This window comes from Miscanthus floridulus, chromosome 2 (assembly GCF_019320115.1).
Source record: "Miscanthus floridulus cultivar M001 chromosome 2, ASM1932011v1, whole genome shotgun sequence".
NCBI classification, from domain to species: domain Eukaryota; kingdom Viridiplantae; phylum Streptophyta; class Magnoliopsida; order Poales; family Poaceae; genus Miscanthus; species Miscanthus floridulus.
Window position 1 is genome coordinate 17217692 of NC_089581.1, and position 72089 is coordinate 17289780.

Here is a 72089-nt window from a genome sequence, read left to right on the forward strand (position 1 = left end):
AAGTCAAGCATAGAAGCAATAGTGGTACCATACAAGCATCAAATTGATTTAATTTTCATGAATGAGCCTATAAAACATGAGAAATGACTAGATGCACTAAACATGTCCTTCTCAAAGGATGTATGCATGCCAATCAACTTTTACCTTAGATTGTTCGAAGGAGAGGCATGTCATATAAGTGGGGGTGCATCAACACATATTTGGGAAATCTAATATGTTCAACTCATTACTTAGCTTGCAAAACATCATATGCTTTGCTAGTGGTTGAGTATCCAAGCAAGAATCCTTCGTCACACTTTTTGTTAAACTTGCTCAGTCTAGTGCCTTTCTTTAAGATATAACATTTGCAACCAAAGACCCAAAAATATGCAATGTTGGGCTTTCTACCATTCAAGAGCTCATATGGTGTCTTCTCTTTCAATGGGTGACAATATAAGCGGTTGCTACAATAGCAAGCCATGTTGATAGCTTCGGCCTAAAATGATTGACTCACATTATACTCACTCAACATTGAACTTGCCATGTTAATTAAGGTTCTATTCTTTCTCTTAACAAGGCCATTTGATTGTGGAGGGTACTTGGCAGAGAATTGATGTCTAATTCCAAATTCATCACACAACTCATAAATTCTAGGGTTCTTGAATTCACTATCATTGTCACTTTTAATTCTCTTGATGGTTGTTTCAAACTCATTGTGAATGCCCTTGACAAATGATTTGAATGTTGTAAACACATCACTCTTGTTCACTAGAAAGAATGCCCAAGTGTATCTAGTGTAGTCATCCACTATCACAAAACCATATTTATTTTCACCGATGCTAGTGTATTGTGTTGGCCCAAACAAATCCATATGCAATAACTCAAATGCCTTGCTAGTGCTCATGATGCTCTTTTTAGGATGGGTGTTTCCAACTTGTTTACTGACTTGACAAGAGCTACAAAGGTTATCCTTCTCAAACACAACATCTTTCAAGCCTCTAACCAAATCATGCTTAACCAATCTATTCAATTGTTTTATTCCAACATGACCAAGCCTTCTATGCCACAACCAACCCATACTAGACTTAGTGAACAAGCATGTTGATAATTGAGCTTCACTAGCATTGAAATCAACCAAGTATAGATTCTCATATCTAAAGCCCTCGAAGATCAAGTTAGAGCCATCTACACTTATGATCTCTACATCACCTACCCTAAATATGCATTTGAATCCAAGATCACACAATTGAGCCATGGATAGAAAATTAAAGTTCAAGCTCTCAACTAGCAACATATTGGATATGCTCAAGTCATTGGATATTGCAATCTTATCAAGCCATTTGACCTTGCCTTTGCCATTGTCACCAAATGTGATACTATCATAGCCATTACTATCATTGGTATTGATTGAGTTAAACATTCTTGCATCACCGATCATGTGTTGAGTGCACCCACTATTAAGAACCCAATGCCTTTCTCCAGCTTTGTAATTGACCTACAAAAGAAGATTGATTCTTTTTAGGTACCCCAACTTGTTTGGGTCCTTGAAGGTTAGTAACTAAGCTCTTTGATATGCAAATGGCTTTCTTCCTTGAGCCCATCCATGGTACACCAATGAACTTAGCCTTCACACCATTAGTACTCTTGGTAAGCACATAGAAAGAATCAAGCTTAATTGAGGATATATTAGCTTGAGATTTGTTGTTCATGCACTTTTGCTCTATATGACCAACTTACTTGCAACTAGTGCAAAACCGACCATTGTTCTTCATAAAACTAGTCTTGTGAGGAACAAAGGCCACCTTACCTTTCTTGGGGGTATAGTCTAATGTCTCTTTGTAGAGAGAAGCTCTTTGGCTACCTAAGCACATAAGCAAGCGGTCCTCACCACCATAGGCTTTGCCTAAGGTGCGAGTGAGCTCATTGACCTCCTTCTTCAAGGTCTCATTCTCAACCATAAGTGAGGCATCACAAGTGAAACCATCACTCATAGGTGAGGTGGAAGTGGATGATGAGCTACATGAAGGGTTAGCGGAAGCAACAACAATAGGCTTATAGAATAATTCATTAATTATGTCACATGTTACAACATGCTCCTTCTCATTTTGCTCATTAAGTAGAGAGGAATGAGTTTTCAAGCTTCTTGTGAGCCTTGCTAAGCTCCTCATGGTCTTCCTTTATACTTTCATGAGTAGCATTGAGCTCATCAAAGACTTGCTTAAGGGCTTTTAGTTCCTTACACAAGTCTTTGCATTCCTTTTTCTTAATGTCAAAATGTTCTTTAGCATCTTCCAACATATCAATTAGTTCATCTTTAGTGGGTTCATCATCATCATCACTTTCACTTTCATTATCATGTTCCTCATCACATCCATCATCATTAGTTTGTACCTTAGTGGCCTTAGCCATGAAGCAAGTCGATGGAGTGTCGAAGAGAGAAGGCTTCTCATTAATGGCAATACTTGCAAGAGCCTTCTTCTTGGTGGTCTTGTCATCATCACTATCATCATTATCACTTGAGGAAGCATCACTATCCTAAGTGACCACATATGAACCACCCTTCTTCTTCTTGAAGGTCATCTTGTCCTTCTTCTCTTTCTTTTCCTTCTTATCCTTCTTCTTGCTCTTCTTGTCATCATCATCATTGTTGCCATTGTATGGGCATTGAGCACCAAGATGATCCTTATTTCCACACTTAAAGCACCTTTTTGATTCTTTCTTGTTCTTGGATGAAGACTTCTTCCTTCTAGCATGATAGCCCTTCTTCACTATGAACTTGCCAAATCTCTTCACAAAAGAGTAATCTTCTCATCATCTATATCATCAAAGCTTGAATCATCATCTTCACTTGATGTGTCTTGCTTGGCCTTGCCCTTTGATGATGATGTGGCTTTAAATGCCATACTCTTCTTATTCTCATCCTTCTTTTCTTCTTTCTCATCAACATCTCTATAAGTGTCATTGGTCATCACATCTCCCAACACTTGGTTTGGTGTCATTATGTCCAAACCACTCCTCACTAGTAAGGTGACCAACATGCCAAATCTTAATGGTAAGCATCTTAAGAACTTGTGGGAGAAGTCCTTGTCCTTCACCTCTTCTCCAAGTGCTTTGAGATCATTAACAAGCGCTTGAAGCCTATGGAACATCTCCGGCACACTCTCATCTTCCTTTATCTTGAAGCTAGCAAACTTCTCCTTAAGGATGTATGCCTTAGCACCCTTTATGGCTCGTGTGTCCTCAAATGATTCCTCCAACTTCTTCCATGCCTCATGAGCCCTCTCAATGTTTTTGATTTGCTAAAACACAAGCTGTCTAGGTGGCAGCAACCACCAAGAGTAACAAACAAAATCTATAGCAAAACACAATCACTAAGTGCCTCTAGAAGCAATCACTCAAATAATGCACTTGGATTCACTCCCAATCTCACAAAGATGATGAATCTATGATGGAGATGAGTGGAAGGGCTTTGGCTAAGCTCACAAGGTTGCTATGTCAATGCAAATGGCCAAGAAAGTAAGCTTGAGCCGGCCATGGGGCTTAAATAGGAGCCCCCACGAAATAGAGCCATTAGGCTCACACTATAGCCCACCGTGCGGTGACCGGACATGCTGGTCGGGGTGACCAGATGCACCTAGGCCAGCGTCCGGTCAACGGATGCGCGCCATGCGTCCCCACCTTCAAACAAGCACTGCTGGATCTCAACAGCTAGATTCTCTCGTGCTCACATTAAGTCATGACCGGACGCATGCAATAAAAGACCTGATGCACCAACTCTGCGTCCGATCGGATGCACCGGTCCCTTCTCTAGACACCAAGCCAAGCCACGTCAGATCATGACCTGGCGCACCCCAGTGTCGGCTCCTCACCTTCTCGCAAAACTAATTGCGTCAGTATACGTTAGCCCAGACTAGACGTAGGCCCTGCGCGTCCGGTCACTTTCACTATACTGCGTCTGGTCATAGATCGACACAACACACTTCACTGTAGAGCTGACCGGACGTGCAGGTCTGGGGTCAGGTCCTACGTCTGGTCACTCCCAGTGACCTCCTCAACTTCACAAACTTTGCCACCCTTGATCAAATGTGCCAACCACCAAGTGTATCACCTTGTACACGTGTGTTAGCATATTTTCGCAAATATTTTCAAGGGTGTTAGCTCTCCACTAGATCTAAATGCATATGCAATGAGTTAGAACATCTAGTGATACTTTGACAACCACATTTCGATATGAGTTTCACCCCTCTTAATAGTATGGCTATCTATCCTAGATGTGATCACACTCGCTAAGTGTCTCGATCACCAAACCAAAAAGCTCATATCAAGTTTCACCTTTGCCTTGAGCTTTTTGTTTTCCTCTTTCTTCTTTTCTAAGTCCGAGCTCTTGATCATCACCATGCCATCACCATCATTATGATCTTCATATGCTCCACCACTTGGAATGTGCTTCCCTATTCTCATGATCACTAGAGCAAGTAGGAGAGCACATAGGGTTTTATCAATTCACCAAAACCAAACGAGAGCTTTTAGCAGGGCCGACGCACCCAGCTGTGAGCGGGCGCGGGAGCTGGGCGGGCGCATGCAGCGGCCACACGGTGAGGGTGAGGATGGGGGTGCGGTCGATGCGAAGCCAGGCAGACGAATCACGGGAGTTCCTTCCTTTTGAATTTTGTCGCAACGGATGGGGATAGGAGCGAGGGTTGCGGGATCGCAGCAGGCAGAACTACGGACCCACGTTGGAATGCCATACCAAAACGGTGTCCACTCTTTAGTCTTTTTAGCTATGAGAGATTAACTCCCTTTGCCCTCCCTATGCATAATTCTTGCCTCCGCTAGTTATTAACATGTTTTAGGGTTTTTGTTGACGTGTTTAGGTCAGGTGATGTGCCCTTGTTACCCAGTTCTCAATGAAGTCAGTGGTGATATAGTTTTTCTCTTTTCTCCCCTTTTTGCAGCACATGATCATTGAGTTGTAGCAACAACACTTTGCTTCATTTTCATGCACGTGCATACTTGTTTTCTCTACAGCTAAAACAACGATGATGCCCTATTCGGCTGGCTGATTTTTCGGCTGATGCTGATACTGATGCTGATTTGTTGTGAGAGAAAAATAATGTTTTATGGCTGAAAAGTAGTGCTGATAAGTTCAAGCGAACACGGCCAATAATGATCATAAGTGCAGTGCCGTTGGTACCCCCACCTCTTAGCTCTTATCGTCGTTTCTAGCTAGCTTCTACTCCCTCCGTCCCAGAAAGGATGTAAATCTCGATTTTCGAGGTAAGATTAGTGTAGGTGTGGAATTACACATTTGCTTATCCTCTATCATTCTAGAATGATTGTCTTCTAGAATGTTCTTGTCATGGATGGTAGTTTTTAGTCATGTAGGGATATTTTTAATTGGTGGGTCCTATTGAAAAAAGTGACCTCTAACTTCACAATTACATGTTTTTGAGACAAGATTTGAACGTTAGAATTATATATTTTTTAGACGGAGGGAGTAGCTAGCACTAATTTGCCAACAGAGCTTCCTGTACGCAGCAGCAGCAGCCAACCAGAACATTTTTTAATCGGTTGTATGTTTTGAGTAATGTTATTCTAAACGCTAAACAGTAAACAGCCGGTCACTGATTTCTTCGTTCCGAACAAAGGTGCATTCACATGCTCGGCTGCCCCCTCTCAAGAACATTCTATAGCCCTTATAAAAAAAAGGAACATTCCATAGCCAGTCTGATTTTTCCTTTTTTAAGAAAAGGAGATGCCAAGCCTTCGTGTAAAAGGAGTAAAATATGCATGCCATCCTCTGTCTCAAAATAAATACATATATTATTTCTCGAGAAGTCAAACTTTTTTAAATGTAACAAGAAATATAGAAAATCGTACCAACATTTGTATGTCCCAATAAATATGTTATGAAAGTATATTCTATCCTTAATCTAATTATAGTATTTAAGATTCATAATAAATGTTAGTATATTTTTATATATATTCAGCCAAAATTTTAACAGTTCGACTCATCGGGAAGCGAAATGCGTATTTTTTATTGAACGCAGGGAATAGGAGTAAGGCTCCAGTGATATTTGTGCAATACTACTCACCTCATCTTAAATTATAGATTATTTTAGTTTTTGTAGATATATAATTTTTGCTATCCATCTAGATATATAGTATGTTTAGATTTATGACGAAAAATATGTATATAGAAAAGTTAAAATAACTTATAATTTAATACTGAGAGAGTACATACTGACCTATTTGACGGAGCTTTGGCTGGCTCGAACTGGCCCCTTCGTGCACTATAGTAAAAAGCTATTTTTATTTAAATAGATGAGGCTTAGTGGAAACTATTTCAGGATAGAGATAAACACGCACGATTTTTCTATGCGGTTATGGGTCTTTGGGGGTCAGGGTGATGTGGCTGACAAAACTAAAAAATCTCGTAGATCTATATCGATACCTAATAATAAAGAGCTAAATTTTGGGTCATTTTTTTCGTCCATCTCCTTCTAACTAACTCTGTGTTGTCTATAGCTCTCCTGATTTATATGATAGGTTCTACGATATCAAATAAGCTAAATAGGAATCCTGATATCTATCTAATATATATATCTTTGCATACCTAATATTAAACCTCCAATCCTGACTAACCTGAATAGGAATCCTACTCAACTATATCTTCCAATATATATTATTATAATGTATTTTTTTCATTTCTATCGTGTTCTCTCTCTTTTTCAATTCCGTTTTCACACAGCCCAAAAACGTCTTCAAATTCCCATCGGTTCCAAGAGCCAAGGAAAAACACACCTGATATTAGACTAGGAGTCGCGACCAAATAAGGAGAGGGAGAAGAGTCCGATCTAGAAGAATAACGAGTTTCTTCTTCATCCGTTTATATTTTCTTTTCTAATCCATCGCTTTATTTGTTTGGTTCTTTTTTTGCTTTTGTTACGGTTTCGTCTCCTTTTCTTTTTTCATTTTTTACGGTTTCGTCTCTTTTTGTTTCGTTGTTTTTTTTCTCTTTCTCCCTGTAAGTAGAGGAGGGAATTAAATTCTAATGTAAAATAGAGAATTAAATTCATAACTTTAGTTTTCAACAAACTAGAAGAATATCCCGTGCGTTGCTACGGGACTTTGAAATAAAACATTTGTATAATATTAAATTAAATTATAGGAGAATGTGATAGGAAAACAAATAGTACAATGTGGATATCTCACATGTTGATAGACTAAAAATAGTAATTGCATTTAGTGGAAAATGCAGTAGCAATTAAAAACGGGATGATGTGGCACTTAGTGGAGTATGCCATGTGGTGTCCTGCATGTGAAGACTGAAAGATAGTGATGTTTGTTTTTATAAGAGATATAGATAGATATACAGAAATTTCATCACCAAACTACTGTTGTGTTAGTTTTTGTGCACAAGTTATCCCCTTTAATTGTTATAGTAGGTGCTCAACCTGCCTACAATATAATAACCAAATAACCAAATCGTTATAATTTTTTTTCAAAAGTTTAGCAATAAATCAATATTTTTTGCCTATAGTAAATCGTTAAGTTTTATACAAGATACGTTTTGCCTACAGTAAATCAATAATTTTTTGCCTATAGCAATAAATCGAATCTCCACCAAAAAATTGCATTGTAGAGTCCTATACAAGATAAGTAGAAAAGACACACTGAACCGTTAAGTTTTGTTTGTCTGATCTCTACTTTTGAGTATGGGAAGAAAATGTTTTGGATGAATTTCCAAATATGAACTATATTTTCTAAAAAAATGTAGTACATACTAATATCAAGGTATGGAGTTTTAATCATTTGCTCTCTCCCATGCTTTTACGAGTTAGAGCAGTGTGTCAAGAAACGATGGGAAGTTCAATCCAAATATAAATGGAAACGCATAACCCAAACAATGGATAAATCTTCAAGCGCCCTTTGCCTATATGAATATGAGTAGAGCGTGTCAGGACATGTTATAGAGTTTGGTTCCAAGACGAATAAAAACACATGATGCAATAGTTGAATAAATCTTCTGAGTTTCACGTCGTTTAGGTGACTACAAATTATACGTCCATTAACAACACACCGACATTTCTGCTAGTATATATATAAAAAAACTAAAGCAGAGTATAGCAAATTAAAATTTAAAAAAAACCATCTCGACCAAGTTCCCAACCTTCGTCCCCCTCCCCCTTCCTTCTTTCGTTCACCGCCGACACCACCTCTCTCGAGTGGCAGAACCGTCCGAAATAGCACATCTTCGGAGGCGCTCGTCTAGTCGTCTTCCACCAGACACTAAGCACCCCGAAAGCAAGCTACATCCGGCGGATTCCATCGAGCACACCCTAAGGGAGAACTCGAATAATCCACGTTTTTCCTCTAGGATCCAATAATGAGAACGAGTTTACAATACTTAGTCCATTTCATACAACCAGAGTTCTTAGAAATACATTATTACAGTACCAAGTTTAGAGTGCGGAATTTAAACAGCGGAATTAAAATAAATGTCTATCGATAATATACAAGGACCCAGCTGTGCCCACCAGAAGAATCCTTCACACAACAGCTACTCCTCAAGCAGCACCTACAACAGGGGTAAATAAACCCTGAGTACACAATGTACTCACAAGACTTATCCGACTAGTGGGAATGCTTTCCCGACTCTAAGGATATGATAATCTTTATGGGTTGCTGGGTTTCCTTTTTGCAAAAAGCAATACTAGTAGTAAATCCTTATGTATGTGTTTCATTAGCGGTCATGATTAGTTCATTAGCTAACTGTCGGGGACCCATATTAGGATACCCAAAGAGGAGGAGCTAATGACCATCAACATTGATTCATCCGCGCGATCAAGAGCGCGACTACACCGCTTGTCGGGTAACTTCTCGTCCGACCACCAAGACCATGGGCCCTGCCTCGTCTGACCCTTGAGGGTTGGCTCCGCCTCGGTGGGCGCTATAGCCACGGGCCCCATCTCCCTCAACCCCCAAGGGTTGACTCCACCTCAGGCTAACTCCTAAGGGCTACGCGTGACTCCTTCATAACGACACGCGTAGATAAGGTAGCGTACTTAAGTCAACTACAATACCAAGGACCGTACCCTGCATGCCTACAGGAAAGTACCGTCAGGATATGACAAGAAGGGCGCTTTGCGACCTTCTAGGCATGTTAGAGCCCAAAACAGTGTTGTAGGCACCGACATTTGCCTTATAGTATTGTGGGCGCCATCATTTGCCCTCGAGCATGGATCCGGACGGAACCTCACGACAACCACTACGGTCCTGGAGGGAACTCGCATCACCTACAGTAATGGATGTGCAGTCACTGCGCCATTTGCTCCCTATATGGCCACAAATCAGCACCTTGGTCCACCATGCCGCCCACCGGGGCAGGATGGGATGTGACAACTCGCTGACAATGCCAGGACATGGCATCATCAGCGGACAGACACCTAGCGTGGCCCTATCAGGATCAGTGGACATGCGCCCAGCGTGGAGCTATCCCTATCCCCACCTGCCATGTTAGTGGGGCCCGCATAGATGAAAAGGAAGACCTGACATCGTTGAATGATTTCCTTTGCCTCTAGATTTCCTCTTTTCTCCCATTTATAATCCCTGCTCTTAATTGGCCTATAAAATGGAAGGCAGGGAACCCCACTAAGGGGATCAAGACAACACATCACACATCACATCACACATAGCTAAGCCACAACCAAGCTCTCAGCACCTATTTGACCTTTCCATCAGAGACTTGGGACCTATTCCTCTCTCACCTGCTTGTAACCCCTACTACAAACTTTTTAGTGCTAATAACACGAGCAGCAGCCACGAACTGGATGTAGGGACATTATGCCCGAACCAGTATAAATCTTGTGTCTTTTTAGCACACCATCTGGGCCAGACATATAATAACACAAATTTACTCATTGGTGTTTACTCAAAACACTGATAGTTGGCGCGCTAGGTAGGGGCCTTTGTGCGTCCCGACATTAACATCAGGCCACGGATGGCTAGCCACGGTATCAGCTGGGTCCTAGGCACACACGTGCATTTTGGAGACCTAGACTTCATCATCACGGTGGAGGGGGAGCTGGCGTAGGTGCTCGTTGTTGTCCAAACCCTCCACTCCACCGGCCTCGATGCGATCACCAAGATGCTTGAAGAGCTACTGGTTATCGGGGGAGAGCCGTTCTCCCTAGAACACCTCATCCTGAGCACCTCGATAATGCTCCCGTTCGGTCTCCACAATGCCACGAAGACTGTTAGCCACCTTGTGGCGCAACGCATGATTCCACCTCCCATGAACGACGAATTCATGGGGTGATCGAACATGTCACAGAATCTTTCCAAGACCTCCTTGTAGAGGAGCCAGAGTTGCCCTCTGGCTCTGACTCTAGCAGGGGGAGTCATCACCCCTCTCACGAATGCTTCATGATAGGTACCCCTAAGGGACACGATGAAAGCGTCCATGAGGAGGAGGCTACCCCAACAAATGACCTCGACAACGAGGCTGAGAGGGAGACAGCAGCCCCACCATGCATGCGGGTGGAGCAGCTAAAAGCTTGACACCAAGAGCTTGAGGAAGCGTGACTCTAGCTCGAGCAGGAGCGTGCGGAGCTCGATCGAGAGATCAAGCGCCATGGAGACGGCGGGCGCGCACGTGCCATGGCCCGTGACATGAACCGAAGGATCATTACGGATGATGAAACCATCCCTCACTTCATCCAAGCAAGGTAGAACATCACTGCCATGATGGCCTTGCTCCATGCTCTTCTAGTGGCCACGACACCCGAGGATCATTAGGCCCACCGCAAGATTCACACGCTGCTCGAGCGTGTGGCGGCGCAGCAGGCTGAGAGCTCATTGTCTCGGCGATGCAAGCTCGATGCCAGCCAATGCACGCTCTCCGAGCGCCCTAGTAGAGACATGTCGGCCCACCAGGCGCCACGAAGCGGCAGGCAGCGCACCGCGGTCTGGGTGCATTAGCGTCTCGGTCATGACCATGATGAACGTGACACCCTCGACGCTCGTAGGCATACCCATGATGACCCAAGAGAGGGAGCTAGTCGTGGCTATCACCTTCACCGTGGTGGACGCTACGACAGTGGCAAGGGCTGAAGCCCAAGCCCTGGCCTATAGGGGCCTTAGGCCTTTGGTCGACACATCCTCAATGTTGCCTTCCCACCAAGGTATCGACCACCAACCAACATCCTAAAGTACTCTAGGGAAATGAACCTTAGACTATGGCTCGAGGATTATCGGCTTGCCTACCAAGCCGGTGGTGCAGAGAATGATGATTTTATTATCCGCAACCTTCCATTGTTCGTGGCCAATTTGGCACGAACATGGTTGGAACACCTACCATCTAACAGAATCCAGAGTTGGGCGGACCTGAAGGAAATCTTAGTGGGGAACTTCCAGGGCACATACAAACACCCTAGGAACCCTTGGGACCTCAAGAACTGCCGATAGAAGGCTGGTGAAACCCTTTGTGGGTACATCCAGCATTTCTCCTAGTAGTGCAACGAGCTACCTAACGTCATCAATGCCAACGTTATAGGATCCTTCCTGTATGGGACCACCTATGATTCCCTGGTTCACAAACTGGGATGCAAGGGCCCACAAAACCACTAAGGAACTTCTCGACATCGCCACCAGCCATGCCTCATGCGAAGAAGCGGTCAGAGCGATCTTCGACCGTCTCAAAGGCAAGGCAGGCATGATGAGGACACCGGTGAAGGCGCCTCCAATCGTCCTACCAATAAAAATAAAAAAACAACGATGCGAGGGCTTGCTCTTGGCTGCCGTAGACCACAGGGGTGGTCAGAAGCCTATGAAGGGTACTCTGAACCACTTCAAGAAACTACTCCAGGGACCATGCCTGAACCATGCCTTTCCCGTTAAGCATCTATACAAGGACTGCGGCCTCATGAAGCGGTTCTTGTCCGGAGGCTCAAACAAAGGGGAGCACGAGAAGGACCCTAACCCGACCATGGATGCCGCTGAGGGGAAAGACGGTGGCTTTACAATGCTAGATGGCTGCCTCATGATCTTTGAAGGATTAGAGACCTATGACTCCAAGCGCCGCCAGAAGATCGTGCACCGCGAGATCTATACGAATGAACTGACCATGCCTACCTTCTCCGGTGGTTAGAGTCCGCTATAACCTTTGATTGGACCAACCACCCAGAGAGCGTCCCACAACCAGGGAGATACCTACTCATGGTTGACCTGATCCTCGGCATGAAGCGGCTCACTAAAGTACTGATGGATGGAGGCAGCGGCCACAACATCATGTACGTCGAGACGTTTGACGCTATGGGCATCGACCGAGCGCGCATCTAGCCAACCGGAGCGCCCTTTCATGGCATCATGCCTAGAAAGCAGGCCATGCCACTTGGGCAGATCGACCTGCCCATCACCTTTGGGGGTCTATCCAACTATAGGACAGAGACCCTAGCTTTCAAAGTGATGGGGTTCCATGGAACTTACCACGCCATCCTAGGACGACCATGCTATGCGAAGTTCATGGCCATCCCCAACTACACCTACCTTAAGCTAAAGATGCCAGGCTCAGGCGAGGTCATCATCATCGGCACCTCCTTTCAGTGCACCTACGAGTGCAAAGTCGAGTGCTGCGATCATGCCGCAGCGATCGTAGCCTCTAGAGAACTCGTGGCCCTCAGGCAAGAGGTCACCGAAGAGTCACCCAACCCCAAGCGGTCAACCAGGACCTTTGAGCTAGCAAAAGGCTCTAAGGAGGTCCTCATAGACCCCAGGAGCACCAAGGGCAAAATGGTGCGCATTGGTTCCACACTTTTCTCAAAATAGGAAAGCGCGCTTGTCGGCTTCCTCCGCACCAACAAAGACATCTTCGTGTGGAAACCCTTGGACATGCTAGGCATTCCGAGGGAAGTGGTTGAGCACACCTTGAAGATCCACCTAGGCTCCAAGCCGGTGAAACAACACCTGCGTCGCTTCGACGAGGGGAAACGCAAGACCATCGACGAGGAGATCGCAAAGCTTTTGGCGGCCGGATTCATCAAGGAAGTGTACATCCAGAGTGGTTAGCCAATCCTATTCTTGTATGAAAGAAGAGTGGGAAATAGAGGATGTGTGTTGACTACACAGGTCTTAACAAAACATGCTTAAGGATCCATTTCCTTTGCCGTGCATAGACCAAATAGTTGACTCTACCTCGGGGTGCGAAACCCTCTGATTCCTCGATGCGTACTCCGGGTACTATCAAATCATGATGAAAGAGTCCGACCAGCTCACGACATCTTTTATCACCCTATTCGGATTGTTCTGCTATGTCACAATGTCGTTTGGTCTAAAAAACACTAGGCTACATACCAATGTTGTATGCTCAAGTGTTTTGGGGACCTCATCGGGCGGACCGTTGAGGCCTACGTTGACAACATCGTGGTCAAGTCCAAATGGGCTGACCACCTCGTAGTCGATCTTGAGCAGACCTTTGCAAAACTCTGAGCAAACGACATCAAACTTGTAACACCCTAAAATTTGAAATTCTAGAAATGGACCAAAAAAGATTTAATTTGGAATTTTTGTGCACATGAAATATAGGGAAATAAAAAATTTTCATTAGATTAAAATTCATCATAAGGTAGCAACATGTTTGAGCATACATGCCATTGCATTTGATTTATTTGGTTGAGTGGGTTTGATTGAAAATTCAAAATGGTTAAAATTGCTTTTGTAAATGAAATTAAAAATGGCTTTGAAATAAAATAAAAGAAAATTAGAAAATGAAAGAATTTAAAAAGTTATTCTCAGAAAACTTACCCAAAATTTGTTCAATTATGTTTGAATTAAAAAGTGTATTTTAATCATAAGTATACTCGATTCGGTTCATATTTAAATTTGTTTTGAATTAAGAAAAGAAAAAGGATTTGGAAAAAAAAGAAAAACCTCTTCTCTCTTATTTTGGCCCAAAGGCCCACGTTCCTGGCCTGGCCTGCTCCGCGCCTTCTTAGCCTGGCCTGCTCAGTGGCCTAGCCGCGCATCCCCTTTCTTCCTTCTCCTCCGCATAGCCTGCTCCGCACGTGGCCTGTTCTGTGCCGGCCCGCTCCGCGCCTTCCTTCGCTCGCGGCCTGCTTCGGCGCACCGCACGGCTCAGCTCGGCACCATGGCCCACAACGTCCGCGCCTGCATGCGCCCGCTCGCTCCATTCTCTCTCGCTATGCCGCTGGCCCCGCACATCAGCGCTCATGCCCTTCCCTTTCCTTTGTTCCCCCGGCACTCCTTTCCTTCCTTCGCCCCGACGATGGCGCAAGCAATGCATGACAAGCCACTGGTCCACCGCGCCCGCATGGAAGGTGACCAATCGCTCGAGCGCCCTGCTTCCCTTCCATCTACCACAGCACCGCTGACCTATAAAGCCCCAAACCAAGCGCCTCTCTCTCCATTTCTCTGTTCGCCGCTCAAAGCTCACCACCACCGCCCCGTAGCCCACTGCTCCGGTGCCTAATCAACGACGCCGATGCACCCATGAGCTTCGCTATGACCCCCCGGTGCCGTAGGTATCCTCGATTCTTCAATTTGGTAACCCGTCGCTAGGATTCATCCTCGCCCACACCCTTCTCTCTCTCTAGTTTGCCGCCACCATCGAACCACCCCTTCGGAGGCCTCCCGGACGCTGCGACCTCCTCCATCCGAATCACGGTGAGCTCCTAAACCTCCTCGTCCCCTTCTTGTCGCGTTTGATGCCCTAAACCGCCATATCGGCAAGCTCCTGAGCTGCCAACCATGGCGCCACCGTCGTGTGCTTCTTCCCTGGTGGCCCGCTGCTCCCATCCGGTCGGCATCGTCGGATGCGCGGTGGATGGCCAAGATCGCTTACCCCTTTAGGGTTACGTAATCGGTCCACCGTGGACCCATGGACCCAGCCCACTGCGTCGCATCAATGCGCGCCCATGCCACGTGGCACACCGCGCCAACTAGCGGCTACCGCATGGCGCGTGGTTAGCCACGACGGGTCAACCGTAGTCAGTTGCGCGCCCTTTTTGCGCTTAGGTCCCTATAGTTTTTAGAACTCAACCCGCGCTCCATGCTAGTTCAAAATAATTTCTTTTTGGTCATGTTTTCTTCTGTTTTAGCCCCTGGAGTTTTGAGTATTAGTGCCTGCAGTCCAGTTAGCATTTAAAATTCAGAATTAATTAGTTTAAATTCAAATTTGAGTTCAATCAATTACATAAATGCCATCAAACTTGTTTAGGCCATAACTTTATCATTTTAACTCTGATTTGACCCGTTCGAATTGCGTTAGGACCGTATTTATGTTGTCTACATGTTTATACTATTGTTAGGCATGTTTTCAATACTTAAAATTCATGGGTAGATTTAATCTATTATTTAACTAAAGGAAATCTTGTTTAAATAATAACTTATTCATTTTTAGTCCGTTCAAGTTGCGTTGGTTTCATAACGACGTGACCTACGCTTTAGTATCAATGTCAAAATCTCTAGAATTTCATGGTTTAAATCCCAACTTGAATAATAATTATGTCACTAGATAAAATGTAATAAATTCCACTTCGATTGTTAAAACCAAATATAAGTTTGACTTAATTCAACTTGAGTATTTTCTCTGAAATATCATATACATGCTTTTATATAATAAAATAAATAAAGCTTATGGTTTTCTGTTTTATAAACAAAATCTTCTGGTAGATGTATCTTTTCAACCGTAGCTCCGATTAGCGTGCTCCCCGCGTCTGTGTGTTCGTAGCAATACATAGATCTGTTTCAAATCCTTTTTACACTAGTTGGTGTATTGTTCTAATATGGCTATGTATGTATGTTATGCATGTCTATTTGGATGCTTGTGTGGTGTTCTATGATCAAGTCTAGTCGGTGAGCTATACGTGGTGAGTCTAGAAGCAGTTCTTGGAAGATTTGGACCAGAAGAAGATCTGATCTGAGTTTAAGGCAAGTATAGCATGGAACCATCCTTGTTACCTATTCACCTTTAATCACTTAATTCATACTGCATGTGTATACCTTGTTGCCAATAAGGATATCCTAGATATTTGATATCTTATACCTTGACACGTTTGGGTTATTGCACTAGGTAGTATTGCTAGTGCACAACCAAAACCATGATCTTGTAACTTGACTGATGGTATATGCAATAAATATTAAAACATGACTTTTTAGCAACATGGAAACATGGGGCTGGAGTGTTTATCTACTTTCTAAATGCTCTAGATTCCTCTCCCTAAGGACTTATCTATAAGTGATCATCCGGGACTTATAGTACAACTGTGAGAGCTATATGGCTCTAGCTTTAGCTCAGTATGAGGACCTTTTCTAGCTTATTAGTGGTTACCTTCATGGTGCAAGAGGGGCTCCGATAGGTATGATCTTGGCCTACCAAGAGGGTGCACTTTGTTAGTCACTCCTTGGAGGGGGGTTTATGCTTATTGATGGGGAAACCTTAGCGGTCCTAACTTGTTAGACGAACCTTTGAAAGGCTTCATAGTGAACCCTGCCGACCTTCCTTGGTAGTGGGTCAAGAGGCTGATCACCTCGGGCGAAAGGGTAAATCATGACTCACAGGGAAAGTGTACAACCTTTGTAGAGTGTAAAACTGTTATAACAGCCATGCTCACGGACACGAGCAGCCTTAGAACCCTTATGGAATAGAAATGATCACTAATGGTTAATTGTTTATGCTATTCATTATTCATGTTTACCTGATCATGTGTTTATGGGCTTATGATAAATTCGTTGCTACTCAATTGCTTAAACAGATGACCTAATAAAAGCTAATCACAATAAACTAGTGTCAACCTTTTGAGCCTCATGAACCCCATGTTATATTGCTAAGTACGATATGTACTTACGCTTGCTTTATATTTCACATATTTGGAAAAAAATCCTACATAGGTACCAGATTGCTAGTTAGGATTGTGGTCAACCAGTCAGTTGTCCCTGTGGATTCAGAGTCTTCGCCTGAAGATCGGAGTTGTCTTTCCGATGTCTATACTCTGAGGTTATATTCTTTATACTAATATGTTATATATTTAAGCATTGTCTATTGATATTACCCTTATTTGTAGCTATATGTGAGATCTGACTTCTTGGGCTCACATATAGTGTGTATCTGGTTTTGTCTTTAAAACTGGGTGCTACCGAGAAGTGCATTTTTGGGGTCCCGAGGGGCATGCTGCTTGGTTTCATTGTCTCCGAGCATGGCATCGAAGCCAACCTACAGAAGATCTCAGCCATCACTAGGATGGGCCCTATTTAGAACATAAAGGGAGTACAGCGAGTTGCAGGGTGCCTCGCCGTGCTCAACCTCTTCATCTCGTGCCTCAACGAACGAGGTCTCCCCCTTTATCGACATCTAAAGAAGGCCGACCACTTCATATGGACATCCGAGGCCCAGGAGGCACTTGACATGGTCAAGCTGCTCTTGATGAAGGCCTTGATCCTAGTTCCTCCTATCAATGGAGAACCCCTTCTGCTCTATATTGTGGCCACCACGCAAGAGGTCAGCGCCGCCCTGGTGGTGGAGCGGGAAGAAGAGGGGCACACCCTCAAAGTATAGTGCCCTGTGTACTTTATCAGCGAGGTCCTATCCGACTCAAAGACCCGCTACCCCCAAATCAAGAAGTTTCAGTACATCATCCTCATCACCAAGAGGAAGCTACGTCACTACTTTGAGTCACATCCAGTGACGTCGTTCCCCCTTGGCAAGGTCATCCAAAACTAGGATGCCATGGGAAGAACCGCAAAATGGGTGCTCGAGCTAATGGGTCAGGGCATTGCGTATGCCTCCTGAATGGCCATCAAATCCTAGGTATTGGCTGATTTCATGGCAGAGTGGACCAAGGTCCAAATACCACCAGCGGTCATCGACCAAGAGTACTAGACGATGTACTTCGATGGATCACTGATGAAGAAGGGCACTGGTGTAGGGGTAGTCTTTGTGTCACCCCTCAGGGTACGCATGAGGTACATGGTCCACCTCCATTTTTCCTCCTCCAACAATGTGGCCGAATATGAAGCGCTCATCAATGGCCTACACATCGCCATCGAGTTGGGCATCTGATATCTTAACGTTCGGGGAGACTCCTAGCTGGTCGTCGACCAAGTCATGAAGGAATCAAGCTACCACAATGCCAAGATGGCTACATACTACCAAGAAGTCCACTAGCTAGAGGACAAGTTCAATGGCCTCGAGCTCAACCACATCTCGAGGTGCCTCAAAGAGGCGGCTGACGCGCTGGTAAAGGCAACATCCGACTAGGAGCCGGTGCCAACGGGTGTCTTCACCAATGACCAAAGCAAGCCCTTAGTTCACTACGAGGGGTCAGTATAGGCCGGCGATGGTCCACCCATTCTAGGCTTGGGGGCTGACCAACCATTGGCTCCATCTGGCCCTGAAGTCATGGAGCTTAAAGAGGACCTAGCGATAGAGTCCGACCCTCTGATCGACTAGAGGATGCCCTACCTCAACTACCTCCTCTGTGATACACTATCGATAGATAAGACAGAGGCTCAACGGCTCATGCGTCGCTCTAGGTCCTTTGCTCTTGTGGAGAGCGAACTCTACAAGCAAAGTCACATTAGGATCCTGCAGCGCTGCATCCCTATCGAATGGGGGAAGCATTTGCTGAGCGATATCCATGGTAGGGTCTATGGTCCCCAAGGCGTGCCCAGAATGTTGGTTGGAAACATGTTCTGACAGGGCTTCTACTGGCCTGCTGTGGTAGCCAACGTCGAGCAGATCGTATGCACCTATGAAGGGTGCCAATACTACGCCAGGCAGACTCACCTACTGGCCCAAGCGCTCCAGACGATCCCCATCACCTGGCTGTTCGTAGTCTGGGGGCTCGATCTGGTTGGACCTCTCAAAAAAGTGCCTGGGGGCTACACCCACTTGCTTATCACTATAGACAAGTTTACAAAGTGGATAGAAGCTCGGCCAATCTCAGTGATCAAATCCGAGCAGGCCGTGCTATTCTTCCTCAACATTGTCCATCGCTTCGGAGTCTCGAACTCCATCTTCATGGACAATGGCACGCAGTTCACTAGGAAGAAGTTCCTCCGATTTTGCGATGAACATCACATCCGTGTTGACTAGGCCTCCGTAGCACACCACCAAATGAATAGGCAAGTAGAATGCGCAAACGACATGGTCCTATAGGGCCTGAAGCCTAGGATCTTCAACCGATTGAACAAGTTTGGCACGAGATGGGTCGCTGAGCTTCCCTCGATGCTCTGGAGTCTAAGGATGACCCCCAGCCAGGCCACCGCCTACACACCATTCTTCATGGTCTATGGTTCCAAAGTCGTTCTCCCAACCGACCTTGACTATGGAGCACCAAGGGTTAGGGCATATGATGAACAAGGAGCCGAGTCATCCCTCGAGGACGCCATGGACTAGCTGGACAAAGCGCGTGATGTTGCCCTCCTCTGCTAGGCCAAGTACCAGCAGGTGTTATGATAATACCACAGCCGTCGAGTGTGGGGTCGGGCCTTCAACGTTGGAGACCTAGTTCTCTGCCTCGTCTAGAGCAACAAGGACTGCCATAAGCTCTCCCCGCCATGGGAGGGACCATACGTCATCATGGAGGTGCTCCGGCTAGGCGCCTACAAGCTAAATACCATCGAGGGCAAGGTATTCACCAATGCCTGGAACATCGAGCAGCTACATCACTTTTACCCTTAATAAATGCATATTTTCTCTTATTGGTTCTGTTATCAAACTCCCTAGTCTTTTGGGACATCCGACTCCAGCAATGGTAAGGGGTCAGGCCTCACTCGAAGGCTGATATGAGCACATTTATCTAGCAAACATTCTCTATGCATGCCCCCCTTTTTTACATTAAGACCATGGAGCTAGGTTTATGGGAATAAACTCTGAGAATAACTGGTCGGACTGAGGGAGACCTACGCCCTAGCGGCTATGGTGTCTTTGCTAACTAGTGTGATTAGGATTGGTTCACCCGCACTCTGAGCTTTTACAACCTTAACGGCAGAAAGGGTCGAAATGCGCTAACCTCTTTATACAAAAAGGCGAGAAGAGCTAAAAAGTTGTTTGCTATAGTGAAATTTGAAAGCTTGACCATTTGTTACAAATTTCTCTGCCTGGCTCATCTGCCTAATTAAAAATTCTTACACAAGAGGATCTCATCCTTTATCTCCACAGGAATGTCTTGTCTTAGCAGGTAACACAAGTCGACTCGATGGCTTAGCCATTGTCGAGAAATGGGAAGAGAGTAGACAAGACCTCGCTCATGTCCAATGGAGGCTTCCTGAACCCATCACTCTTACCACCAAGGTAAAATCGACGCCCAGGTCGATCAAATGGCTCAAGGCCGTTGCCGAGAGACAAGTACCTTTACTTTATGCATTAATTTCGCTTCCCAGCCTCTGACCCTAGCAACGGCAAGGGGTCGGACATCACTAGGGGGCTAGTGGGAGTGTCTACCCAGTAGACATTCTCTGTGACCGACCCCTCCTTACATTAAAAATTGGAGGCAGGGTGTCCAGACACAAGCTCTGAGTGAACCTAGTCGAACCGCTAGGACCCTATGCCCCAGTGGCTATGGTGTTTTCCGCTCACCAGCATGATCAGAGCCTTTGTCTCCGCACATCAAACTCTAGCCTCCACCTTCTCGGGAAGGGTTTGGAGGGTCCACCTATGGAATCTCCATCAAGGAGAGGCCATCGGGTCACCCAAGTCGATAGAATGGCTCAGGCTGCTGTCGAGAGATAGATAGGGAGTAGTAGGATAAACCATGTAGGTTACACCGGCTCAGTCATGAACGTCTGATCCAGACCCCGCACGGACATATCCGGTAAGAACTCCCTGAATCCGTCTCTGGATCCATCGAGGTAACTTTACCGACCCCTGCTTTTTCTTTTCAATTATATGATAATCCATTCTCATTCATTCATTTACCCATTCATCCATTTTCATTCATTCATACATTCACCCCATACACCCAAGCATTGCATATGTAGTTGCTGCATCACAATGCTTCACGTAGCGTCATGAAGCGGTAGTCATCTCATTCGATATGAGCGGTGACCGACCAAGGTTCGAAGGCCGGCCCACGAAGGGCTCGAGGCCACCTCATGTCAAACAGAGCTAGGGGAGAAAAACCGAGATGAGCCCCAGTGGCCTCGCCCAACCCCACTCAGAAGCGGATAGGGACATCTCAACCTTTCTCGTTCGATTCTAATCTTGAGCCAAGCCCATAGAATCTCCATCGAGGAGAGGCCAACGGGCCACCCAAACCTATCGAATGGCTCAAGCATCTACCGGGAGGCGGGTTAAGAAGTAGTGGAATGCTACATGAGGGCTCTACCAACCCCGTCAGTGGATGACGGACCTAGATTCACTCAAACATGCTCGATAGTGAGCTCACCAAACATGACACTCGAGCTGTCGAGGTAAGTGTCGTTAACTCAGCCCCTCAATTTGCAAAAACCGATGATAGGGTGATGCATGAAATAGACTGAGCCCTACCAAATCCCACGGGGCTTGGGGCTCGGGGCTCGAGCCATCCGATCCTAGATCGAGAGACCAAGGTTTGAAGGCTGGCTCACGCTGGGTCTAAGGCTGCCTCACGTCGAACAAAAGCTAGGGGGAAATGCAGATGAGCCCAGCGGCCTTTGCCCGTCCTGTCTAGAAGCAGACAAGGTCATCTCAACCTTCTTATTTGATTCAAACCTCTAGCCAAGCCCATAGAATCTGCATTGAGGGGGAATCTGTTGGAAGCCGGGTTAAGGAGCAACGGAATCCCACATGAGGGCTTTGCCGACCCCATCACAAGTGACAGAACTGGATTTCGTTCAAACATGCCCATTAGCGAGCTCACTGAGCACATCACTCAAGCCATCAAGGCAAGTGACATTAACTAAACCCCTCTGGTTGTAGAAACTATAGACGGGGTGACAGTCACAAAAACAAGTCAACCCTCGACCGAATCCCCGCTACGCGCGAGGGCTCAAGGAAAGTTGGACTTGCGAGGAGACTGAACGCATGGTCATAGAACGATAGCTAAGATCCTAGGGAGGGGGTACATGTGAATACAAGAGATGCTTTCTCCTACTAAGTTTTGCTATCCTCTCCTCAATTTTCAATGACATCGAACCCCAGCAACGGCAAAGGGTCGCATCTCACACGGGGGCTGATAAAGGTATGAGTACACCTTTTCTGAAATAGTCGCCGTGTTAGACCTCTTCCTCATGCTAAGCATAGCGGCAAGGTTTCTGGAAATGAACAACTGAGCACCCCTGGTCAGACTGCAAAAAGCCTATGCCTCGGCAGCTATGGTGTCTTTGCTCACCAGCGTGATCGAAATTCTCCTCTTACACCTTGGGCCCTATGGTCTTAACGAACAGAAGGGTCGAAATACATGAGCCACTTTTTCGCATACAAAAAGGGAAGAAAACAAGTTCAATTAAACAAAACAAAGTTACGAATTTGTTTTTACGATATATAAGGGTCAGCACTTGTCCACAGATTATAATAATGTTCATCTAACCTATATGACTAACTACACCCTCTAGGGGAGAACTATGTCTTTAACTCTATTTGCTAGGTCTCATGCAAGAGGAGCCACCGCCATCTCTATCTCGTCCAGCTCAGAGGCTTCATAGCCAGGTGCAAAATCGAGGCTCATCATCTCCAAGTCGATGCAATTCGCGTAATGCGAACGAGCAATCACAAAGGCTTGGGTGATCCCGGCGTGAAGAGCGTCCCTCTCGAGCTGGTGCACCCATGCCATGATATTGACGGCATGGGCCGCAAGCGAGCTAGTCCCCTCTGACCGCACCACCTCTAGGTCATCATAGACCACTCCAAGGGCAGTGCTCAGGAGACCGAGCTCATAGCTTTCCGCCTGAACGTTCCTTCTCGCCTTGGTAAGCTCCATAGCTAGCCCGGCAAAGACGCCCTTGGCGTCCAGCCTTTGGGTTGTCACGGTTTTGAGCTTAGCCTTGAGGGAGCCAATCCTTTGCTATGCTTCATCGCGCTCTCGGACGGCCTAGTCGCACTCCTCATGGGCCATGCCATGCTTCGAGCGGAGCCTCCCCATGGTCTAGAGTAGCTTGTCTCACTCCTTATGCAATCGGGCGACTGCCTCGGCATCCTGACTCTCCCTCCACTCTAGGGCTATGAACTTCTCCTCGGCAACTAGCTTCAGGTCCTGCTCCTTCTTAGCCTTGGCCAGGAGGTCGAGGATCCGCTGGTAGGTCTCAGCGTCCCTCTGGAGCAACTGGTCCCGCTCCCTCCTAACTTTGGCGGCCTCCTCCTCATCTTGCCGCACCCTCACAATAGGGCCCCGAACGCCCTCTCGGTCTCCACCTCATATCGACGGGCCTCGGTCTCTCACAGTCAGAGACTCTCCACCTCCTCGACAAGGGGAGTTAGCTCAACCACCCTCTATTGGGCGGCAGCAAGCTGGATAGTCACCTCCCCGCGTAGCTAGGCCTCTTCGATGAGGCGGTCCTAGTTCTCCTTCTGCTCGTGAAGGAACTAAAATTTCTCCCAGCTAAGAGCGTTAAGGGACTGAAAAAAGATAAATACTAGAACACAAAAATACATGAAGAAAGAAGAAGATGAGAGGCAAGGTCAAGTGAATACCTAGCCAGTGGGGATGATGACTTCGCACAGGATGCCCCTAGCATCATCCAAGGCTGATAGCACGGACATAATCCCCTCGTTAAGACTCTCTCACTCCATGCTCTTAGTGGCATCATCGAGGGAAAAGAGTGTCGATGTTGGGTCCTAGGGATTCATCCACCAGAGCAGGGGCTTGCCCTGTGTGGGCGAATGGCTGCCCCCCGAGGTCAGGGCTAGGGATGATTCCCCGCTGGTCCTCTCCACCACCGCCACAACGTCCGGGGACCCCTTGGCCATGTCCCCCTCCATCTGGCCCATGTCGGGAGCCATCACTTGGGCCACCGATGGCACAGATCGCACCGCTTCCTCGGCCACCACCATGGCTACATTCGGCTACACCTGGCTTGTCACAGTCGCTGCCAGCTCTGCCTGCATTGGTGGGGCCTCAACCGGCGGTGTTGCGCCCACCGCAGTTGGTGCCACAAGCGCGAGTGGCAGCTCCATCTGCTCCAACATCGGCAGTAGAATCACCTCCATCACTGGTTCCTCAGCAACCTTCGAGGGTGCTCCCTCAGCCCCCATGCTCGCTTGTCCCATCGAGGCCATAGGTGCCACCATGAGCGGTGCTTCACCGGCCAGCGACACAGTTGCACCGGCACCACTCCTGCCTGAAATGGGTGCGACGTCAGCCGACGGCAGCCGCCTCGCCTGAAGGGCGACGCTCTTCTTGTGTGCCAGCGCCAAAAAGTTGACCTATCTCAAGACACTGCAAGAAACAAAAAGCATAAGTCATGCTGAAAGCAGAGAAAAAACAGAGAAAATAGAGGAGTTGGTGACTTACATTGGTGTTGTTGGGCGGTTGATACGTTTTGTGGATGAACCCCTAGGTCCCTGCTCCACCTCGTTGGGGCGGCGCCATTTTGAGCCCACCCCCTGCTCCTGGGTAGAGGGGCTCGCCTCCCTTGCAATCTTGGGGGTGATCGCGGAGGCACCCCCCTTAGCTGGTGCCTCAAACACGGCGGTAGGCCCGCTCACCCTTGTTGGCTCTTGGGGCATGGGGCGCAGCCACCTCCCTCCGTCGGCACCTCAGGTGTGGCAACAGATCCACCCGCCCCTACTAGCTCTTGAGGCGCAGTGGTAGGGCCACCCCCCTCTACTGGTACCTCGGGCGTAGCAACAGATCTACCCACCCCTACTAGTTCTGAGGGTAGGCCGATAGTCTAGCCCGTCTTCACTGGCCTTGCGGACATGCTCTCCCCTCCATGAAATGAGAAAGGTCCCAACCCCTACAAGGATGAGTGGGTGCCTATTAGCATGTCCTCGCTCTCTAGGCCATCACGCTCGGTGTCATTAACTACCTCATCATCTTCTTCCTCATTGTCGTTGTCATCAGTATCAGTTTCCTCCCCTTGCTAACGTGCATACAATTTCTACTGCCTCTTCTTCCTCTTGTCCTCCTTTGCTTTCCTCTATCACTTGACCTTAGCGCGGTTTGCCTCCCTCATGGATGGATCCCTCAGCAATGGAGCCAGGAGATCCATGAGGATGAAGTCCCTTGACTGGTCCTCTAATCTCAATGTCAGTATCAAGGGGTTGGAAGTTCAATTGAAGAAGAAGGCACGAGGAAGAGAAAACTTACAAGGATAATGTACCCTGGTTCCGGCCGCATCAGGGGATGCCCTAGCACCAGGTACACAAAATCAAGAGGGGCGCCCACGCTATCCCAAGAAGGCTCCATCACCTCCTTGATGCGCTACGCAACTTCGGAGGGGGAGAGCGCCTCCTCAGCAATTATTATCCCATCGAATGATGCCCTCGGGCGCCATCTTGTACAGGGGAAGCGCGTGCCTCATCAGTGGCGTCACCCTCCTCGCATGGTAGGCACCGATGATTCCCAACCCCTTTAGCCCCTTCTCCTTTAGGAAGCGAATGGTGGTGAGATGGGCCTGGATCCTCTTCTTGTCCTTCTCTAGGACACCCCACTTCCTCCATGAATCTAGGGCCTCTTCGATTAAGTGCTCGGTAAACTCCGGCAAGGGGGCGGCGGCATCATTCTTGAGATAAAACCAATGTGAATGACACCCCTTGTTGGAGGTCGATAGCCGCATTGCCGGGTAGTCGCCAACCTGGTTATTCCGAAGCTGGATGCTGGCGCATCCCATCGGTATATTCAGCTCCTACCTCTTCTTTCTCTTCTTCTAGAGGGTGACGGCAAAGAAGTGGGGGCTGATCCCTAGGAATCCCTCACATAGGGCGACGAGCACCGCCATGTGTTGGATCCCATTGGGGTTGAGGTGCTATAGCTCTATCTTGTAATAGTACAGCAGTCCTCGAAGGAATATATGGGTGGGGGTGGCGAACCCACGCTCATGGAAGCACGCGAACGAGACGACGTAGCCGTCAGGCGGCAACATCACATCCTCCTCGCTGGGCAGCCGTCACTCCTAGGCAGTGGTTCACGTGTAGAGAGCAGAGTGGCGGACAAGGCCCTCCAAGCGCTGGAGGGTGATTTCAGAGCGGCACCACGGCTCCATTGGAAGATGGGGGTGGGTGGATACGAACTTGACGACAGCTAAGATGTGGATGCGGGGAGCTTAGGCGATTAGCGATGAAGGTGGAATATGCGAAGGCAAAGAGGCAAAGTATGAAACCCTAGGGGGAACCTTTTGGTTTTATAGGGGCGACGGATGCGAGGAAACCACCCATCCACCTAGATCTCCATGCCTCCCATGATCTGCCACAACGTCACGCCATGGGATACGCGCACGCAATCCCTATCCTTTCCTTTGGGAAACTCGTCGGACGTTTCGTCTCCTCGGACGAACAAGAACTCATTATGACTAAGAGGAATATGGATCAAAAGTGCATCTACAGCCCATCTAGGCCTAAGAGTCCAACGGTTGGCCCATCAATGGGTCCAACAGCCACTCCAAGCACCCCTACGACAAACAGTGGAAAGAGCTAGGCCCCGCAAGCAGCCAGCGCCCAGGCACACGAGCGCCATGGGCATCTTGGCCCATGATTAAGTCTTAGTCAGGCATACCCTAACCGGATCCCCATGAATGGGATACTGGGACCCCAATCAAACAATCCAGCTGAACAACCACCAAATCTCACGACCATACCTGTGAAGGGTTCGACCTCGGTGAAGAAGAAATCACCATCTTCAGGCCATGCCATGGGTAACAATAGAGGGCCAGGGCTCTTAGAATCCTCTCTTTTGGAAAACCCTCTGAATGAGTATCCTTCTCCTCCACAGGCTCGGGGGATACACCCACCGGGTGCGCTCAAGCGTACCCACTGGCAAGTCAAAAAATCCCCTAGGCAATTCTACTCGAATCGCCAGGGGGCTTGGGGGCTACTGTCGGGGACCCATATTAGGGTACCCGAAGAGGAGCTAATGACCGTCAACATTGATTCATCTACACAATCAAGAGCGTGACTACACTACTTGCTGGGTAACTTCTCGTTCGGCCACCGAGACGATGGGCCCTACCTTGTCTGACCCTTGAGGGTTGGCTCCACCTTAATGGGCGCTGCGGCCATGGGCCCCGTCTCGCCTGACCCCGAGGGTTGACTTTGCCTCAGGCTGACTCCCGAGGGCTGGCTCCGCCTCGCCCAATGTCTAAGGGTTGGCTCCACCTCACCCGACATCCAAGGGTCGGCTCCGCCTTGCCTAATGTCTGGGGGCTGGCTCCGCCTCGCCCGGCATCTACGTGTGACTCCTTCATAACGATGCGCGCAGATAAGGCAGGGCACTCAAGTCAACCACAATACCGAGGACCGTACCCTACACATCTACAGGAAAGTACCATCAGGATATGACAAGAAGGGTGCTTTGCGACCTTCTAGGCATGACAGAGCCCAAAACAGTGTTGTAGGCGCCGACATTTGCCTTACAATGTTGTGGGCGTCGCCATTTGCCCTCGGGCATGGATCCTGATGGAAGCTCATGACAACCACTATGGTCCAAGAGGGAACTCGCATCACCTATAGTAATGGATGTGTGGTCACTGCGCCATCTGCTCCCTGTATGGCCATGGATCAGCACCTTGGTCCGCCGTGCCACCCACTGGGGCGGGATGGGATGTGACAACTCACTGACAATGCCAGAACATGGCATCATCAGTGGACAGATGCCCAGCGTAGCCCTGTCAGGGTCAGCAGACATATGCCTAGCATGGAGCTATCCCTGTCCCTGCCTGCCATGTTAGTGGGGCTCAAACAAAGGAAAAGGAAGACTCGGCGTCATTGAAGGATTTCCTTTTCCTCTAGTTTTCCTCTTTTCTCCCATCTGTAATCGCTGTTCTCCCTTGGCCTATAAAAGGGAAGGCAGGGAACCCCACTAAAGGGATCGATACAACACATCACGCATCACATCACACATAGCTGAGCCGTAACCAAACTCTCAGCACCTATTTGACCTTTCCATCAGAGACTTGGGACCTATCCCTCTCTCGCCCGTTTATAACCCCTACTACGAACTTTTCAATGCTAATAACATGAGCAATAGCCACGAACTAGACGTAGGGACATTCTGCCTGAACCAGTATAAACCTTACGTCTTTTTAGCACACCATCCAGGCCAGACCCGCAATAACACAAATTTACTCGTTGGTGTTTACTCGAAACACCGACACTAACCATTCTATGTAAGCACATGTTCTACTTTCTAGCAAGAGTTGAGCAAACAGTTCCATTTCACCACCTTTTATCTTCCAGTTCTTACTATAGTGCTAGACTGTAGACAAGTCATACCGGATTACCCGACGATTTATGAATAAATGTGCCTAGCTGGGTACCCTAAAACACACGCCCCGCTTATACCCTAGGCACAAGCAAGACCAACCCACTACCTTCCTATTATGGAGTCTAGGTCCCCATCTATCGGGGACCTAATACTGGGGTACCCGATGAGGGAGAATTGATAAACATCGTTGCACTTCCAATCGGATAGGAGCGCAACGACGCCTCTCGCCTAAGACCAGGGAGATCGATTCGGCCTCACCCGACCCTCAAAGGCCAGGCTCTGCCTCGCCTGAGGGTTAAGGGCTAGTCTCCACCTCACCCGATGCCTTTAGGCCATCTCCGCCTTGCCCGAGGGCTGAGGGATAGACTCCGCCTCGCCCAACCCCCAAGGGACGGGCTCGGTCTCGCCCAAGGGATAAGGACTGGTCTCCGCCTCGCCCGACGTCCGAGGACGAACCTCGCCTCACTCAATGTCCAAGGACTGGTTTCATCTTGCCTGACAACCTCTCCCCGTTCCCTCATGATGATAAGTACAGGGCAGGACGAGACATGCGGGTCAACCGCGGCTTCAAGGACCATACCTTATGCCCCGACAGGAAAAGTACTATCAGGGAACGACGGGATGGGTGCTTTAGACCCTTCTGGGCATAGCAGGGCCTAAAAAGTGTTGCGGGTGCATGCTCTTCGCCCTGTAGAGTTGTAGGCGCCGCCTTCAGCTTTGGGACATGGAACCCGACGAAGATATGTGACAACCACTACGGTCCAGGAAAGGACTCGCATCCTCCACAAATGATGGATGTGCGGTCGCCATGTTATGATCACAGGGGAGTGGCATCCGCTTCTCAGCCCCTTGGGTCCACCAGATCGAAAGAGCTTGCTTCAGCCTCTGGACACCCTCTCCAATTGGAAGACCTTGCCCACAGCGCTACTCTGGACCCCGACCTAGCGTCCCTCCGACAGAGACTCATAGGAACCAGAAGGCGTGTGGAGCAAGGCTAGGCAAGGCTCATAAGTCAAAACCACTGTACCAGAGTCCATACCCTACGTGGGACAGTACTCTGTAGCCATCCTGACATTCTACAGTGGCATCGATAGTATTGTAGACGCTTATCATCCTTTCGCACCCACCAGAATGGACAATAAGGCTTGGTAGACGTGAACAACAAGGCTAGGTAGCGTACACACCCAAGACCTCTCACTTGTAAAGCCGTCCCCTTCATCTATAAAAGGGGATGTGCTTCCTCCAACAAAGGGACCGACTTTTGACGGCACAACACACAACACACATAGTCAAGCTGCTACCAAGCTCTTGGCCTCCTTTCGACCCTTCCATCAGAGACTTGGGACCAGTCCCTCTCTCGATCGTTTGTACCCCCCTACTATAAACCGTTTTTTGGTGCTAATAACACAAGCAGCAACAGACTAGACGTAGGGACATTTGGTCTGAACCAGTATAAATCTTGTGTCCTTTAGCGCACCATCCGGGCCTAACGCACATCACTATAAATTTACTTGTCGGTGCTTGTACGAAACACCGACACCGTCCAAACTTGAACTCCAAGCCCCTGCTCTAGAGTCCCGGACTTAGTGCGGTGCTTAGACCTCCACAATCCCTGCCTCCAATCAGTCGGTCCGAAAAGAGCCAGAACCCATGACAAGAGAGCAATGTGCCTTCCTACGCCCATACACAAGTATGTGTTCAGGATAATAAGTCTGTGACTTGCCTAGAACCCAATGCAATGGCCGGTCCTTAACCGACATGGATAGGGAAAATAGTGTAACCAAGCTAAGCCCCGTTGGCCATGGGACACAACCCCTTACACCCACCAATACCCATACCATATCCTTGCCCGGTCTCCATTTTTTCTTTCACCATTTAATCATAAGAGTGATAATAATAATCACCTATTATGAGTAACGACAGGTTACTCACGCTACCAAAAAACCTAAGCATAGCAGCTACTCAACCTAAGCTAGTAGGACTCATAGGTAGGTATATCTATGCATGTAGTTTCAACAATAAGCCTATAACATAAATGCACATCACATATATATATCTAGTGATTATTCAAAACAAGGGTTATGCACCGAGGCTTACCTTAGGCAGACGGGGTGTCAGCAAAGTCAGCAACTAATGGCTTTGAGGCTCCCTCCTGGACGAGGATCTCCTCCTCATACTCCTTGATTATCTACTCATACTCCTACTCGCCCAAAGTCATGAACTCTACCAACTCGTTATCTACATGCATGAAATGATGATGCAACACTTAGTAATACAGCAACATCAACTCTAAAAATAAGAATACATCTACCATGCTACTAAGCTAGCTCTAATGACTAAGACGCTAAGTTACCTATTATTCCCACTAAACAGGTATGAAACATTTCACGTATTATCTTAACAACTAAAGGCACCCTTATTCTTATCACCGATTTAATATATATACTACAACATGGAGTACTTAGCCACTATATTTCTCAACCTATTCTAGGGCTACGAAAATTATAGTGAGCAAATAATAATCTAATGAACCTACTGTAAAAATTTTATGGCCAAAGCTATTACCAATTTGCCACAAAAATTCCTACAATTATTAATCTAAATATCATTAACACTTTCAAATGATTTAATAGACCTTAGCATTAACATAGACATGTATAAACTAACCATACTATCAGATAGACAACATTTTTAGAAACTTAACAGAATTTATTTCACAATTTTTGGATACTTATACGAATTGATATTAATTTCCAAAGTTCAACTTAGAATGTAAAATATAAAACTATTCCTATTTTCTAGAAAAACAAAAACCAAATTCAACCCGCGCGGCCCACTAACGAGCGGCGGGCCCACACGCGTGACCCGCAGGCTCAGCCCACGCGGGACGTGTCCCATCCGCGTGGAAACGGCCCACGACGGGAAGGCCCATGCGCGCCGGCATCTTCGCAAAAACACCCTTGAGCTACCGATGATTCACCCCGAGGTCTGCAACACTATTCCTACATACTGCTCCTTTACAAATAAGCCCCTCCCCATTCGCTTCGTTACCACAAGCCGGTCCTCCGACCACCCCCGCCCCACCAGACCATCCGGGCCCCTCCCCAACCCTCTAAGGAGTCGATGATCACCTAGAAGCAGATGCGAATCGATGGGTGGTGAAGAGATGAGCGGGGACACGGTCAGGAGCTCCCTCCACAGCGGCGGACACCCTATGGCGGCGACAGCTGTGTTCCAGTGAGCCTAGGTACAACCGAGGTGATAGAACTAATGGGTGGGCATCAGAAACTCACCCCACAGCTACCTGTGGTGGTGGCTTGACCGGGGATGGGCCAGGCGCGTCCGGCCACGTGCACATGGCAAGCCCGACGATGGACCGTGGTGGAGGGAGCTCCTGACCGTACAAGTGGGGTGCGTAGGGGATAGAGGGAATCAAGGCAAAGACAACGGTGCCACGGAATTGGATACTAAAGCTCGGTAAAGGGGGTGCTCTGGAGTGGCTTGAAATCAGCCATAAGATGACCCACGATGGGGAAAACTCCAAATTGGAGCTCGGCATCGCACGGCTGTGGCAGCGGGCGGGCTTGGTGCGTAGCTAGGTTCCCAATTGAGCCTTAGGCAAGCGCAACTACCCCAGAGGTGACCAAGCATTGTGGTTTGCTTTGGCGTGGCTCGGTCGGGCCGACGCAACACCATTCAAGGCGGCGGTGGTTGGGAAGCACGGCATGGCATTTTCCACTTAATAGAAGAGGACAAGGCATGACTGAGGATGGCTACACGCGTGGGCAGAGCAAGGGCAGCAACGATAGTGGCACGGTGAGTAGAGGGGCGCTGTGCCACCTTGGTGGGACATGGATGCCAGGCGGAGTAGGTGCACGTGGGGGTGTCGTGGCCCTGTGCGCGTAGTGCACTCGACGTGACGACACGGTGTAGAGGGAACGTGCGCGTGTTGGCGGCAGAGGCTACGGTCATGTGATGCCACTACACCCCAAGCAAAAACGATGATGGCATCTGGCGAAGCAGAGCCGAGCGACAGAGCGACGTGGGCAGCCCTAGAGGCACCAACAGTGGCGCCAGCGGCAGCGCACATCGTGGCAGTAAGGAGGAACAACTGCGAGCGAGGGCTGCCGGCCACCGTGGCCAGCCGAGCTCGGCCAGACACGTGCGCGTGCGCGGCCGGCGCGCCGACGATGGCTCAAGAGCACGGTGACCACGCCCACGCAAGGAACCCGACCAAGAACGTGCCATGCACGTTTTTTAAAGCGTTTGAAAAATCTAAAACGTTGATCCAATCGCCAAACCACCTTTGCTATACATAAAAAGGGTATATTAGGCTACTAAAACAAGCCATAATACAACACCACTCCTTAACCCAATTTCTCTACAAAAAATACCAAACATAGCTTTGTCAATTAGTTTTCAGACTTGAGAAATCGACTAAGTCTTGAGTTGGATTTGCTTCAAATTCGATTTCCAAGCTATTAGAAATATTAGCTAGTGATATCATTTTTCGACCGCGGGTATTTCATCGTCCTCTACAAAGTTTGTATTTCAAACTTTATTCAAGTATCACATATATGTTCCATAGCATTTTTGCTTAATAAAAATTGGTTTTAACCCTAAGTGATATAACATGACTATGAAAATAACTTTCGTTATGCATTTCTGTTGATCGTTTTAAGTTACGGAAATTGATCTACACTATATATTATATGCAATAACACATAAACACGATGCTTATGACATGTTTTAGCAAATGATTTATAGTGTAACACCACCTCGCTTCCCTCCCTCCGTTCCTTCTTCCGTTCGCCGTCGACACCACATGCGCTCGCTCTTTCCCTCCCTCCCTTTGTCTGCAACGACTGGGTGGGCTACTGCCGCCGCCGCCCTACCCCAGGTGGTGAGGCTAGGGCCCACCAGGTATTCCCACCCCTTTTCTCTTTCCTGTCTGTTGTGCGAAACCGAGTTCTCATTTTTTTTTAAAAAAAATTGAGTTCACAAACTCTAACCTCAAGCTATTTTGCTATTTGATGCCTACTAACTTCTAACTTTTTGCAAAAATTATTGGGTGTACATGTGTACACCCATGTCCCTTTACTAGATTGCCTGGGTCCTCCATTGTTCGACTGGACATGAGTACATACTGCATACATGTCTCTTTGTTGGGTCCACCCCTGGTGTTTATTTTGTCTAGTTCATTCACGATATCCTTTGCTGGGTCCACCCCTAGTGTTTATGTTGTCAGTTCAGTTACGATATCCTCACCGTGTGCAATGTGCAGTTTTAGTTTTTATCAGGGTGAGATGAATATTTAGATCATCAGATACAGCTGAAATTTCATTAAATATGGGGCGCCAAACCTTGAAGCCACTAAAACAAGGACAATCGCATAACATAGCCACTAGAACAAAGCGAGTAATCTGATATCACAGTTTTTACAACCTACAATTACAAGGCCATGACCATTGGCGGAATTGAAGAATAGTACTTGTTGTGTCTGTTAAGGTGTGATTTTGAATGAAGTTGTTGTTTTTTATATTTTTTACTTCAGCTTATTGTTTGATACTTTGATGTCTACAATGCTATGTTCGGTCTCTTATTGTTGTTTGATGTTTTATCACAATAATTAGATCCTGTTTACATTTTGAAGCACCAAACAAGTCCACTGTTGCCCTTACTTTTGCAGAGTTCTATATTAATTATACTGCTAGATATGTTTGGGCATTAGTGCCATGGCTCCTCACTACGAAGCTGCGACCTTGATTGCCTCTCCATCTAACCCTGATAATTAGTACAACTTTGGATATCTCTCTTGTTCTTATAGATTGGTACCAATATGTTTATTCTCCACTTCTCAGGCATCTTATTCGATCGAAAGATATTGTTGAACATCTAGTTCCTGATCACCGCACCTCTACCGATCAATCAACCTTCGTACGATACCCCTTGGAGGACTGTCGAGCATCTTTTGTCGATAGTTGGCGCATCAGATATGAGCTGCGTGCTGATCCATGCGGAACCCGGTGGGAAGATCGTAAAAGCGGTACATGATACCAACGTCGTCTGCAATAACTCGACATCCAGTGGCGACTTGCTTTCGGTCATGGGCTCCATGATTCGAGGCAACCTGCGACGGCAATCGACGTTCACGAAAGTAAAGCGGTGGACTCGAATCGACAGCATCGATCTACACCCTATGAGCTCGTTCCATCTACTAGCCGGCACCAGATATCCAGCTTGGCCCGGCAGCTCGGCCTCCACGGCAGCCCGAAACGCCCAAAACGCGGCATCCGCATGGGAGTATTCCAGCATATCCAATCAAGACCACGCGTGCAGAGAAAGCCATCACCACGTCTGCCTTGGACCGGAGCTTCACGACAAGCCAAGATCGTCATATACTTATTAATCTACAGAGTCATGCCACAAATGCAAGCCAATTACTAGAGCCATGCAAAGCTAATTGCATGTGCTTACGTATATACATGTAAGCCAGCTACAGATTGCTACGGCACTTGCATGTGCACACGCACATAATATGGCATCAAGCATATATGGAGATAATTTCCTTGCGGCCGTGACATCAACGTGTGAAAACATGGAAGCAAATCGCGGACAGCCCACTCCGCCGGCATAAAACGTGACGCACGCTCACCAAGTGAGCCGTCCGAGCCATCATACACACCGATTACTCCGCCCGAGTCGCCGATCAGCGTCGTAAGAACGACGTCGTCTGGACTAATCGCTCCAACAGCCTGCCACGTCGCAATATTGATAGCCGCGAAGAACGGCGCTACGACGACCGCGACCACCGCCACGACGACAGGCCGGAAAGCTCGAGGGCCGGGATATTTCATCGACGCCGCCCAGACGTTTTGGCTAAAACCAAGTACATCTCCTATATCCGCATTTAATACAGCTTTCTCCAATTATTTTCTCCGAGTTTCGCCATGCTTCTCCAATTATTATTTCTCCGGTTATTCTCCATAATTAAATGTCTCCACGTTTAATATCTTCGTGTTTAAGATGCTCCATAATGCAATGTCTTCTCCGTAAACTCGCCGACCAGTCACGTTCTCACTTGCGTTACCAGAAACAGCCATGTTCTCGATCTCACTCCTACACGTGTACGAACGTCAACCCTCTGCGTTATGGGTGGTCGACAATGGCTCCTCGGCGACGCCTGTGCTCTTACGCGTACACGGGTGCCAGCCACTCCGCGCTATAGAGTTTGGGCTGGTGATGCGATACAGAACCAACTGGCAGGAAGTTACACATATTTAAAATATGAACACTTCATACAAACATAATGTTTATCTACTCCGCTCTGTTGTCTTCATTGCCGAGTTCATATATTTATTTTTACACTATGTACTGTCCATTCTATATATTGCAGGATCATCGTCCCGGTGGTCGCACCACCTGGCCTTCGGACTTCTCCGCCAATTAACTGGTCGGACCGCTAGGTTTAAGGACTTCGCCGCCGACCAATTGGTTGGGCTGCTCGGTGCACGTTTATTCGCCAACCAACTGGTCGGATTGTCCGTCGCTTTATCGTCAGCTAAGCTGGGGCTCGCCAGCTAAGCTGGGGCTCGCCAGCTAAGCTAGGGACTCCTCGGCGTTCCGTCACTGCGTCGCCGATCAGTTGGTTGGGCTGCTCGGTGCACGATTCTTCGTCAATCAACTGGTCGGATTGTTCGTCGCTTCATCGTCAGCCACGCTGGGGCTCGCTAGCTAAGCTGGGGACTCCTCGGCGTCCCGATTTTTCGTGCAAGCGTCGTCAGCTAAACTGGGGACTCCCTTGGTGGTCGGATCTTGCTACGTCTCATCGACGTGCTATCAAGCTGCTCCATGCTGTTCAGGATGCTGATCTTAGGCAGCACGTCTGGGTCTTGATACGCACATGTCAGATGACATCGGCAAGCTTTTAGGCTTCTTTTCTTTGACCCTGTTATAAGATTCATTCTTTATCTTCCAGTAGGCTCGGAGACTAAGTGGCTACACTTCTCCTAGCGGTGAATGTAGTGCTTATTTCTTGATTTACCCTCCTTATTGACAGAGTCTGAGTGGATACACTTCTCAGGGGAAGAATTTTTAAATTTTATCTTGAGCCCCTTGCATCCTTCTGGCAAGCCTTACTTGGCTAAGTCCGAGGTCTCATAACCAGTTAAACTAGTCGGCTCCTACTTTCACCGCTCAAGTCACCGGTTACACTGGTCGGCTCCTACTTTCACCGCTCAGTTCACCAGTTAAACTGGTCGGCTTCGACTTCCACTGCTCGGATCGTCAGAAAAACTGATCGGCTTCTTGTTAAACTGCTCGAACTCGATCAAGACGGCGTCGCCAAGCGGATACAAGGCGCTCGGGGACTAGCTGTGGGGGATATGACCCCCGATATCCATAAGATAAGACATGGGCCGCACCATCAAAGGTGGCCTAGCCCATAAGATCATGGCCCACGGTGCTCGGCTCTAGTCGGCGTGCACCGCAAGGTAATAAGAAGAATCTTGAAGATAGAGAAGGATCTATTCGGATATTATAGATATCGTATTCCTTGTAAATACTTACCATATACCCGAATAAATCTAAATCTAACCGACTTGTAACCCTGTCCCCCAGACTATACAAGGCGGGTAGGGACCCCCTCGAAATCATCTGATATTCAATACAATACAACAAAGACACAAGACGTAGGGTATTACGTCGATCAGACGGCCTGAACCTATCTAAATCACTGTCTCTGTGTCTTGTGTCACCATCTAGTTTCTGATCACGCGCACCTCTGTCGATCAATCTATCTTCGTAAGATATCCCTCGGAGGACTGCCGAGCATCTTGTCGACAGTGACTCACATGTGTGCCCACACGCGTTTCATGTCATCGTGCAGTCAGTGTGTCACGTAGGCAGATTAACTCAAGATATGGTGACTGACCTCACATGACATGCTTAGTAAGTTTAGAGATTTTGTGTGCATTTTCAAAGTTTGGAGGCATATATAACACCCTCAGCCAAGTTCGGGGACTGATGGTGCATTTTACTCTTTGTTTAACTACTGAAACTTTATGAGCCTCTTTTACTATTGCACTATCTGATGGTCTGGTTTCATTTTGATAAATATAACCTGTAACAACTTGAGTACCAAGGTGCAGCATGGTTAGTAGAACATCCAGTTGAGAGGCTGCCCATGCGATCTTTACCCAGGTGCTCGCGTGTCCTGGTTGCTTGATGTATTCTCCGTGGCAGTTTGTTTTTCTTGTTTTTCATAACCTCTGATGAATTTAAAAGCTGAAATCTTTCTTGATTGTTGATTAATTTACTAGCTCAACTTAATGTACTATACAATTCACTCTGTTCTTCCTCCTGAGAAGTTGTATCACTCAGATTTTGAAAGTTGCGCCTTTCAGCCTGATGCTTTTCATTTTTTCTTCTTTTAGGATAATTCTGCACATTGTTGGATCTCTCATGAAAACCACCTTGAAGAAATTTTTGTGCATTCAAATTTTCCAGAGCTAAGGGAGTCAGCAGATGTAAAACTAGTAGATACTTAAATGTTTGTTATCCTTGATGTCCAATTTTTTTCCCATATAATTGGGTTCTCAATATGCATGCAGCTATCAGAAGTCTCTGATCGATGCTATGGTCTTACACTAGCACCTGGAGAACAGATGATTGCTGTGGTATGCCTTAGGCTTTTGTATCCGACATCTTTTTGTTCAACTGAATTGTTACTGTCGGTGAAGAGATATGCATAAGCTGCAATTGATGGCTGTCGTTTTTCAGGTACGCAGTTTGGATCTGAACCTTTTGAACCAGATGTATCAAGTCAGGTAATTTTACTTATGCGTTGTGAAAAGTACTGGGTTCTTGTGCTACAAATCTTCCTTGCTTTAATATAACATTTAGAATTAATTTTGGTAATCAAAACAACAGGACACAAAAGCGCAGTGGTTGAGTTCATCTGGATCGGTGGCCAATTTGTTGGTATTCCACTAGACAGGAGCATTGATATTTGCAGTCCACAGTCTGCAGACTTATCCTCAAGTAACCTTATGTGGTGGGGATCCAACATTTTGTGGTCGCTGAAGAAATATGAAAATGTTGAAAAGAGGCTTGTGTTATGGGATGTTGTAACTGCGCTGCAAGAGTTGAAGAAATCAGCACCTGCCTTTCTGGAGACTTTAGTGCATAGTTGGGTCTCAGCTTTATTTTCGGAAGACCCACAGCGTGTTTCTATCAATACCCCGTCATGTTCAATGCATGACATGATGCCCTATGTCAGCTTGCGGAAGCTACACTTACTGAACATACAACAACAACAACATAGACTTTCAGTCCCAAGCAAATTGGAGTAGGCTAGAGTTGAAACCCGCCAAGAACTCAAGTCACGGTTGAGACACTACAATAGCTGCTTTCTAAGTACTCCTATTCAAACATAGACCTCTAGGTATATCCCAAGCCTTACTGGACATAATTTGCAGAAAAGTAATGCTCAGCAATGTGCATGGTCCTGGTGCTCAAAACGGTAATGAGGAAACAACTGATTTCTGGAACGCTCTTTTGGTAAGGAGTGAAACAGAACTGCAAGAGAGGCTGGTGGGTTTCACCTTTGCCGCAGTCCTGAAACGGACAGCATGTTTGTTCAATGGTACCTCTAATGAAAATCGTTGGTTTCCTGTCGGGGTTGCTCAGATGGATTCTTGGGTATCCATGAATTACGAAAAAGTGCATAGCCAGCTGCAGTCTATCAGATCGAAGATCAAAGATCTTGGAAGCAGGTGCATTTTCCCATCTCAATTGACAAATCATCTGTCATCCAATTGATATAGAAAGTTGCCCCTACTGCTCTTCGCCAGTCCATTTCGAGTCGTCTGATGTAGCCGTCTACGGAGAAAGGCACACCCTATCGCTGTGCAGGGCGTCGATGATCCTGTGCTCCGTTTTGCAGCCAGTGTGGCACTGCGTGTGCTGCGGAGGCACGGTCGATAAGCTGTTGCCGGAGTCGTTCTTCACCATGCAGGCGTCCACCATCCATGATGAGGATCGCTCGATCTGTCAGCAGCCTCCGTCACACTCTGCCCCTTCTGCGGCATCCTGCTGCAGAGGTCCATGCCAGCGTTCCTGCTCTCCACCTCGCCGGCTTAGAGTCTTTGGATGCTAGTAGTCAGCCTCCAGGTGTAGCATGCAGCGGTAATGTAATAGTAATATTGTACTGTAATTCATTAGAGATTAGTACCAACTACTAAGTTTGTTCTAGTTGATGCTGCTTGCGCTTACCAAGTATTGCTGGCAGTGGCACTGTGACAGTGCCCTTAGTGTGGCTCGAAATGTTTGTGATAGGTTCGGCGATGCTTAGCTCGCCGCCGGTTTCTGGTTAGTCTTTATGGCTTTATTCTCAGGGACATTTTGAATATGAAACTGATGGACTCTTTGGTTCGATTTCTTTTGGACGCTGACGGTGCCTGATTACCAGGCCCAATTCAGCTATCTCGAAGCGGACTGTCTCTCGATTCATGTTGCGGGCATGGAGTTCCGCCAGTTCCAAGTGCATATATTTTGCTTCAGAGACTTCACATAGCACTAGAGCAGAAGCACGGATCGATAGATCTGGCAGCCGGAGAACGTGGACGAGGCAAAGCCGCAAAGCAACAGCGACAAACCAAGCTCCTCTATCTTGAAATCAACGACTGCAAAAATCTCCGATCACTCTCTTGTTCTACTACTTTCGCTAGCTGCCGCCTAATTTGTTGCAAGAGAAAAATATTATTCGTTGGTTGAAAAAATACGATTTATAAACCCAGCAAACAAGATGTTTAGCAGTACTTCTCAGCGAACGAACAGTATTTTCCTCTCAACATTTCAGCATAAACATCAACGATACAGCCTGTTCGTTGGTTAATTTCTAAGCTGATAAGCCCGAGTAATACTGATTTGTTGTGAGAGAAAAAACATTATTGAATAACTAATAAGTTTGAATTCCAACGAATGAACAGACTGATAAGCTAACTTTCAACGAAACGAACTGGGTAGGCCAGGGTTCACGACTTCAGGCTGCGTCGACGGACGTGTTCTCGAAAAAAAAAACTTCGTTGCTCATCTTCTCGTGGTCCATAGCCCGAGATCGGCGTCTGCCCGTGCTTCATCCATGGCCGCTTCTGCTTCGTCCATGGCCGCTTCTCGTAGAGTCTAGAAACAGATGAGGGAGAAGGAGAAGCTGACGTGTGGGCCCTCACGTTAATCAGTGGAGGGAGAGAGAAACAACAGGATGTTTTGGTGCATAGGGAAGATGCGTGCACCTCTACGGCACAGTGGGCCTGGGTATTCGGAAGACGTAGACAATAGCAAGGATCGTGTAAAAGAAAAATTATAATGCAAGTTTGGGAACAAGCGAATTGTAACGATAAATCTTCAAAGTTGAAGAATTGCAATTGTAGGATAAAAAATAACCATAATTAAAGGGGTGCTCCTCGGGGAACAGAGGAGGCAAAGAGGAAGGAAGCGCAGCGGGAGCGCCAGACAGACGAGCCGAGCACCACCGCCACTAGAAAAGGCAGCCCAAAACCCTAGCTCCCGCGCGCCACCGCGCAGATCCGGGCCACCCGCGCTATGGCGGAGGCGGAAGCGGCGGGGTCGTTGTCGAGGCGGCGGATGGAGGGCGAGGAGGGGGCGGCGGCGATGGAGGCGGATGCGGGGCACAGGGGGAGGGGCGAGGCGGAGGATGAGGAGGTCGAGAGCAGCGACTACACGTCGGAGGACGAGGGCACCGAGGACTACCGCCGTGGCGGATACCACGCCGTCCTCGTCGGAGACTCCTTCAAGCAGGGCACCTACGTTGTGCAGTCCAAGCTCGGATGGGGCCACTTCTCCACCGTCTGGCTTGCCTGGGACACAGCCCACTCCGTGCGTGCCCTAACCCTTTTCTCGAGATCTCTTCGTGTCCAATTCCAATGATTCGTGTTGTCGATCTGGATGCGGTTTATCCAGTTTGCTGCTGCTGTTTGCCTCTGCCCACCAACTGTTCGTTACTTTCCCTGAGAGGATACTAATGCATAGATTCGTTGCGGATAAAATGATAACTACTATTCCATTCGGGATTCCCATTATTCACGAAAATTCCGATTTCTTTATCCCCTGCTATCTAGAGATTCAGGGAGCATCTGTCTTAACGTTTCTGGATTTGTTGATGCACTGTACAGAGATATGTGGCGCTGAAGGTGCAGAAGAGCGCTCAACACTACACAGAAGCAGCCATGGATGAGATCAAGATCTTGAAGCAGATTGCTGATGGTGACCCTGACGACTCAAAATGTGTTGTTAAGCTTCTTGACCACTTCAAGCACTCGGGTCCTAACGGTAACCATGTGTGCATGGTTTTTGAGTTTCTCGGTGATAACCTGTTGACCCTGATAAAGTACACGGACTATCGAGGAATTCCCCTTCCAATGGTTAAGGAGATATGCCGCCATGTGCTCATTGGCCTTGACTACCTCCACCGCACACTTTCTATTATTCACACTGACCTTAAGCCGGAGAATATATTGCTTGTGTCTACCATTGACCCCTCGAAGGACCCTCGGAAATCAGGTTTACCCCTGGTTCTGCCTTCAGCGAGGACAGACGAGCCACCTCCAAAGGTTCCTGCACAATCAGGAAATGGTGGCCTCACCAAGAACCAGAAGAAGAAGATCCGGAAGAAAGCCAAACGTGCAGCTGCTGCAACTTCAGAAGGAAGTACTGCTGTGGCATCTGCTGACACAGATGGGTCAGATGACCGAGGAGATCTGGGTACAACAAATGAGGGTAGCCCTAGCCAGGATGGAGCTAAGAAGAAGGCAACACGAGATAGACGGGGTAGCAAAGGGGCCAAGAAGAAGATGGCAATGGAGGCTGATCTAAAATGCAAGCTGGTGGACTTTGGAAATGCATGTTGGACATACAAGCAGTTCACAAGCGACATTCAAACAAGGCAGTACAGATGTCCTGAGGTTATACTTGGTTCCAAGTATTCTACATCTGCTGACCTGTGGTCCTTTGCATGCATTTGCTTTGAGCTTGCCACTGGGGATGTGCTATTTGATCCACATAGTGGCGATAATTTTGACAGAGATGAGGTATGTCTATTTTTTCTCATTGTCCTGATTTCATCTATTGTACTTTTCATGGAATCATATATCCAAGAAAAAAAGAAAGAGAATCACCCGATTGCAAGTGTACCCTGAACAAAAGGTGGTCTTGATAACCCAAAAAAAGCCTTCCATACTGACTTGCAATGAACACAATGTAATTTGCCCTCTAATCTAATTATTTTATGTGTAGTTATTCTGAAATCTCATAACCAGTCATTGAACTAGAAGTGACTAAGTCTGTTCTGAAGAACTCGTTTTATTATTATACAACTTTGCTTTGGTTTCAGCTAACTCTCTTTTGGTTTGGTAGGATCCTCATCCTTACCCAGCTAAGAATAACAAACCAAAAAGGAACATGAACCTGTTTAAACTATGATAATCAGACATGAATCTTGAAATAAATGCAGTGTGCATCTCGTCTTGTCTTTAACTACGAAATCAGCTGGTTCTATTTCTTTTTTTTTCGTTAGTAGTAAATCCATGATGTTTTCAATTTTGTCCCTGCATTTGCCATGTTTTTTTTGCATACATCTTTCATGTACATATCCTTGGTCATATGTGTAATGACACGTTTTTTTTTAACTTCACGTCACTGACACTGAACATCTGTGAACTACCCAATGCAAAGGTACTTTGCTTTGCTAGTTGGTGACAATAGGAGACAATGAGCTTAGCCAGTTAGAGAAGGATACAACTTTAGTGGTTGATCTTTACTTTTCCATACCATGTGTTCACAAATCTAAAATGCCAAATAAAATAGAATGGAGGTCCTTTTAAAAAAAAAACTGAAAAGTACAGTAACTATCTAGTTTGTCAATATTGGGATGGCACGCACAACCACATAAGTTATTACCCACTTTTACATAATATTTTTCTACAGTTTGAACTGCTGATGTTGAGGAAGTGTCATTTCCATATCTAAATTGCTTTGTTGTAAGAGAAGCAAGTTGATTTCTAAAAAATAGATTACAGAAGAAGAACACGAAGGCTAAGTGGTAGAGCTAGAAACCGTTTTTTTTTCAACTTCTGCCAACGTTGTTATGCCTTGTTGCTCCCTTTTGGCTCATGGCTTGCTGCACCCTGACTGGGCAGAATGAGTTTTTGTTTGATATTTTCTGTATCCTGGTAACAAGAAACGATGTTGATAGTAAATCATTTTTGACTTGCACATGGCACATGGTCTTGAACCACATGGAAAATTTTATTTGCGTGGATCGAGCAAGTTTGAAGTATTTATCATTTGGGTTTTCTAGTTGATTGGCCTCTGCATTTTGTTGGGGATCAACTGCTGATTACTCTACAAATTAGTCCTTGAACTATGTAAAATTTCTACATCAAGGTTTCTTCATTTTAATAGTATTTTTGCATGTGCCAAGTATGTGTCTCTAGACTGCAGCTTTGCAATTTCTTTTTTTGGGAAAATGATATGACTTGCTCCCTTCCCAAGATGGAGTTATATTCTGAGAAATTCTTCATAATACAGGATCACCTTGCGCTGATGATGGAACTGCTAGGAATGATGCCTCGAAAGGTTAGCAAGGTTTCAATTTTAACTTGCCATAGTTCTTAAGCAAAAGTCCATATTGTTCTTAATTTTGGCATACAAATAATGTTTCCCAGATTGCGTTGGGTGGTCGGTATTCACGTGACTTCTTCAATCGGTATGGGGATTTGAGGCACATCCGACGCTTGCGGTTCTGGCCTCTCAACAAGGTGCTGATGGAGAAGTACGGGTTCACTGAAGTAAATGCTATTGGGATGGCGGATTTTCTTGTTCCAATACTTGATTTTGTTCCTGAGAAGCGCCCTACCGCTGCTCAGTTGCTTCAGCATCCATGGCTTGATGTTGGTCCCCTCCGACAGCAACCTAAAACACTGCCAGACTCAGCACAGAGTTCAGGTGATGGTGTTTCAGAGAAGCAAAAGAAGGAGAACGAAGAAAGAGACGCTAATGGCTTTAGAGTTGGGGAACATTGCCATAGATGGTGCTGCTTCATCCAGGATGGCAAATGACCCTCAAGCATGCACAAATAAAGCAACTGCTACCCCTTCTAAGAAGTGAGCTGCATTTGATTTCATGAGTTAAGCTGTAAAACTTGTTTTCAGTCGAGAATTGTTCCATGAGTGGGAGACAGATGTTTTTTTTAGGTTTGAAATATGTTAGGATAGCAACCGAGGGAAAAGAAGAGTAGGCCAAATATTTGGTGTATGGGGTTGGATGGACAAGGTTAGATTCGTTGGGCTTGCAGTAACCCTAGTCCTTTTTCTTTGAGAAATCATATTCTTTTGTACAATTAGAATCTGCAATTTTTTTAAGGTTAGCAGTGAACAACTGGGAACCTGGGATCAGTTTTACCATGTAGTTCTCAATGGGTCTGGTATGAAATTTTCTGCTGGGAACCATATGGAAACAGGATGTGACTCCTTTGATCACTGTAACGCTTTACATATTTTTTACCTGGTATATATACATTTGTTCTACTGCACTGCTTGAGCAGTCTATCACAGGATAAGTCAAATTTCAGCGAAACGAACAGGGCCTGTAGATTTAAACAAATTTCGACGAAGCGAACACGACCTATAGATTTAAACATGTGCTGTCTATGCATACAGCTACAGAGGAAAGTAGGGAGTGATTTATGTTTGGTTTATCTCGTTACCGACCAGGGAAGAGGGCCAGTGAGCCAGTGGCGTTGACAGCACTGCAGACGAGGCAATCATAGTAGATTAGTTGCAATCAGATGAAAGAGCTGACCATAGTTACGATCAGGTGAAACGAGTTGAGTTGTGTCAGGTGGTCGGGCACTTGGGTCGTTAAGCACCAGCTCGAGCGTCACCCGAGCTGCTGGTGCATGGCGTGGTTTGGGTCGCGGTTCGTGCTCTGCTCCGACGGACCTGACGTCCTGACCGACGTGCGGCGCGCACCAGAATCTCGGTGTCCTAGCGCGAGCACGGTCTACAGAGCGCGAATCTGGTGAATTTTTTACATCTTGACCCTTTTTTAAAAGAAAATTTACATTTAGTCTTATAGGAGACGTAAACTTATCTTTGACCCTTGGGGTCGGCATCGAGGTAACACGTCTCGGCGTCACAAATCTTGGCTCTGAGGTGCCTGGCCGTGCACAGCAGGGCATCCACAGGTGGCGTTGACGTGGCCGGTACCTCGTGGCGCCGAGCTCGGCGCCACAGATCTTGGCGCCGACCTTGGAGCCATGTATTCTGACGCTGAGCATGGATTAACCGTGTGTGGCCGCAGCTCTCTCTCGCGCTCTATCTCTTCCCTCTCACCGCCGCCGCCAGCCAGCCCCGCCATCGCCTACGCCTCCTCCGGCGGCTGTCGCCCGCTCCACCGCAGCAGGCCACCGCCCGCCGTCCCCCGCGCGCCGGTCGCCTCCCTCGCTCCCCCATCCACTCCCTCAGCCACCCTCGTCGCCCTAGAGCTTCCTCCGCGCGCACCGGCGGCGAGGGCGGCCCCTGCTTCTCCCCGGCGTCCCTGTCGGCCGGCGGGCCGTCGGCGGCCGAGTCTGGCGACGCCCCCGCGCAACCCCCCACCAGCTCCCTCGGCACCCAGTGACGCCACCAGCCCCTAGTGACGCCACCCCCTCAGGTATTTTTTCTTTAGTTTTTTTAATTGAGTTAGTTTAGATAATGTAGTTATTTATTTTATATAGTTTTGTAGTTTGGTAAAGCTTTTTTAGTTATTTAGTGTTTAGTGATGTAATTTAGTTAGCTAATTTAGGTAGATATTTATTTAGCTAATTTAGATAGATAGTTAGATAGTTAGGTAATTTAGTTATATAGGTAGTACTTGTAGTAGATGTAGTTAGATAGACAGGTGGTTTAGATTAGATACTTATTTATATAGGTAGAGAGTAGGAAACTTTTATATGTATGTAATTTAGTTATACCCATATTAGTTAAACCCGTAATAATTTTGGTGTTGTGCATACCAACTAGATGGACAACGTAGTCACCCTATATCATGGAGGAAGTGTGGAGGAAGATGAGTTTGGGAATGTTAGTTTTGTTGGAATAGAAAGGGTACTAGTGATATTCGATGATCAGTCATTGTTTTCTGAGTTATTTGGTAGGGCTCGTGATGAGCTTAAATGCAATTCAAATGAAGATGACATCTTAGTTGAGGGGGTACTTCACCATGACAGGTCAGGGACAATTTTGAGGCAGTTGGTCCCAATTGCATCAGAGGCTCAATGGGACAAATATGTCAAAACTGTCATGAAGAATGAGTTTCAATGTTTGGATTTGGTTGTGCGGAAGTTGTCCAATGATCCCACCCCTCATGGGTATTCACCCCTTAATGGTCATTCACCCCCTCATGGGTTGTCGCCAGCACCAGAGAATCCGGCACCCTTTGAGCCTCTGTTACCCAACCGTGAGGTGGATGTGGAAGATGTGGTTGTGGTGCCTGATGCTCAATCCGCCCCGAATGAGGTTGGTGTATGTCCTGGTGTCCGTGCAGAATGTGGGACTGATGATGTTGTTGGTGCCCCTCAGGAAATCCCTTTGACCCAGAACCATCCTAGTAAGTGATTTAGTAACACTTTTGCTTTCCTTATTCTTTGTTCATTCCATTCCTTTGTCTCAATGCTATCCATATTTGTGCTTTAAATGCAGGAGACAATCCTGATAATGATGGTTGTGCTCCTGTTCCTCCATCAACCATCACCCAGGGTTTATGGCCTCTAACAGTGTAGATGTTGATATTACGGATGATGAGGAGCATTATGGCACAACAAGGGCCGTTGATTCTGATGATGACCGCCCAGTTGCAGCTTTGAGCGAACAAGAAATGGAGCTCAGTAGACGCTTGTGTCCTGATCATGATCCACTGGTTCATGAATTCAGTGACCTTAGTCATTCTCAACATGCTTATGGAGAAGAAAGAGACGACGAGCTGCTAGAGGCTCCTGAGGCCGATGACAGCGTGGAAATTCAGAAGGGCATGGTCTTCAAGGACTTGCCCACCTTAAGAAGGTGGTTACAGGAATATTCTATGAGACATAAGAGACCATTCAAGGTGAGGCACTCCTATGTGGAGCACCGTTACATGGTGGTGTGCGAGATGGCAGATTGCAATTGGAGGGTATGTGCTCACAAACAGAAGGCCATAGAGAAATTCAAGATCACCAAAATTGTAGGTCCACACACTTGTGCCCAGACAGATCTAAAACAAAAGCATAGACAATTGACCTCTACCCTCATTGCTAGAAAGTTATACACAACTTTGAAGGGTCAGCCCAACTTGAAAGTCAGGACAATTATGGAGATGACTAAAGAGATATTTAAGTATGATATAAAGTATGGGAAAGCATGGAGGGCAAAGCAACGGGCCTGGAAGATGATATATGGGGACTGGGAGGATGGGTACGAGCAATTGCCTGCAATGTTCAATGCAATGAAAGCAGCAAATCCAGGCATGCATTACGTGTATATCCTGAAGCCAAATGAATGGAAGGACGAGAGGCAGATATTCTTTCGTGCATTCTGGTGCTTTCCCTAGTGCATCGAGGCATTCAGGCACTGTCGTCCAGTGTTATCCATTGATGGTACTTTTCTATTTGGCAAGTACACGGGCACACTTTTCATAGCCATTTCGTGTGACGCAGACAACACATTGGTTCCTTTGGCTTTTGCTTTGGTGGAGAGGGAGAACAAAGTTAGCTAGGAATGGTTCTTGCGGCTTGTTAGGATACATGTCGTTGGCCCTCATAAGAAGGTTGGTGTCATATCTGATAGACACCAGGGCATACTCAGTGTCGTACAGGAGCAGATTCTGGGGTATGCACCTTTGCACCACCATTGGTGCACTCGACACCTTGTCGAGAATTTACTTCGGAAGGATAGTACGAAGGACAACTTTCCTCTATTTGAGGGGGTTGCTTGCATGCTTGAGGTGATGTTCTTCGAGGAGAAGTTGGAGCAGCTAAAAATGGCAACAAACGCAGAAGGTAGGCAGTGGTTGAGAGGATTTATGAGAGAACCTGAGAAATGGACAAGAGCCTACGACGATGGTGGATGGAGGTACTAAAAGCTCTAGTTTTGTTTTGGTAAATTGATGAAACCCTAAGTGCTAACCTAGTTTATCAAGTGATCATGAGATAGGTAGCACATTCCAAGTGGTGAAGCAAATGAAGATCATGCCATGATAATGGTGATGCCATGGTGATGATCAAGTGCTTGGACTTGAAAATAAGAAAGAGAAAAACAAAAGGCCCAAGGCAAAGGTATAAATGGTAGGAGCTATTTTGTTTTGGTGATCAAGACACTTAGAGAGTGTGATCATATTTAGGTTCGATAGCCGTACTATTAAGAGGGGTGAAACTCGTATCGAAATGCGGTTATCAAAGTGCCACTAGATGCTCTAAGTCATTGCATATGCATTTAGGATCTAGTGGAGTGCTAACACCCTTGAAAATGTTTGTGAAAATATGCTAACACATATGCACAAGGTGATACACTTGGTGGTTGGCACATTTGAGCAAGGGTAAGAAACTTTATCGGCGGAGTGTTCTAAATGCACATGTGTTAGATGGTGCCACTGGCGCCCTAGACAGAAAAGACAGAGGTCACTGTAAGTGACCAGATGCTGGTCTCGGCTGGACCGGCATGTCCGGTCAGTGGCAGCTGAGGGCGCATAGCGTCCGTCTCTGACCAGACGCTGGGTCACTTAGTGACCGGACACTGGAGGGCTGCGTCCGGTCTCGCTGACATGGCAGTACACAGAGGAGACACCGAGTGACCGGACACTAGGAGAGTTCGGTCGTGAAAAATCGTTTCTAGATGCTTACTGCAAACGACCGGAAGCTGAGGTCCAGCGTCCGGTCACTTCACAGCCGCGCGTCCGGTCATCACTTGACCGTTGAGATCGGGCGCTCAGTATTTAAAGAGAGGGGACACGTGGCGTGCATCGCACGTGTGGCAGAACCTCCTAAGTTATAGGGCCCACATGCACCTGTCACTGTCCGATGACCTTTGACATTTATGCATACGTTTCCAATAACTTAAAAAGACTGTCGGGTGTCCTTGGGGAACCCCGAATTATCCACGATTTCCGAGCAGGATCACGTTACAGAGTCATTGCAGTATTACAACATTTATTCAAATATCAGCACCAGAGTAAAAACAACGGAAGTCTTACGATAACATAATTTACAAAACAGTGGTTTCAAACCTCATAACTAAGTTCGATGATTATTACAAAACGAAATAGTGGAGCGACATTATAATATAATACAAAACACACAATGAGGCTGCCCTGCCCAAGGGCCACACATTTACTTCTCATCGTCATCACAAGGTACAACTGTCATGCAGCACGATCCAAAACAGATCTGCTCATGAGGCTCACCTGCAACAAGGGTCAACGAACCCTGAGTACAAAAGTACTCAACAAGACTTAACCGAAATATTAACTGATAACTTAGGAATGCAGGCTTAGGGATTCAAGGTATGGCTTTAGCAATAATCAAAGTTCTTTTGCGTAAAAGCTCTTTAACAAAATTCTTTATTTCAACAATTTAAACTTCATAAAATCATATACAAAGATGACACGATCCGTAATGAGATCATGAAACTTCATATCCAACACCTTCATCAACCATTCTCAAGTTCCAGTTATTAATACTACGATGATGAACAGTGAGTTGAGTCTCCATAACCGAGGAGCAACGACGATTCGAACCGATTAAAAACCCAGCTGGGAATTCCAGACCACACGACATATGCAGGTCCCCGACCTACATATACCAACCTGCACTCAGATCCTCTAAAACAAGAACGGGTCCGCGCCACCCGAGAATACAGTACTACAACAATCCAGCCCATTGCCACATGGGTACACGCTATTCCCGCCATCTCTCCACTCCCAGTGCGCGAGTAGCCATTCTCATAATAGAATAGCCGAGTAAAGGCTTACCGGAGTATGTGGTTAGTACTACAAATTCTCACCTCATGCAATTCAACAACGGACGTGCCTTAATCGACACAGGCGGAAAGAACCCGCTCACAAGACCTCCATGTCTTGTGGCTCACACACACCGAGTCCGCCCGGTCTAGATTTATTACTCCACATTCCCATATCACATGATAACATAAGTAACCAAGGTTCCGTTTAAAACTTGTAGGTGGCAGGTAATCACCCGACTTTCATCGTTCTATGCATAGCTAAGCAAAACTAGGCATATACGAGTTTAAAACTGGTAATATGGTAAATATGGAATAACAAGGGTGGTAATGCACCAATTAGGCTCTTACTTAACTCCTAATCACTTAATGCGGTAACGGAAAGCAAAACCAAAATTAATTTGTAAAACACAAGGTAGGGTTGTATGCATCCGGGGCTTGCCTTCGTTGACGGAAAAGTCTGGTTCCTACGACGTTTCACAAGTATTCGATCCGACCTCAACAGACGGATCAACCTCCTCCACAACTTGATTAACTACCACGTGTTCACCTTCGTTTACTACACGTAGTAACAATGCCATGTTTAACATGATGCGGAATATGAAACATGATGCTCGATGATGGATGCAAAAATTAATAAATTGGATACAATTTTCCTTCGCAGTACAGATACAAACCAAACTAACCAAACCATATTCATAATTGATGTGACCACACCAGCACCGATCACTTTGGCGAGCTCTCCGACCACTTCAGTGAACTCTCCGACCACTACGGTGAACTCTCCGACCACTACGGTGAACTCTCCGACCACTACGGCGAACTCTCCGACCACTACGGTGAACTCTCCGACCACTATGGTGAACTCTTCGACCACTACGGTGAACTCTCTGACCACTACGGTGATTACGACAGAGCAAAGATCGTCGGTGAGGGAGAACCGGCGACTGCAGTGATCAAAATGAGTAAACAACAACTGACTAAGTACTACAGCATCGAGACGAAGCCATAAGTACACTGATTACGAACAACGGCTCACCGGAGGGCTCTGGCCACGATGACACGCCCGCGGCGGTGAAGTTGCCAACCACGAGGAAGAAAGACGTGGACAGCGGATTCTCGGCAATTTCAGGCGACCAATGTTAGCTGGCTGGATTCGCAAGGGAAAGACGGAACTAGGACGGCCTTTACCGAGATGGCAACGGCACTGGGGAGACGATGCGAGCTTGTTGGAGCGATGACAACGGCGGTGGTGAAAACAAAGGAAGAAGAAAAACGACGACGACGGCGTCTTGGTACTTATAGCGCGGCGCAGAAGCTCAAGGAAGCCACGACGGAGCCGTTTCCACGCCAGCGCGACATCAAGGACGGCCACGACGTGCCTGGAACGCCGAAGAAGGTCCGACGGCAATGTAGCTTAGGCGGTGAACACTGTTCACAGAAATTACAAAATTGCCATTCGCCAAATTTCACAAATTACTCCCAAATTTTCATAACAACTCAAAAATCTCCAAAAACAAAAGTTGTTCAAAAACAAAAGTTCTACAACTTTGCTTTAGAAACCTTACCCAAATTTGGCCTACATTTTGAAATGAACTTTTTAATCCAAAGCGAGGATATTTTAGGAATTTTGCCTTTTTGAATAACTTCAAATTTTACTACACAACTTGAAAAACTCCAAAAACAAACTTTGCTTAACTTGTCAAGCTCTACACTTTTGCTTTTGGGCGCAACCCCAAAATATGCTTAGATTTTGAAATGGATTTTCATGGTAGGGTTTAAATACTGAAAATCAGGGTTTTCCGGAAAATTCAAATCCCAACCAAATTTTGACTTGATTCAAACAATTCAATTCAACACTCATAACACAATTGTATATAAACTTGTTTTAGTGTATGCATCTCAAAGTTTTTCACCAAATGCCAAATGCTTTGCAATGCATATGATGACATGTCAGGTTTTAGTATTTTAAACACCCGAGGTGTTACAATCCTTCCCCCTAAAAGAAATCTCGCCCCGAGATTCAAAGCCAAAGAGTAAGTAATGGAAAAGGAAATGTGTCAATCCAAAAACATCTAGAACTTTTCCATAAAACAACTGAGGTTCTTTTACAAAACACAATTTGTAGTAACCGAGCTCAACTAATATTATTCTATTCTATATTGACGCTAGAAACTCTGGAAACTTTTCTAACAAGTAATCTTCTGATTCCCAGGTAGCTTCCTCTTCTGAATGTTGATTCCATTGTATTTTATAGAACTTGATTGTCCGTCTTCGAGTAACACGATCTTTCTGATCTAACACTCGGATAGGATATTCGGAATAAGTTAAATCCGGCTCTAATTCCACTCCTTTAACTTCAACATTCTGTTCAGGCACTCGGAGACTACTTCTTAATTGAGAAACATGGAACACATCATGCATAGCTGTGAGATGTTCAGGTAATTTCAAGCGATATGCCACTTTTCCATACCTCTCCAAAATTTGATACGGCCCAATGTATCGGGGTGCCAACTTTCCTTTAACACCAAAACGGTTAACTCCCTTCATTGGTGATACTTTCAGATATACAAAATCTCCTTTATTGAATACCAATGGTCTCCGTCGTCTATCCGCATAACTCTTTTGGTGGGACTGAGCTATCTTCAGATTATTCTGTATTTGCCTAACCTTGTCTTCTGTTTCTTTCACAAGGTCAACTCCAAAGAATCTTCTCTCTCCTAGCTCAGACCAACTCAACGATGTTCTGCATCTACGACCATAGAGTGCTTCAAATGGAGCCATTCTAATGCTTTCCTGATAACTATTGTTGTATGAGAACTCAGCCAAAGGTAAGCACTCATCCCACTTATTAGAATAGTTAAGGACATAACATCTTAACATATCTTCAAGTACTTGATTGACTCTTTCAGTCTGCCCATCAGTCTGCGGATGATAAGCTGTACTATATAGAAGTTTGGTACCTAACGAAGCATGTAAGTGTTTCCAAAAGCTGGAGACAAACTGTGTACCCCTATCTGACACTATAGTCTTGGGTACTCCATGGAGACTCATGATTCTTGCCAAATACATCTTGGCATATTGGATCGTAGGATATATGGTCTTGACTAGAAGAAAATGTGCTGACTTAGTGAGTTGATCTACAATAACCCATACTGAGTCAAATCCCTTTGATGTCTTGGGTAAACCAACAATAAAGTCCATACTTATGTCCTCCCACTTCCAAGATGGAATAGGCAATGATTGTAATTCACCAGCAGACCTCAAATGTATAGCTTTCACCTTTTGACAGGTATCACACTTCGCTATATATCTAGCAATCTCTATTTTCATTTTAGTCCACCAGAATCTTTGCTTCAAATCATGGTACATCTTGTTGCTTCCCGGATGGATAGATAACCTAGTAGCATGTGCCTCATCTAGAATTGACTGCTGCAACTCAGGAACTTTTGGTACCACCAGGCGATCCTTGAACCATAACACATCTTCATCATCTATACTAAAGCATTCTGCTTTTCCATTCCCTGACTCTTTCCTTGATATGGGATATACCCTTGTTTTCCTTTTGAGCAGCAATAACTTGATCTCGAATAGTAGCTTCAACAATTATGTTGGTCAAACTTCCTTGTTGAATTACTTCTGCATTCAACTTTCTCCATTTCTTGACATAAATTCAAACCCATTGTTCTCACTATCAAACAATTGCAATAACTTTTGCGACTGAGAGCATCTATAACTACATTTGCTTTACCAGGGTGATAATGTACTTCCAAATCGTAATCCTTAATTAGTTCTAACCATCTTCTTTGTCGCATGTTCAACTCTGACTGAGTAAAGATATACTTTAAGCTCTTGTGGTCTGTATATATATGGCACGTATTACCAAGCAGGTAATGCCACCAAATCTTCAGAGCATGAACCACAGCTGCTAACTCCAATCATGAGTAGGATAGTGTTCTTCATGTTGCTTAAGTTGCCTGGACGCATAGGCAATGACTCGGCCTTCTTGCATCAACACACATCCAATACCAATACCTGAAGCATCACAATAAACATCAAACGGCTTCTCGATATCAGGTTGAGCTAACACTGGTGCAGTAGTCAACAGCCTTTTAAAGTCTAGAAAGCCTCTTCACAATCTGATGACCAGACAAACTTGACTTGGTTCTTCAACAATTCAGTTATAGGTTTTGATACTTTAGAGAATTCTAGGAATAAACCGACGGTAATATCCCGCCAATCCAAGAAAACTCCGAACTTGATGAACTGTGGTTGGCGGTTTCCAATCAAGCACATCCCTCACTTTGCCGGGATCAACTGCAACTCCTTCGGCTGATAAGACATGTCCAAGAAATTGCACTTCCTTAAGCCAAAAATCACACTTGCTGAACTTGGCATACAATTGATGTTCTCTCAAACGAGTCAGAACAATTCTGAGGTGTTCTGCATGTTCTGTCTTATTCTTGGAATATACTAGTATATCATCTATAAATACCACTACAAACTTGTCTAGCTCAGGCATGAATACTGAGTTCATCAGATACATGAAATGAGCGGGAGCATTTGTCAAACCAAAAGACATCACCAAGTATTCATATAATCCGTATCTTGTGGTAAATGCCGTTTTGGGAATATCTTCAGGCTTTATCTAATTTGGTGATATCCTGATCTCAAATCTATCTTGGAGAAAACTTTGGCTCCTGCCAATTGATCAAAAAGCAAATCTATCCGAGGTAATGGATACTTATTCTTGATGGTCACTTCATTCAACGGATGATAGTCCACACATAACCTCAGGGTCTCATCTTTCTTTTTCACAAAAATTGCTGGACATCCCCAAGGTGAGGAACTAGGTTGGATAAACCCCTTCTCAATTAATTCTTGTAACTGAGCCTTCAACTCGGCTAATTCCTTAGGTAGCATTCTATAAGCTCTCTGAGAAATCGGAGCTGTTCTAGGTTGTAACTCTATGTTAAACTGTACATCCCTATCAGGTGGTAGACCGGGTAAATCTTCTGGAAACACATCCGGAAATTCACACACTACCGGAATATCTCTAATCTCCTTGACAGCAGTCGCACAAATCATGCCCACTGATCTTCTTAGGGTTGGAAGTTGGATGAGAAGTTGAGAATTACTATTAGGCAAACTTACTCTTAAAGTCCTATTCAAAGCATCTATAACAGCCTTATGCTGATACATCCAATTCATTCCCAAGATTACATCTATATCCTGATCCTTAAGGATAATCATGGTAGTGGGAAAAATATGCCCACCCAGGTTTACGGGTACCTGGTATACCATTTCCTTAGTACACAGACGTCCTCCGGGCGACTGTATAAAGAAACTTTCCTTTGTTGCCCTAATTGAAATTTCATGCTTCATGACAAATGTTCTATTGATGAATGAATGCGATGCGCTAGAATCAAAAAGTATAACTACAGGGTGATTGGCAACAGGAAACATACCCATCATCACTGGCTCCCCCTCCGGAATTTCTCCAGCTTGAATATAGAACACTCGTCCTGTCTTCCTCTCATCTTTGCCCTTCTGAGCATTCTGATTATGGTTCTTGTTTGGTGCCTGACCCTGTTGTTGATTGGCAGGGGTCTTCTGATAATTTTGATTAGCCTGCCTAGGATATGGACATTCCCTGGAGAAATGACCAGTCCTACCACAATTGTAACATGGATAGTTGTGACCCTGTGACGTTGGAGCATTACCACCAGGAGCATTGGTTGACTGTGAGTTCGGATAGGTTATAGCAGGATGGACATTTGACTGTTGCCCGGCTTGGAACTGCGGCAGACGATAAGGAGGACGATAATGGTTTACTGGATGATAAATCACTCTCTACCTCTTTTGGTTTCCACCAAAAGGTCCAGATGGCACATTCTTTTTCTTCTTGAGCTCCTTATGCTGCCGATACTTTGCCTCTGAAGCAATTGCAATATTTACTGCCTCATGATAAGTGATATTGGTACAGGCTGTCATCATTGTCTGTAGTTTGGTATTCAGACCTCTCATGAACCATTTCTTTTTCTTGGCATCCGTATTGACATGTTCAGATGCATACTATGACAGATGATTAAATCTTCCCACATACTGCATAACCGTTTGATCCCCTTACCTCAAAGCAAGGAATTCATCTAGCTTCATAGCCATCACTCCTTCAGGGATATAATGGGCTCTGAAGGCAGTACGGAACTCAACCCAAGTTATTGGAATGCCAGCTGGTTGCATAGCCACTAAGTTTGCCCACCAAGCACTTGCTGCTCCTCTAAGTTGCTGGGCGGCAAACGCAGGTTTCTGATACTCCGTGCATGGAATAAGGTCAAATTTTTGCTCCATGGTTCGAAGCCAGTCATCAGCCTCCAATGGTTCATCTGCCTTGGTGAACACCGGGGGTTTTGTATCCATGAAATCCACATAGGTAGCCTCATTCCTGTTATGATTGCGGCCACGGTTTCCATGCATCTGATTCTAATTATTTTGAGCCATCTCATGAAGCAAACGACAATTTTCCACAGTCACATTGACTAATGCAGCGATAGCATCAGCCAGATTGGTCGGCATTGGTGGCGGGTTAGGGATATCATCATCATCTTGTGAAGTACCAGGAATATGCGATCCCCGCGTACGACGCATCTATTCATAACAAACCAAACTTTATTCACAAGTCTTTATTCAAAGATCAAAGAGCTTACTACCCGCATTACATCGATGCCACTTATTTAAACACAAGAACACATCTAAACAAGACTACTAGCTTAACTAGATCTTCTATTACACAACTCTACTCTTTTCCGTGATTACTTCAAACTTCAGGCTCGGTATCCATTCCGGAATTATTACCGCCTTCATCATCACTTTCATTGATCATTACTAATTCTTCAGGATCTTCTTCTTCTTCCTCTTCCGATTCGTTATCATCGGCAAGGATGACACTGGGGTCCATGGCATCAGCTTGAGGCTCATGATTCGGGTTTAGTAGATTACTAAGCCTATGAACTTCCTTATGTAGATAGGTATTATGTTCTTCTAAATCTTCTACATAGAATTCTAGCTCATGAGTTCTAGCTCTAGCTACATTTTCCCTATGCCAAGCCTCATTTCTTCCCTCCACCGTACGAACTAACATGCTTTCGCAGTTCCTGTGTGCGGTGGTAAGACGCCTCAATTGATCCTGTAATTCTCCTACCTGTATAGCATCCAAAGCCCTATCTCTAGTAGCTTGTGCTAATTCTATAGAAATCCTTTGTATCTCTGCTTGGGGATCAGGCCTAGAACTGCTACTGCTAGTACCATCGTTTCTAGGGGCAAGTTGGTGACGAGGAACTCCTTTGGGTCCAGTGGACTTACGGGGCGTCATCTTGGTACAGGACATACTGTAGGAAGCCAATTTAATCCAAGTAAGACCATTTGATCAACGTCTAAAGAGCAGCTTATGATGGATTACATTACTCAAACCAAACTCACTACTCAACTCCAGACTAAGAGGAGAAGGAAGTAACGAGTGAATTAATAATGATGCATGAATCGTTCTTACGAACAAAAACATCAAAGTTTATAATGCACATAAACAACATTTATGTATATATAGGGCATAGTAAGATTACTACTCCACCACACAAGACCCTTTTAATTAAATACGGAATGGTGAGAAAGAAATAAGATAAGTCAGAAGCAATTTGGACTAAATTAGCAAGTTTAATTTAGTCATCCCAAATCATTTTGAAGTTTTTGTAAACAATACAACAAAAACCTTGTAACGATCTCTCTGATACCATTCTGTGGCAGAACCTCCTAAGTTATAGGGCCCACATGCACCTGTCACTGTCCGATGACCTTTGACATTTATGCATACGTTTCCAATAACTTAAAAAGATTGTCGGGTGTCCTCGGGGAACCCCGAATCATCCACGATTTCCGAGCAGGATCACGTTACAGAGTCATTGCAGTATTACAACATTTATTCAAATATCAGCACCAGAGTAAAAACAGCGAAAGTCTTACGATAACATAATTTACAAAACAGTGGTTTCAAACCTCATAACTAAGTTCGATGATTATTACAAAACGAAATAGTGGAGCGGCATTATAATATAATACAAAACACACAATGAGGCTGCCCTGCCCAAGGGCCACACATTTACTTCTCATCGTCATCACAAGGTACAACTGTCATGCAGCACGATCCAAAACAGATCTGCTCATGAGGCTCACCTGTAACAAGGGTCAATAAACCCTGAGTACAAAAGTACTCAACAAGACTTAACCGAAATATTAACTGATAACTTAGGAATGCAGGCTCAGGGATTCAAGGTATGGCTTTAGCAATAATCAAAGTTCTTTTGCGTAAAAGCTCTTTAACAAAATTCTTTATTTCAACAATTTAAACTTCATAAAATCATATACAAAGATGACACGATCCGTAATGAGATCATGAAACTTCATATCCAACACCTTCATCAACCATTCTCAAGTTCCAGTTATTAATACTACGATGATGAACAGTGAGTTGAGTCTCCATAACCGAGGAGCAACGACGATTCGAACCGATTAAAAACCCAGCTGGGAATTCCAGACCACACGACATATGCAGGTCCCCGACCTACATATACCAACCTGCACTCAGATCCTCTAAAACAAGAACGGGTCCGCGCCACCCGAGAATACAGTACTACACCAATCCAGCCCATTGCCACGTGGGTAAACGTTATTCCCGCCATCTCTCCACTCCCAGTGCACGAGTAGCTATTCTCATAATAGAATAGCCGAGTAAAGGCTTACCGGAGTATGTGGTTAGTACTACAAATTCTCACCTTATGCAATTCAACAACGGACGTGCCTTAATCGACACAGGCGGAAAGAACCCGCTCACAAGACCTCCATGTCTTGTGGCTCACACACACCGAGTCCACCCGGTCTAGATTTATTACTCCACATTCCCATATCACATGATAACATAAGTAACCAAGGTTCTGTTTAAAATTTGCAGGTGGCAGGTAATCACCCGACTTTCATCGTTCTACGCATAGCTAAGCAAAACTAGGCATATATGAGTTTAAAACTGGTAATATGGTAAATATGGAATAACAAGGGTGGTAATGCACCAATTAGGCTCTTACTTAACTCCTAATCACTTAATGCAGTAACGGAAAGCAAAAGCAAAATTAATTTGTAAAACACAAGGTAGGGTTGTATGCATCCGGGGCTTGCCTTCGTTGACGGAAAAGTCTGGTTCCTACGACGTTTCACAAGTATTCGATCCGACCTCAATAGATGGATCAACCTCCTCCGCAACTTGATTAACTACCACGTGTTCACCTTCGTTTACTACACGTAGTAACATTGCCATGTTTAACATGATGCGGAATATGAAACATGATGCTCGATGATGGATGCAAAAATTAATAAATTGGATACAATTTTCCTTCGCAGTACAGTTACAAACCAAACTAACCAAACCATATTCGTAACTGATGTGACCACGCCAGCACCGATCACTTTGGCGAGCTCTCTGACCACTTCGGTGAACTCTCCGACCACTATGGTGAACTCTCCGACCACTACGGTGAACTCTCCGACCACTACGGCGAACTCTCCGACCACTACGATGAACTCTCCGACCACTACGGCGAACTTTCCGACCACTACGGTGAACTCTCCAACCACTACGGTGAACTCTCCGACCACTACGGTGAACTCTCCGACCACTACGGTGATCACGGCAGAGCAAAGATCGTCGGTGAGGGAGAACCGGCGACTGCAGTGATCAAAATGAGTAAACAACAACTGACTAAGTACTACAGCATCGAGATGAAGCCGTAAGTACACTGATTATGAACAACGGCTCACCGTAGGGCTCTGGCCACGATGACACGCCCGCGGTAGTGAAGTTGCCGACCGCGAGGAAGAAAGACGTGGATAGTGGATTCTCAGCAATTTCAGGCGACCAATGTTAACTGGCTGGATTCGCAAGGGAAAGACGGAACTAGGACGGCCTTTACTGAGATGGCAACGGCACTGGGGAGATGATGCGAGCTTGTTGGAGCGATGACAACGGCGGTGGTGAAAACAAAGGAAGAAGAAAAACGACGACGACGGCGTCTTGGTACTTATAGCGCGGCGCAGAAGCTCAAGGAAGCCACGACGGAGCCGTTTCCACGCCAGCGCGACATCAAGGACGGCCACGACGCGCCTGGAACACCGAAGAAGGTCCGACGGCAATGTAGCTTAGGCGGTGAACACTGTTCACAGAAATTACAAAATTGCCATTCGCCAAATTTCACAAATTACTCCCAAATTTTCGTAACAACTCAAAAATCTCCAAAAACAAAAGTTGTTCAAAAACAAAAGTTCTACAACTTTGCTTTAGAAACCTTACCCAAATTTGGCCTACATTTTGAAATGAACTTTTTAATCCAAAGCGAGGATATTTTAGGAATTTTGCCTTTTTGAATAACTTCAAATTTTACTACACAACTTGAAAAACTCCAAAAACAAACTTTGCTTAACTTGTCAAGCTCTACACTTTTGCTTTTGGGCGCAACCCCAAAATATGCTTAGATTTTGAAATGGATTTTCATGGTAGGGTTTAAATACTGAAAATCAGGGTTTTCCGGAAAATTCAAATCCAAACCAAATTTTGACTTGATTCAAACAATTCAATTCAACACTCATAACACAATTGTATATAAACTTGTTTTAGTGTATGCATCTCAAAGTTTTTCACCAAATGTCAAATGCTTTGCAATGCATATGATGACATGTCAGGTTTTAGTATTTTAAACACCCGAGGTGTTACAGCACGACCGGACGCTGAGGTCCAGCGTCCAGTCACCCCGTGTTGTGCCTAGTAAAAGGGTACAACGGCTCTATTTCATGGGGGCTTCTATTTGAGCCCCAAGGCCAGCTCTAGCTCACTCTCTTGGCTATTTGTATTGACATAGCAACCTTGTGAGCTTAGCCAAAGCCTTCCCACTCATCTCCATCATTGATTCATCATCTTTGTGAGATTGGGAGAGAATCCAAGTGCATTGCTTGAGTGTTTGCATCTAGAGGCACTTGGTGTTCGTGTTTCACTATGGGATTCGCTTGTTACTCTTGGTGGTTGCCGCCACCTAGATGGCTTGGAGCAGTGAGGATCATCAAGCGGAGGGTGGTGATTGTCTCCGGCTCCGATCGTGGTGATTGTGAGGGGTTCTTGACCTTTCCCCGATAGAGAGCCAAAAGATACTCTAGTGAATTGCCCGTGGCTTGTGTGATCCTCATCTTGTGTTAGTTGTGTGGCACCCTATTGAGGGTTTGGCATGTGATGCTAATTAGCGTGTGAACCTCTAAGTGAGTGAATCACCACAACGAGGAGTAGCTTGCTGGCAAGCAAGTTGAAAGCTCTAGTTTGGTTTTGGTTAATTGATGAAACCCTAAGTGCTAACTTAGTTTATTAAAGTAATTATGAGATAGGTAGCACTGCTCCAAGTGATGAAGCAATGGCGAAGATCATGACGATGGTGATGGCATGGTGATTATCAAATGCTTGAACTTGAAAAGAAGAAAGAGAAAAACAAAAGGCTCAAGGCAAAGGTATAATAGTAGGAGCCATTTTGTTTTGTGATCAAGACACTTAGCGAGTGTGATCACATTTAGGTTAGATAGCCATACTATTAAGAGGGGTGAAGCTCGTATTGAAATACAGTTATCAAAGTGCCCCTAGATGCTCTAACTCATTGCATATGCATTTAGGATCTGGTAGAGTGCGGACAGTCTGATGGTGCCACCGGCGCCCTATACTGAAAAGATAGGGGTTCACAGAGTGACCGGACGCTGGTGGAGCAGTGACCGGACACTGGGTTCAGAGTTCGGTCAGTAGGAGCAGTGAGCACGCGTCTCGGTCTTATGACCGGACACTGGCGCAAAGAGTGACCGGACGTTGGCTGGGTGCGTCCGGTCAGTGCTGACATAAGCTGACGTGAGGCGCACAGAAGAAACGTTGATTGACCGGACGCCGGGTGAGTCCAGTCGAGCATGACCGGACGCGTCTGGTCGTGAAATTTCGCATTTGGAACCTTACTGGAAACGACCGGACGCTGGGGTCCTATGTCCAGTCACTTTCTAACTGACGCGTCCGATCATCACTTGACCATTGAGATCGGGCGATCGACGTTTGAAGTCGATGACACATGGCAAGCATCGGGCGACCGGGCGCTGGGGTCCTGTGTCCGGTTGAACTGACTAGAGCATCCGGTCACCCCAAGTTGTGCCCAGTGAAGGGGTACAATAGCTCTATTTCATGGGGGCTTCTATTTAAGCCCCATGGCAGGCTCAAGCTCACTCTCTTAGCCATTTTGCATTGACATAGCAACCTTGTGAGCTTAGCCAAAGCCCTCCCACTTGTCTCCATCATTGTTTCATCATCATTGTGAGATTAGGAGAGAATCAAAGTGCATTGCTTGAGTGATTGCATCTAGTGGCACTTGGCATTCGTGTTTCACTGCGGGATTCACTTGTTACTCTTAGTGGTTGCCGCCACCTAGACGGCTTGGAGTAGCGAGGATCGTTGAGTGGAGGTTGGTGATTGTCTCTGGCTCCAATTGTTGTGATTGTGAGGGGTCTTGTGCCTTCCCCGGTGGAGAGCCAAAAGGTAACTCTAGTGGATTGCTCGTGTCATTGAGTTACCTCACTAGTAGGTAGGTTCTTGCAGTGTCCAATTGTGTGGACGAGGTTCGTGCGACACCTCTTAGCCGCCGAACCACCAAGTATTGATCGACACAACGGGGACTAGCGTGCCGGCAAGCACGTGAACCTCGGGAGGAAAAATTGGTTGTTTCTTGCCCTTTGGTATTCTCCTAGTGTTTGATTTAGTATTCATCTTGTGATTGGTTCACTCCTCTACACAGTGGTATAGTCACCCTACTCACTCATTTATATTCTTGCAAACTAGTTGTGGCAAGCTCTTTAGTGTAATTAGAATTGAGAGCTTGCTTTTTTATTTTAAGTTCATCTAGTGGAGCTCTTTAGAGTAGCAAGATTGAGAGCTCTTAGTGAGTAGTAACATTGCAAGTTGTGTGCCTAGTAATCATTGCAACTAGAATTGTTGGATAGGTGGCTTGCAACCCTTGTAGAGCTAGAGCAAGTTTGCATTTCGCTATTTGTCATACTAATCAAATTGCTCTAGTTGATTTGTAGATTTTTAAATAGGTTATTCACCCCCCCTCTAGCCATATTAGGACCTTTCAAGTGGTATCAGAGCCATGGTCACCATTTGATTGAAGGCTTAACAACCTCGGCGTCAAATTATGGCTCAAGTTGTGTTCAACATGTGGGGGGCAAACCACCGTTCTTTGATGGCACATGCTATGATTATTGGAAGAGAAAGATGAGGATGTATCTTGGTTCAATCAATGATCAAGTATGGGAGGTGACCGAGAATGACTATGCTATCATTGATCCCGATGACCCCACCAACCAAGACAAGATCAACAAGCAATGCAATATAATGGCTCTCAACACCATATACAATGCTATTGATTCCAAGGTGTTTGAGCAAATCAAGGATTGTGAAAGAGCAAATGAGGTGTGGAGGAGATTGGAGGAAACATATGAGGGCACACCAGCGGTGAAGAGTGCTAAGTTGTACATTCTCAAGGATAAGTTGACAAGCTTCAAGATGAAGGAAGATGAGAGCATTCCAGAAATGTTCCATCGGTTGCAAGTGATTATAAATGACTTGAAGGCCTTGGGAGAGAAGATCAAGGATGATGATGTCTCTCATCGGTTCTTGATGTGCTTACCACCAAGATTTGAGATGTTGAGATTGCTTATCATAAGAGGAGGATTGAAGGAGATTACCCCTAACCAAGTACTAGGTGATGTCATGACTCAAGAGACATACCGTGTGGAAAGGGAGGGGGATGATAAGAAGGAAGAAGAAGAAAAGAAGAAGAAGAGTATAGCATTCAAGGCTAGTTCATCATCATCCAAGAACAAGGGTAAGTCCAAGAAAGAATCAAGCGATGATGATGATCTTAGTGATATTGATGATGAGGCTATGGTCCTCTTTGTACGCAAGATGGGAAAATTCATGAAGAAGAAGGGCTATGGTGCAAGAAAGAGAAGAGATCACACCAAAAGCAAAGAATATGTGAGAAGATGCTACAATTGCAAGAGTCCCGATTACGTTATAGCAAATTGTCCCTACAATAGTGACAATGACGAGGATGAGAAGAAGAAGCACAAGAAGGATAAGAAAGAAAAGAAGGAGAAGAAGGAGAAGAGAATGACCTTCCAAAAGAAGAAGAAGGGTGGAGGCTATGTGGTCACTTGGGATAGTGATGGCTCTTCGGATAGTGATGACTCTAGTGATGATGACAAGAAATCTATCAAGAAAGCACTAGCAAGCATCACCATCAACAATAAGCCCTCCATCTTCGACACTCCATCGACATGTCTCATGGCAAAGCCTACCAAGGTAAAATATGATGTGAGTGATGATGATGAATGTGAAAGTGATGTTTGTAGGAGTGATGATGATGATGAAGAGTACTCCAAGGAGGATCTCATGGACATGTGTGAGCAAGTGCACACTTGCTTTGAGATAAAGAGAAAGGAGTGCAAAGAATTGAACAAGAAAGTCAAATTTCTTGAGCAATCTCTTGATGAGCTCAATGTCACTCATGAGAGGCTAATGGAAGCCCATGAGAAGCTTGGCAAAGCTCACTCTAAGCTTGAAAAAGCTCACTCCTCTCTCATCGAGCAAGTCAAAGAGGAAGCCAAGAAGGAGCAAGTGTATCGTGTCTTGTGATGTGGGACTAACATGTGATCTTATTGATGAATCCTTTTATAAGCCCATTGTAGTTGCTCCCGCTAACACTTCTTGTAGCACTACTACTTCTACTTCACCTTTGAGTGATGGTCTCACTTGTGATGCCTCACTAATGGTGGAAAATGATACCCTTAAGAAGAAGGTGAATGAGCTCACTTGTGCTTTAGGCAATGCCTATGGTGGAGATGTCCGCTTGCTAAAGTGCTTGGGTAGCCAAAGGTTTTCTCTCAACAAAGAGGGATTAGGCTATACCCCCAAGAAAGGCAAGGCGGCCTTTGTCACTCCCAAAGCTAGCTTTGTGAAGGGCAATGGTTGGTTTTGCAATAGATGCAAGCAAGTTGGGCATATAGAGCAAAATTGCAAGACTAACAAGAACAAGCTACCTAATGTATCCTTAATCAAATTTGATTCTTGTTACATGCTTTATAAGGGTGCCAATGGTATGAAGGCTAAGTTCATTGGTACACCAATTATGGGCCCAAAGAAGAAGGCCATTTGGGTACCAAAGACCTTGGTGACTAACCTATAAGGACCCAAGCAAGTTTGGGTACCTAAAAAGAATTGATCTTCTTTTGTAGGTAAATTATAAAGCCAGAAGAAGGCATTGGGTGCTTGATAGTGGGTGCACACAACATATGACCGGTGATCCAAGAATGTTCAATTCAATCAATGAAAGCAAGAGCAATGGGATTGATAGTATCACATTTGGTGATAATGGCAAAGGCAAGGTCAAAGGGTTTGGTAAGATTGCAATATCTAATGATTTGAGCATTTCCAATGTGCTACTAGTAGAGAGCTTGAACTTCAACCTATTGTCGGTAGCTCAATTGTGTGATCTTGGTTTCAAGTGCATATTTGGTGTGGATGATGTAGAGATCATAAGTGTAGATGGCTCTAACTTGATATTCAAAGGATTTAGATATGAGAATCTATACTTAGTTGATTTCAATGCTAGAGAAGCTCAATTGTCAACATGTTTGATCACTAAGTCTAGCATGGGTTGGTTATGGCATAGAAGGCTTGGTCATGTTGGAATGAAACAATTGAACAAATTGATTAAGTATGACTTAGTTAGAGGCTTAAAAGATGTCACATTTGAGAAGGATAAGCTATGTAGTGCATGTCAAGCCGGAAAAGCAAGTTGGTAATACACATCCTAAGAAGAGCATAATGAGTACATCCAAGGCATTTGAGTTGATGTACATGGACTTGTTTGGACCAACCACATACACTAGCATTGGTGAAAACAAATATGGATTTGTGATTGTGAATGATTTCACTAGATACACATGGGTGTTCTTTCTTGGTGACAAGAGTGATGTGTTTACAATATTCAAATTATTTGTCAAGGGCATTCACAATGAGTTTGAAACAACCATCAAGAAAGTTAGAAGTGACAATGGTAGTGAATTCAAGAACACTAGAATTGATGAGTTATGTGATGAATTTGGAATTAGACATCAATTCTCGACCAAGTACACTCCTCAATCAAATGGCTTAGTTGAAAAGAAGAATAGAACTTTGATTGGCATGGCAAGATCAATGTTGAGTGAGTACAATGTGAGTCATTCATTTTGGGCCAAAGCAATCAACACGGCTTGCTACTATAGCAACCAACTCTATTGTCACCCCATGATGGAGAAAACACCTTATGAGCTATTGAATGGAAGAAAGCCCAACATAGCATACTTCCGGGTTTTTGGTTGTAAATGCTATATATTGAAGAAAGGCACTAGATTGAGCAAGTTTGAAAAGAAATGTGATGAAGGTTTCTTGCTTGGTTACTCTACTACTAGCAAGGCTTATAGAGTTTGGAATTTGGCTAGTGGTACTCTTGAGGAGGTTCATGATGTGGAGTTTGATGAAACAAATGGTTCCCAAGAGGAAGATGAGAATCTAGATGATGTAAGAAGCACTCAATTGGTCAATGCAATGAAGAACATGGATATTGGTGATATAAGGCCTAGAGAGGTGATTGATGTTGAAGATGACAAGAATCAAGTGCTCTCTAACTCAAATGTGCAAGCTAGTGGTTCTCATGATCAAGTTCAAGCAAGAACTAGTGATGACAAAGTACAAGATCAACAAGTGGCTAGTTCATCATCTCAACCAAGTGATCTATCAAATGCAAGCAATCAAGTGCAAGTGCTTCAACCAACCAATGTTGCAAGAGATCATCCCTTGAACACTATCATTGGTGATATTTCAAGAGGTGCAAACTAGATCAAGATTAGCTTCATTTTGTGAGCATTTATCATTTGTGTCATCCCTTGAACCTAAGAAGATAGATGAAGCTTTGAAGGATGTTGATTGGGTCAATGCTATGCATGAAGAGCTAAACAACTTTACAAGAAATCAAGTATGGGAGTTAGTTGAGAGGCCTAAGAATCATAATGCGATTGGAACCAAGTGGGTCTTTCGGAACAAGCAAGATCAAGATGGGATAGTAATAAGGAACAAAGCAAGATTAGTGGCTCAAGGTTGCACTCAAGTTGAAGGTCTTGACTTTGGAGAAACATATGCCCCGGTTATAAGATTGGAAGCAATTAGGATCTTGTTAGCCTATGCTTGTGCCCACAATATCAAGTTGTACCAAATGGATGTGAAGAGTGTATTTCTCAATGGGTACATCAATGAGCTTATGTATGTTGAGCAACCTCCCGGTTTTGAAGATTAAAAGAAACACAACCATGTTTATAAGTTGAGAAAGGCTTTATATAGATTAAAACAAGCATCTAGAGCATGGTATGAGAGATTGAGGGATTTCCTACTCTCTAAGGGATTCAAGATGGGAAAGGTTGACACCACTCTCTTCACCAAGAAGCTTGGAAATGACTTGTTTGTAATGCAAATCTATGTTGATGATATCATATTTGGGTCAACAAATCAAGATTTTTGTGAGGAGTTTGGCAAGATGATGGCAAGTGAGTTTGAGATGTCTATGATTGGAGAGCTTAGTTACTTCCTTGGTCTTCAAATCAAGCAAATAAAGAATGGCACATTTGTGAGTCAAGGTAAGTATATCAAGGACATGCTTAAGAAGTTTGGAATGGATGATAGTAAAGCTATTAGTACACCAATAGGGACAAGTGGAAGCTTGGATAGTGATGCTAGTGGCAACATGGTGGATCAAAAGATGTATCGGTCTATGATTGAAAGCCTACTCTATGTGACCGCATCAAGGCCAGATGTGATGTTTAGTGTATGCATGTGTGCTAGATTCCAAGCCTCACCAAGAGAAAGTCATTTGAAAGCAACAAAGAGAATATTGAGGTACTTGAAGCATACATAAAATGTTGGATTGTGGTATCCCAAAGGAGCAAGATTTGAGTTGATTGGATATTCAGACTCCGATTATGTGGGATGCAAAATTGAGAGAAAGAGCACATCGGGCACATGTCAACTATTGGGAAGATCACTTGTGTCTTGGTCATCAAAAAAGCAAAATAGTGTAGCACTTTCAACCGCCGAAGCGGAGTATATTTTGGCCGGTAGTTGTTGTGCTCAATTACTTTGGATAAAGGCTACTTTGAGTGACTTTAGAATTAAATTCAAGCAAGTGCCATTGCTATGTGACAATGAGAGTGCCGTAAAGCTCACCAACAACTCAGTTCAACAATCAAGAATAAAATATATTGATGTCCGCCATCATTTCATAAGAGATCACCAACAAAAAGAGGACATTTGCATTAAGAGTGTGGGCACCAAAGATCAACTTGCTGATATCTTTACCAAGCCACTTGATGAGAAGAGGTTTTGCAAGCTAAGGAATGAATTGAACATACTTGATTTCTTAAATATGTGTTGATGCACCCCCCATTATATGACATGCCTCTCCTTCGAGCAAAGCAAGGTAAAATTGATTGACATGTCATACATCCTTGCTAAGGACATGTTTAGTGCATCTAGACATATTTCATATTTGAATAGGCTCATTCATGAAAATCAAATGAATTTGATGCTTATATGGTACCACTATTGCTTGTATGCTTGAAATGATCTAGTGGTAGCATATAACATGTTTGTGGACTTGTGAACCTAGTGTTTGATCTAGAAAATAAGCTATAAGTGTTTAACTCAACATGGTATAAGATAACCCTCATTTAGAGGTGTGAAGAAGCTTGTCCTTGGATCAAACCGAGTTTAAATATCTTTTGCAAGTGATCTAGTTTGAACCAAATTGAGAAAATGATCCTCATTTCACATGGTTTCACATCAACCTATCTATAATTTGAGCTCACCTTTTGTGCTAATTGTTAACAAAGGGGGAGATAAATTCACAAAGATAGTAAGATAGGAGGAGCAAACAAATAAAAACAAATGAAATGACATTGTAAGGGGATCAATAAAAAATGCACACAAGTAGGGGGAGAAAGCTCATAAACCTGTATGTTGTATTTGAATGTGCATTCCATATATTTGTTTGCATGGCACAAGTTTTAAATTTCAATATCCATGCTTGTGTGGTGTATGCTAGTTATAGGCTTGAATGATGAAATGAGAAACTAGCATGCATAGGCTAAAGTAACTAGACTTATGTTCATTCTATGGAAACTAGACCCTTGCTTGCAATATTGATTTCATGGGGTATTCTAGTTTTTATGTATGTCTAGTTACCAATGGTGCTAAGGATGGTATATTAGTGCACTCCGATTGGTATCACGCTTTAAAGGTCCATCTGTTATACCTTAGCATCATACGATAGAAATTGTCTCCTATATTTCCTATCTAAGCATATGTGCAAGCTACAATCCAAACTCTTAGCACATATGTAGGGAGAGCAATTGCTACCATTTAGGATTCATGAAACTTATCCATATCCTTTACACATGGTAAATATGCTTGGGCAAGCAACATGGATTCAATTAAATTTCAACTCATATCTTTGTGAAAGGGTTGTCATCAATTACCAAAAAGGGGGAGATTAAAAGCTCTAGTTTGGTTTTGGTTAATTGATGAAACCCTAAGTGCTAACCTAGTTTATTAAAGTAATTATGAGATAGGTAGCACTGCTCCAAGTGATGAAGCAATGGCAAAGATCATGACGATGGTGATGGCATGGTGATGATCAAATGCTTGAACTTGAAAAGAAGAAAGAGAAAAATAAAAGGCTCAAGGCAAAGGTATAAATAGTAGGAGCCATTTTGTTTCGGTGATCAAGACACTTAGCGAGTGTGATCACATTTAGGTTAGATAGCCGTACTATTAAGAGGGGTGAAGCTCGTATTGAAATACAGTTATCAAAGTGCCACTAGATGCTCTAACTCATTGCATATGCATTTAGGATCTAGTAGAGTGCTAACACCCTTGAAAATGCTTGTGAAAATATGTTAACACATGTGCACAAGGTGATACACTTGGTGGTTGGCACATTTGAGCAAGGGTTAGAAACTTCACCGGCGGAGTGTCTGCCCGTAGAGTGCGGACAGTCCGACGGTGCCATCAGCGCCCTATATAGAAAAGACAGGGGTTCATAGAGTGACTGGACGCTGGTGGAGCAGTGATCGGACACTAGGTTCAGAGTCCGGTCAGTAGCAGCAGTGAGCATGTGTCTCGGTCTTGTGATCGGACGCTGGCGCGAAGGGTGACCAGACGCTGGCTAGGTGCGTTCGGTCAGTGCTGATTTGTAGATTTTTAAATAGGCTATTCACCCCCCCCCTCTAGCCATATTAGGACCTTTCAAGTGGTATTAGAGTCGTGGTCACCGTTTGATTGAAGGCTTAACAACCTCGGTGTCAAATTATGGCTCAAGTTGTGTTCAACCATGTGGGGGGAAAACCACCATTCTTTGATAGCACTTGCTATGATTATTAGAAGAGAAAGATGAGGATATATCCTGGTTCAATCAATGATCAAGTATGGGAGGTGACCGAGAATGACTATGCTATCATTGATCCTGATGACCCCACCAACCAAGACAAGACCAACAAGCAATGCAATACAATGGCTCTCAACATCATATACAATGCCATTGATTCCAAGGTGTTTGAGCAAATCAAGGATTGTGAAAGAGCAAATAAGGTGTGGAGGAGATTGGAGCATCCGGTCACCCTGTGTTGTGCCCAGTAAAGGGGTACAACGGCTCTATTTCATGGGGGCTTCTATTTGAGCCCCAAGGCCAGCTCTAGCTCACTCTCTTGGCCATTTGTATTGACATAGCAACCTTGTGAGCTTAGCCAAAGCCCTCCCACTCATCTCTATTATTGATTCATCATCTTTGTGAGATTGGGAGAGAATACAAGTGCATTGCTTGAGTGTTTGCATCTAGAGGCACTTGGTGTTCGTGTTTCACTGTGGGATTCTCTTGTTACTCTTGGTGGTTGCCGTCACCTAGACAGCTTGGAGCAGCGAGGATCGTCGAGCGGAGGGTGGTGATTGTCTTCGGCTCCGATCGTGGTGATTGTGAGGGGTTCTTGACCTTTCCCCGGTGGAGAGTCAAAAGGTACTCTAGTGAATTGCTCGTGGCTTGTGTGATCCTCGTCTTGTGTTGGTTGTGCGGCACCCTATTAAGGGTTTGGCGTGTGATGCCAATTAGCGCGTGAACCTCCAAGTGAGTGAATCGCCACAACGAGGAGTAGCTTGCTGGCAAGCAAGTTGAAAGCTCTAGTTTGGTTTTGGTTAATTGATGAAACCCTAAGTGCTAACTTAGTTTATTAAAGTAATTATGAGATAGGTAGCACTGCTCCAAGTGATGAAGAAATGGCAAAGATCATGACAATGGTGATGATCAAATGCTTGAACTTGAAAAGAAGAAAGCGAAAAACAAAAGGCTCAAGGCAAAGGTATAAATAGTAGGAGCCATTTTGTTTTGGTGATCAAGACACTTAGCGAGTGTGATCACATTTAGGTTAGATAGCCATACTATTAAGAGGGGTGAAGCTC

General features: G+C 45.4%; 1 protein-coding gene and 1 pseudogene across 1 annotated transcript; both read left to right on the top strand.

Annotated features, from left to right (window-relative positions):
- The first annotated feature begins 12366 nt into the window (after positions 1-12366).
- LOC136536156 (uncharacterized) lies at positions 12367-39476 on the top strand (annotated as a pseudogene).
- A 1194-nt stretch (positions 39477-40670) lies between these two features.
- Positions 40671-44909, top strand: LOC136538054 (uncharacterized). Its single transcript, XM_066530043.1, is given in 5 exon segments — positions 40671-41231; positions 41528-42442; positions 43941-43988; positions 44078-44407; positions 44409-44909. Coding segments are annotated over 5 exon segments (1698 nt in total). The 5' UTR covers positions 40671-40937; the 3' UTR covers positions 44520-44909.
- The last annotated feature ends 27180 nt before the right edge of the window (positions 44910-72089 follow it).